The sequence below is a fragment of the Myotis nattereri genome, assembly GCF_964212035.1.
Source record: "Myotis nattereri genome assembly, chromosome: 8".
In the NCBI taxonomy this organism is placed as follows: domain Eukaryota; kingdom Metazoa; phylum Chordata; class Mammalia; order Chiroptera; family Vespertilionidae; genus Myotis; species Myotis nattereri.
Genome location: NC_138083.1, coordinates 25,008,026 through 25,073,124, shown reverse-complemented (window position 1 = coordinate 25,073,124; position 65,099 = coordinate 25,008,026). Strand labels below are relative to the sequence as shown.

The 65,099-nt window shown below is 41.6% G+C and overlaps 2 pseudogenes across 2 annotated transcripts; one reads left to right on the top strand and one right to left on the bottom strand.

The window, feature by feature from the left end:
• Positions 1–39,252: 39,252 nt before the first annotated feature.
• Positions 39,253–39,620, bottom strand: LOC308523689 (large ribosomal subunit protein eL34-like; annotated as a pseudogene). The gene has a single exon. The product of its transcript is annotated as a large ribosomal subunit protein eL34-like (transcript).
• A 24,363-nt stretch (positions 39,621–63,983) lies between these two features.
• On the top strand, positions 63,984–64,445 carry LOC308523771 (U1 small nuclear ribonucleoprotein C-like; annotated as a pseudogene). The gene has a single exon. The product of its transcript is annotated as a U1 small nuclear ribonucleoprotein C-like (transcript).
• The last annotated feature ends 654 nt before the right edge of the window (positions 64,446–65,099 follow it).

Below are 65,099 nucleotides of genomic sequence, written 5' to 3'. Positions count from 1 at the left end.
CTTCAACAGAGGGATTCTTCCATACCAAACGGGGTCATTTGCACTAGGATGTCCCTGGGTCTGTTTTCTATGGTTCCTGCCCTTTTATTTTAATGTTCCGTATCAAGGGTGGCTCCACCCACTCCACCCTCAGCTGATACTTTAGCCTCAAGCAAATATTGCATGGAAATAGGCCAAAGTAAGTAAGTGAACCTTTATTCTGAACCAGTTGGTTTTCTAGTTTTATTTATTCCAAAGGCCATGGGGGGGAGATGTTTAATGAACATATTTTACAAAGTAGAGTAAGAATATTCTGTTGTGGCTGCTCCCAGTGTTCTCAGACACTGAGTCAGAGCACTCGAGCCTCAGCTTCTGTGTTGGATTTCAACTGTGGGAATGCTCGGCCTTCTTCAGAAAGTGGCCCTTGGGCTACAAACACTGACTGCTCCACTAACACAACAAGCAGAGATACTGAGTACCTGGCAGGGTGTGTCCCCCAGGGCTGACTGAGGGGTGTGAGTGTAAGAAAGCCTACCTCCCTTGCTTGCAGGTGGACAGACCCTGTGGTTCTATTCATGTGGAATAAATTATGGGACTTGGCAGATCAGGCTGAAGTTAGGACTTTGCCTAAATTCACCATCTCCCGTGGCTCCTTTCCCCCTGTCTTGGTTCCTCCATTCCTTTACTGTTTCTCTTGGGAGTTTTTCCTGAATAAAGGAAGAGCTTAATAAACTTCTGTCTCAGGTCCTGCTTCTGGAGAACTCAGCCTAGGTAGGACATGGGCTAATGTGTCTTGGGAATAGAATATGATGTGGTAAGGAAAAAGTCTTTCAAATGATCGAACTTGGATTCAAATCCCTGCTTATATGATTGATCTACTATATAGCCATGGACATAGTTCACTTTTCCAATTTTGTGTTCCTACCTAAAAAATGGAGGTAATAGTTACTAACTTGTGACTATAATCTTATAACACACACAGTCTTTGTGTCTATAAATCTGTAGCTATATCCTAACAGGGCTTGAGAGATATAAACCAGTACTATCTAATGGGACTTTCCGTGATGCTGTTAATGTTCTCTACACTACCTAACATAATAGTCTACACAGATAGAGTGACAAAGGAACTGAATGTTTAATCTTAAGTAGTTTAGATTTAAATATATAGTCCCATGTGGCTAATGGCTACCATGTTGACAGTGCAAGATAGACTAGATAATAGTATTGTAAAGTTAATTTCCTGTTTTTTTAATAATTGTATGAAGGCTATATAAGCCTAGATTTTGGGAATACACACTGCAATATTGTCTGTAACTTATTGTCAAATGATTTGGAGGAAATATGTATATATATATAAATAAAGCAGTTATGTTAAATGTTAACATTTGGGTAATTTAAGTGAAAGGTATATGAATTTTCTGTAGAAAGAAAAGGGTAAAAAAAGTTAAATTCTTCTGATAATAAACCAGAAGATAATATTTAAAATTGATTACTTAAGAGGTAGCTATATAGACATGTTATTTAGAAATTTGGAGGTAAATACTAGAAGAAAACAATTAAGTTATCTGAAATATTAAAAATGTGCATAAATTCTTCCCACCCCATTCTACATTTCCCTTGCAATATCACTTAGAAAGCCTGCCTATCAATAAGCAGTCTATTCATCCGTTTTTGCAATGGGGGTTAGGCATGTGGTGTGCTTTGGCCAGTGACATAGCAGCAAATGTGACACAAGCAGAGCATTGAAAAGTATTTGTGCTTTGGTGCTTTGGTACTTTGTATTCTCGGGCTCTTGAGAACTCTGCAACTGTGACCATGGGAATAAGCCTTTGCTAGTCTGTTAGAGGATGGGAGACCGTGTGGAGAGAGAGGCCGCACCATGTTGGTTATCCTGGCTCACCTGGCCTGATATGAGAGTGAATCTATCTAGCTCATCTAGCCACCAACTAACTGGCTAGCTGACTTCTCTCACATTTGTGAGCCCAGCCAAGATCAGCAAAAGAACTGCCCTGCTGAGCCCAGCTCAAATTGCCACCCCACAATAGTGTGGGCTAAGTGGTTGTTGCTTTAAGCCATCAATTCTTAAGGTGGTTTGTTTCCCAGGAAAAGCTAACTGATACAAAAGTCTTTGCCTCCTGGGAAGAAAATAACATTGTGATGGGCAACATAAAATATAACTGGGTTGTTAGGAACATGGTTTTTTGAGCTAGACCTTACCTTCCATTTTCTAGATGGGTAATCTTGAAAACGTTCATTAACCATTTTGTGCCTCACTTTTCATATCTTAAAAATGGAGATAGTAATATAACCTCACATATTTATTCTGAAATCGAAGTTTACAAAATTCATGTAAAAGCCTCAGGATAGTCTTTGGCACATAATAAATGTTCCATAGATTGCTAGAGCAGTGCATGGGGTGGAGAAAAGTAAGTAACATTTTCAGTTTCAGTAAGAGACGAAGGGTAATTTGTAAAGTGCACTGCATTTGGAAGTAAAGAATGAAGGTTTGATTCTTCTCTCTACTATCTTCAATGTGTGATTCAGTGTTTGATTTTAGACAAGTCATTTTTCTTTTCTAGACCTTGGCTACCTTAATAAAATTTTGCTGATGAACCAGACTACCTCAATGATTTCCTTAACTCCCAAGAAATGTTGTTATATTTATTTTAATGCTGTTGTTATAAGTGCCAATTGCTTTTTTGAGGAGAAGTACATGGATATCAAAGTCAGAACGTTTTAGGATATAAGGTGAATATTTAGGTTAACAGCTAGGCAAATTCAGACACAATCATAGCTGCATAAATTAATGTTGTTAGATAAAGCTAATCACTAGAACAATTCAGGAAGAAAGTACAGTTTTTGAAGTCCATGATGGTAGATTTCTATAAGACTTGGTGTCTTTCAGGCACAGGCATTAAATCAAGTCACAGACTTCCTATGAAGTTCAAAGGCAGGTGTGTTAACATATCAGCTGCTGTAACAAAAAAAATCCTCAAAATGCATAATGACTCAAATATGATAGACATAGTTTTATTTCTTGCAGGTGGATCTTGCAACCTCAGATCCTTCTAACTAATGGCTCTGCTATTTTCAACACATGGCTTGATTGCATCAAGTGGAAGAGAAAAGAGTATGGAAGGTCACATGTGAGAGATTTTTATGGCACTTGCCATAAGGTGACAACTAACATTCTATTGGCCAGAATAATCACAAGAACATACCTAACTGCAAGGGAAGATGGGAGAGAGTGTTGTGTGTTCAGGAAGAAGAGGAATCTTGTTTTGTGAATGGCTATCCAGTCTCTGCCATGGCAGGTACATACCTGAGTACAAGGGTCTGGGTGTACAACAATGGGAATGATGGGGGCAATGGAGAAGGTGAGTGTTGCTTCCATGCCTGAAAAGGCAGCCATTGCTCAGCTTCAGCTAATGGTGCAAAGGACGGGTGCAGACCAAGGATGGCCAAACCTTCCAATTTACAAAGAGCAGTCAGACATTTCAATTGACATAAGATCTTTTGATTACAAAATGTTGGTGATAAATTTGGAAAAACAACAACAAAAGTACAGAGCATAAATAAAATTCATCTGCAGGCCCCATGCTATCTGCATATTTTAGGCTGCCGATGTATAGTATATACGTTGTGCTAAATGACAAAGGCTTAGAAACTCAGATAAGAGCTTATGCAGCAGATAATTGACAGATGCCACTCAGGCCTGGGAATGCTTTAAATATAAGAGTAAAGTGTAGATATCACGTTGGGCTCCTGTTAGGCCTTCATCCCAAGGCCAAAGAGAAGCCACAAGAAGTTTTGGGAAGATCCTTTGCTCAGAGATTTCCAGAACCTTTTCAAAGAAGAAATAGCCTTCCATTGCCCCATAGGGGCAGGTGGCAAGGCTGAGAATGATGGGTAAGGAAGGAGGGAAATGGGAAATGACTGTAGGTCAGAGGACATACATCTACCTGTCTTCAACTATATCTTACCTGCCTGTGTCACCCAGAGCAGCTGGGAGAGCAGCCAGGGTGTGGTCTCAGAAAAGAAGTGATTTCACCGTTAGTCACAGATGCAGTGGGTATTCACCGCTCCAAGAAGGAGGCCTCATCTGTGTGGACACACGTTTCCCGTAACACTGCAAGTGGCGGTTGGGTTTGGGGTTTGCACAAAGCAGTGGCTGTGTTCCAGTCCTCCCGGAGGTGATTTAGACAGACTGCAGACACGGGGGCTGAAAGCCTATTGTTTTCTTATTTTCCTAGTAAATTGATGATGACCTCAAAGGTAAACCAGGGATGCATGTTTTCCTTGTATATAAGCAGAACACATTCTGTCTGCCTAGTATTTTAACCTCCAACCCATTCAATCAGGGACATACTTACGGAATGCCAATCTGTACGAGGCACTGGGAGGAATGGGTAGATGATACACCACTCCTTATCCTGAGGCTTAATGATGTAAGAAGGGAGGGAAGAGATACATTGTCCTGAAAAGCAAAACAGCATCCCATACGGGAAGGATGTGGTAAATGAGAAATGAAGGGTGGAAATGGAAGGAGCCTGAGGCATGGATGGGAGGGGAGAGGAAGGGCCCTTAGACTGGTGTGGAGCTTCCTGAGGGTGTAGAACCCGGTCTCTGTCCTACACAGCGATTATGCTTAAAGACATGAGAAATATTGCTTTTGATCATCTCACATACCTATTGACTGCAGCTTCAGCCCCTTTTAGAAAATAAACAGAAATGAAGGCATTGAAAGCAGGTTTTGGGGTATTTTGTTGAATGTGAGGCCTATTTTATTGTAGTAATTTTAGTTTTGCAAGATGTGATGGTCACAGGTGTGTTGTGGTCTGTAGGCTATGTTGAGGGAACAATTGCTCTCCACCAAAAGAGTCCCCTCTTGGATTGGAAACTTAGAAATGTCCTTCCTCTGAAAAATGCTCCTGAAAGAAATCAACGAAGTCCCCTGAAGACTCTCCTTAGAACAGCGGTTCTCAACCTGTGGGTCGCGACCCCTTTGGGGTCGAATGACCCTTTCACAGGCGTCGCCTAAGACCATCGGAAAACACATATATAATTACATATTGCTTTTATGATTAATCACTATGCTTTAATTATGTTCAATTTGTAACAATGAAATTGGGGTCACCACAACATGAGGAACTATATTAAAGGGTCGTGGCACTAGGAAGGTTGAGAACCACTGTCTTAGAAGATTTGAGTGAAAATCCTTTTATGGTTCTGCTCATGACTTATGTTCAAATAAAAAAATAGGTTCTTTACCCACAGCTAGAAATATTTCAATCTTTGTCAGGGTTATAGTTTCAAGTACTGAACCTATGTTGGCAGGATGATCAGTTGACAAGGGGAAAACATGCCAACTTTGGACAACATATGGTTGTGTATTTTTAGTTCCGATCCCGTAGTCACAATTTGGACTGTGAAGCTGGTTCTCCTTGCCAAGTTGGTCAAGGAATCTTGGCTCAAAGATTCTCTTTAAAGACCTGGAGTAATGGACTAGATGTTAAGACATGTGTATTCCCGACTTCTCTGGTGCCACTGTTTGAAAAAGCAACGGAATCCTGGCTTTGCTGTTTCTTTCCATTTTAATGTAGAATGAATGATCCCTGGGTCCTGTTATACAATGCTGTACAGCTAAATCCAAGCTCCGTTTAGAAATATTTAGAGTCCTCTTTCTAAGTTGGCACAGATAAAGTAATTATTGTTTAATAATGTTATTTTATTGCTGTTGGGTTATTACGTTTTTGGCCTTGGTTATTGTACTAATGTCTCTGTTTATTATCAAATAAGATGCCATTCACTCACCAACTGGTATTCTTTCCAGACAAACTGAAACTGTCCCAGGGAAGTGAAAAGTAAAAATAATTATGTCACGCTGCTGAGGAAGCGAAGCACCCAGTGGTCAAGAAATAAATATGTCAGAGCTTCTAGGAAAATATTAACAGGGAATATTGCTTCAGACTCACTGAGTGTGGGCACTTGTTGCTTCTCCTTACTGTAAGATGGGCTTTAGATATCAGTATTCTGGTTTATATCAACCATCTTTACTTGATGTTATAAATTAATATATATTTTTTAATCCTCCCAGAAGATGTTTTTATTGGTTTTTAGAGAGAAAGGAGAGAGAGAGAGACATTGGCTGGTTGTCTCCCGTAAGAACCTCGACCAGGGATCCAACTTATAATCTGGGTATGGTCCCTGACCAGGAATTGAACCCAGACCCTTTAGTGTATGGGATGATGCTCCAACCAACTGAGCAACACAGGCAAGGGCTGTAAATCAATATTTTGATTTATATTTTATTAATCATGTTTAGACCCATCTGAATTTATACATAAAACACATAATTTTGACATGGCAATTGTATTTTAATGGAAGATAGTACTTTCGAAAGTCTCAAATTTGAGACAAATATGAGATAATTTTAGCACCAAGTTCTTTTATATTGACTTATTGAACACTTTTCTACTACCAGTATCTTTTAATAAAAAATAATAGTAAACAAATGTCTGGGACACACAAACAAGTGAAGCTAGTTAGGACTGTATTAGCCAAGAAGTCATAAACAGTAGACTGCAGGTGGCAAATGAGTATAAGGTACATGGGGAGAATGAGAAGGATCCCTCCCACCCCTGGCCGGGCACAGGAGACCAGCACAGTAATGTGATTATGGTAATGATTCAACAAGTCATTGTCTGCTGCCCATGTTCACTGTAATTAACTTTTTGGAATTGTGCAGCCTCTGTCTCTGGGCTCATCAGCTGGCACAGCTTTTGTGTCCCTAGTCTGTCATTTCTCCTCGGGCCCAGGAGCCCCTAAGTGCATTGCTAAATGAACTCCTTGCTGCAACAAAGATATGGTGGTGGAATAGAGATGGCTATCTTTCGTTGTCAGACATTCAATCCCATATAGCAATCCAATTACTTAGGCTGTTTCTATCAGTCTTATTAGGGCTGTCCATTGAGGCCGGCTAGAATGTTGATCGCTGCGTCTCAGAAGAATGTGGTGGAACAGATTAGTGCTTTAATGAGAGGCTTTCTGAAGGCCAGATCTTTTCCATTGTATATATATATCGAGATCTAGGAATCATTTTTAGGCCAAGGCCCGGAGTCACTGTTACAAAGACTGATCAAAGGATGGCTGGAAATCTGTACGATTGCTTGAAGAAATTTTATGGGTTATAAAATATTGGCACGGGTTCTGTCTGTTATGGGCTATCTGATGAAAATCTCTGGTAGGCTGGGAAAAGGAAATTGCTTATTGGCATTTATTTTGTGGGATGGATATCTTTGAAGTTTGCATTTGAACTCTATCTTCACTGTGTTACAGGTCAAATTCTGTGCTTAGCACTAACATTCCAGGAATGTGGGCTGCACAAAATCAACACAAGCCTGGCTCCATATTTTGCTACCCAGAAAGACATATTGTGAGCGTGGCTCAGACAAGGGTGAATGGACGATTACTAAGAAAAGATAGCAAGGGTGGAGTAAGATCGCAGTGGTTAATGTGTAAAGGTTGAAACCTGAAATGAAAATGAGATTAGACATTAAATCAGAGAAATAGCTTGGGAAACTCTATGGCTACCTAGGAAAGATGGTAACTGGGCTTTTGTTTTGGTAATTGGTTTTCATGTTGAAAAAAACCCCACAATATTCAGACTCAACATGTTATGCCTATTGCTCTGGAAACGTTTGTGAAATATCAAAATGCAAAGAGGTTTTATTTTAAAGGAAGGAAGTATACTCATATTAGAAAGATTTTAAATAAGTGGAAACCCTTTCTTATTTCATACAAATATCTTATTATTTCAAACACAAAAGTACCCATCACTCAGCTTCAGTAATTAATCATAGCTAATCATTCAGCTGTATCCTCTAACCTCTAACCTTTCTGGACAAATTTCTGACTTTATACAATTTCATCCATTGCTACTACAGTCTAAAAAAATAAGACCTCTTTAGAATAACATAAACCGCAATAGCATTATCATGCCTTAAAAATATTAACAATAATTTCTTAACATCCACAAATAATTCACCAGTAACATTTCTTATAAGCAAAAGATGTAAAAATATTTGGCCTATTTTTTGGATATATTTTTTGGTATGCCATATCTTAGGTAGGAAAAGCATATTTAAGATAATATTACACAATAAATGTCCTTTTCTTTGGATGTTGTTGCTCACCTCCTGCTATATAAACTTTTTCCAGATTTTATAAAGCTATTACAAATTAGAATAAAAATATATTAATTTGTATGGAAAAACTAGAGAGAAGTAATCCTATCTAATAAAGAGGGAATATGCTAATTGACCCTCACACCATCACAAAGATGGCAGTGCCCACAGCCAATAAGGAGGGAATATGCTAATTGACTGCCCCACCCTCAAAGATGGCAGCGCTCACAGACACAAGATAGTAGCTCCCAATCCGCTCAGCCCCACCAAGGTGGCAGGCCACTCTGGGCACCCAGTCCCCTCAGCCCCCCAGCCGCCCAGGGCTGCCCTAGTCTCAGGTAATCAAGACCAACCGAGGCTAGCGCTGCCAGCAGTGGCAGCAGCAGAGGTGTGATGGGGCATCGCCTTCCCCTGATTGCTGGATCGCCTCTTGCCCCTGAGGGATCCAGACTGTGAGAGGGGGGAGGCCGAGCTGAGGGACCCCCCCCCCCCTCCAGTGCATGAATTTTCATACACTAGGCCTCTAGTACATATAATAAAAAGGCTTGGAGGCAGGAAGCAGCATCCCAGGTGTGTTAGTTAGGACTGGCTAGTTATGTTACAGTAACAACCATCCCCAAAATCTCAGTGACATAAAGCAATGTGATATATTTTTTGTTTGTGCTAATGTTCATTGCATATCAATAGGAGGCCTCTATTGCAACTCATTTTCACTTGGTAATAGAATCCCTACCAGCTCTTAAATGCTTCCACCCAGAGGTGGTATGTGTCACTTCTGTCTGTTTAAAATTCATTGGCTAGAGGAGGTCACATGAGCAGACCTATCTTTGTGAGTGCCTACAGGGAGAGGTTTAAAAGATATTAGTAAACAGTTGTAATCCTCCTCAGCTGATGGCCTGAGAAAAATCAGCCTAATTGGATAAAGGTTATACAGCAAAGAATGGCAAACAATTAGATCAGGTAGATGAGTGGGACAGATTATGGAAAGGCTTTTGACTTAGGAAGAGGAATTTAACTTTGATATCGGGCAGGAGGAAATCATTGTAGGGCTTTGAGCAAGAAAAGGGCATGATCACAGCTGTGTTCTAGTAGTAGTCATCTTAATCTTGCAAGTAGGATGAAGAAGAGAGACTGATAGGAGACTGTTATACTGTTCCTGAAAATTAAGGCTTAGATGCTGGGCAGTGGTGGGGACTGAGCTAGGGGGAGGTGTGTTTATGTGAGTGCGTGTTTGAATCTGATACAAGACACTTCAAAGGAAGATGCAGCAGGATTTGGTGATGGATTGAAACAGCAGATTGAGATCTGGAGGATCGATGTCTTAAATATGTGCTGACCTTTTCCTAAAAGGTAGGAAAAAAAAATGAAGAGTAGAAGGTTCAAGTTAGCCGATAAACTAAGCTAGTCTCACACCTTCTAATCTGTATGGACTAAAAATGGAAGTAAAATAGTAATTAAAATGAATCAAAACACAAAAGATCTGGTTCAAGTCACGAGTATGATGTGTGTAATGTGTGTGCGTGTCTGTATGTCTGTCTGTGTGCACAAATCAAAACAGTCTTCCTTGGATTGCCCCAATAAACTGATCATTTCTTTATAAGATAAAACCACAAGAACTAACAAATGCAGATTTCTGCTTTTGCTTTCTACTAAGTAACACAAAGCCACTGGTGCCTGCTTTCTTTGTTAAAAAAAAAAAAAAAAAAAAAGAGTTGGAAAGGTCGTCCAAGATAGGAAGAAATGGAGGCAGAGGCAAATCAATGTTTAACTTGGAAATATTTTCCAGTTAATCATCTCTGACCGCTCACACTAAGAGGGCACTCCTAGAGTGCTGGCAAACTTGAACTGGAAGCCACTCAGCTTCTAGTAAAACAGCCAAGTGTCAAGATCTGTTCAGTCAGAAAGCCTGACCCATGTGAGTTCAACCTAAAATGGTGAGGGGATCTTCTCTTAACCTACAGGGTGTCCCCCCAAAATGTATACACACTGTAAGAGCTGACAGCTCAATTTTGAAAATGAATATTTTGACTTGTAGGCTTTTGTTTCCAAGTCTGAGGGTTATGAGAGCACAGGATTTTCCTTATTTTTGGATTATCAGTAAAGCCTGGGACTGACACCTGGTAGGCAATTTGTTGAAAGGTGTGGGGAATCATCTTGGAATGTGTGTTAGTGCTTTCTTTCTCTGCTTTCACTACTGCTATTATGTCATTTTATGAAATAGTAAGTGAATGTGATTTCTCAGCTTGTGGCTGTCCTGATGACATTTTTTTGGCCATTTTATTACATAAGGAGCCAATCTTTAAGAAAGTCATGGGAACTCTATGAAGCCAGTGGGGCTAATATTTGCTCTAGTGGTCAAATAGCCTTTTTTTTTTTTTTTTTTCATTTTGTTTCTATTTCAGTGTGTTTGTAGATTGCCGGTGATGAGGAAACACTACAATTTTGACAGGTTTTGTTCCTTCTCCTAAATGGGGTGAAACATTTATCTGTCAAACAAAAGAAATACTCATTACATTTTTGTAAAGCCCGTTCTGTGAAGAGACTCTTAGTCAAAGTGTCAGCCTTGTCTTAAGGCCATTGAGCTGGTGACCTGCTGAGCATATGGTGTGCTGTTCTGCAGTCCACTGGTCTGCAGTTTCCTATACCACGGACATTGCAGCACAGAGAGTAATGCAACTGGTGCCAAAACAATCAATGTTCTCAGAGCCCAAAGGTGTGTTTTTCTTAGGAGACCCAGTCTTTCTAGCATTCTGATTCTAGATATGTGAGACAGCTTGTAATAATTCAGTAGCCCTGCGATTCAGTGAAACTGTATTTGAATTATTGAGGGAGTCTTAATTTGGGGGGTTTTTTTTGGGGGGGGGAGCTTTAAACGATCTTATTTTGAATGCTTCACATAGACTAGATGGATTTTATAGAAAATATTAGAAAATACCAGATTCTATGTGTCTTTTTTCTCATTCAAAAGAGAAAATCCTATACCTTTTATGTTGTTGTTTTCTTTATGGTGAATGGACAGCAAGATTGTGATGGGACACTACAAAGAAAGTGTTATGGCTTAGGTCTTTACTCTTGCAATGCTTTTAAGTAATGTCACTCTATATTTTAATTGTTAACTATTACATCATTTGGGGCCTGGGGTTCTTGGTCCAACAGCATAGGGAGAACTGTAGGGCCATGATAAAATCCAGTGAAACCAAATAGCAAATGTTTGGCCATGGATTTATTTGCCAAAACAACAGATGTGCTATGTTCCTGTGCAGGAATTATTGTCTCATTCAGACTCTCCTGAACAGAGGACAATAGATGGTAAGGACTTTGCCTTATGCACCAGTTAGCTATGGTTGCATGACAGGTTCTTCAAACTCTGTGACCTAAAAGGCTAAGATTTATTGCTCTTAAGTCAGCTGAACTGTTCTCTTGGTCAGGCTCACCACGCATCTCTGGCCAGCTGTGGGTCCATGATCACCTAAAATGGGACAGTTGGGATCTCTTCCATGAAGTTTCTCATTCTCCAGCTGGCTCCTCTGGGACTGTTCACATGGTGGTGACAAGAATCTGAGGGAGAAGCAGGCAAGGTTTCTTGAGGCCCAGACTTGGAGCTGGCATGCTGACCTTTCCATTGCAAAGTTACAAGCAAGCCACAAGGCCAGGCCATACTCAAAAGACAGAGAAATAGAATCTTCTTGATGGGAAAAGCTACAGAGTCACATTGTAGAGAGTGTGGATACGAAGAGGAGAGACTATTATTGGAGCTATCTGGTCCTCGGTCTACTGTATCTTAATTAGGAGGTAGTTATAAGAAAGGCAAGTGATCTCTGCCCTAGATGGGAGGTCCATGAATGTGGCCAATTGCTACAGCCATGTTTCTCAAAGTGCAGTCTACAACAGATTCACTGTAGGACTTGCAGCAGATTCACTGTAAGACTTGAGGTGCCCAATATCTAATGAATTAGCATCTCTGGGGCTGGGTCACAGAAATGTGCATGTTAATCATTCCTCACCCTCCCCCTCCAAACTCTTATAATCAGATTTGAGTCTCCTACTCAACATAATTATTGAAACATATAGATTCAAATAAGATAATTTTTTTTTTGGATATGGAAAACTGACTCAGATGTGAATTACAAAAGACATAGTTGGACTTTTCCACTGAATTGCTTTAAACAGGTTTTCACCTTTCCCCAAGTTATAATAAATACAATATGTTAGGGATACATCAAATTAATAAATACATACTGGAAGAATGAGTTCAAATGATTGCTTTAGCTCTTTTGATTTTGTATCTGCAAGAGGTCCCTAAAAATGGATGTCTTTCAAAATTGGGCCATTTTTTTTCCTCAACAATAATGTCCAAGTCAATATTCCTATGGTTCTTTCATGGAAGCAGTGAGAAACCTACCATTATGTCATCCCTTCTAGAAGCCTGTGGTATAGCAGAGATAAAAAATTAATAAATTTTTACGTAACAAGAAAAGAGCACAGATGTATGGAAGTTACTGGTTTTGTTCAGTGTGTCCTAGCAAGCAAGTAGGAAAGGAATGAAAGATGCCATTGCATTTTTAAAATCTATATCTTGATCTTCAACTCAGAAGCCTTCAGTAGGAGTTTTTCAGCTGCCTCCCAGTCTGTCAGATGCAGACCAGGTGTGTGTGTGTGTGTGTGTGTGTGTGTGTGTGTGTGGTGTATGTGGGAGCACTTCTATCATTTCACTGGAAGCCACTGAGTGCCACTGACTGAAAATTTAAGACATTCTGAATGATTCTTTTGGAGTCAAAAATATATTTTGATGAAAACTAGAAGGAAATGGTCCTGAAAGAAGCAAAAAAGGAGCTTTAAAAAAGCTTAGTTAAATCTGTCTCATTGATGCTACAAGTTTGGCCTGCACAGAGGGCCAGATTGTGTTGGATCACTCCCCTCCCTTGCTTGAAAACCATTAATGGCATGGTCTCACTGGCCTGGGAACTGCAAATGCATCAAGGGCAGGAGAAAGAATAGTGAGTGGAGCTCTATATCTATGAGTAACAGGAGGTGGTAGGGTCTGCTGTAAACAACAATAAAAAATGCATATCTCAGTGAGAAATACTCAAATTCAGATTTTTAAAAGAAAAATTGGACATGGCCAATAGAACATTTATGGCTTCATTCAGGCCTTAGACCACCTGTGTGCCACCACTGAGCTGGCTCAACTCCAAACTCGTTAATATGGCATTTAAGATTCTCTATGGCCTCGCACAATGCAGCAATCTGTAAGGGAAAGATCATTAGGCTTTGAAAGTCTTGGGATTGAACTCTGATTCCACCACTCACTGTGGTGACTCTACAGCGATGAGTAATTTTATTATCTCTAAGCTGTGTTTGATTTTCATATGTACAGTGTGGGTAGAAATGACTGCCCTGCCTCGTTCATTTATTTCTTAAGAAAAGAAAGTGATATCATTCAAGTTGTACCACCAATATGACAACCATTGGCTACACGGGTTTACTGTACCCATGTACTTGTTATATTGGCATATGGCTAGAGGAACTGGATTTTTAAGTTGTATTTAATTTTAACTAATTTAAATTTAAAACCTGCTTGATAGAGTTCTTGGAACATTTTCAAGAATGTTTGGGATGCCCTGTCTAGTTTGGCTCAGTGGATAGAGCCTCGGCCTGCGGACTCAAGGGTCCCAGGTTCGATTCCGGTCAAGGGCATGTACCTTGGTTGCGGGCACATCCCCAGTGGGGGGTGAGCAGAAGGCAGCCGATCAATGTTTCTCTCTCATCGATGTTTCTAACTCTCTATCCCTCTCCCTTCCTCTCTGTAAAAAATCAATAAAAATATATATTAAAAAAAAAAGAATGTTTGGGACAACTTGAATTTGTCAATCTACATTTTTTAGCTGTAAACTTGTATGAAATCTAACTGCCGATCAAATATTTCTGATAAAAATTTAGCATTGGAATTAAGATGTCTGTAAATGTAAAATACAAGCTGGGTTTTTTCAAGACTTAGAATGAAACCAATGTAAAATAGCTTACTAATAACTTGACTACATGTTAAATGATAATATTGTGGATATATTTGATTAAATTAAGTATATTATTACATTAATTTTACTTATTTTTTCACATTTTAGAAAAATGGCTACTGGATATTTAAAAGTCACATATGTGGCTCAAGTTATATTTCTATTGGGCACTGCTGATCTATATAAAAGTTGTTAATGAACTATGATGCTTTTAGCAGCAATAAATACTGCACAAGTAGGGTGCAATATTTGTGAGGGTAGGGATTATATCTATCTTGTTCCCAACTATATATCCAGGCCCTGGCCATGTTTCTGCCACAAAGTAGGAATCTGCCACGGATTCTTGAAACAAATAGATATTTAAATAGGTTCAATAAACATGTATTCAAACACTGTCCTTGTTGCATTGTCTATAAAATGAAAGGGCCATAAGATGATATCTAAGTTGCTTCTAGCTTTAAAATACAGAAAGATTCTGCCCTGGACAGTGTGGCTCAGTTGGTTGGACACTGTCCCGTGCACTGAAGGGTCATTGGTTCAATTCCTGATCGGGCACATGCCCTGGTTGTGGGCTCGATCCCCTGTAGGGGTGTGTCCTGGACGCAAGGAATTGATGATCGATGTTTCTCACATGAATGTCTTTCTCTCTCTCTCTCTCTCTCTCTCTCTCTCTCTCTCTCTGTCTTTCTCCTCGCATCCTTTCTCTCTAAGAATAAAAGCAATAAAAAACACATTAAAAATAAAATACAGTAAGATCTGACATGATAGGATTCCATACACTGTGGTGCAATATGCTTTCAGTCTATGAGTTGATGTATAGTCTTTTTTACTTGGCTGACCTGCTAGGATACTGGTGGAGAATCTTTACACATGGGGGTTAGGGGCGTTGACCACCAAAACCTAACTAGTATTGTTGACCATAGCCTTAATGATAACATAAACAATTAACATATATTTTGTATATTGTATGTATTATATATTGTATTCTTACAATAAAGTAAGCTAGAGAAAAGAACATGTTATTAAGAAACTCATAAGAAAGAGAAAATACATTTACATTACAGTGCATATTTATTGAAAAAATCCACATGTAAATGGACCCACATAGTTCAAACATGCTGTTCAAGTGTTATCGGTGGGGTGCTCTCTCTGTCCCCACCTGCTGCTGGTAGAAGTGCGGTTCTTGGGGTGCCTTGGGGAAAAGAATTTCCTGAGGCCCCCACTGGAGGATGAGGTATCATGGAAAGCATTATTGATGATTTAAGATTAAGGAGGTTCCTTTCCAAGGTCCCATCTCCCTCCTTCTCACCATGGAAAAAGTCCAGCCCTGTCCTCAGCAGAGCTAGAATTCAAGCCACTGCCCAGAATTTCCGCTCCATATTAAAGCACAGTCCAGTCAGCATCTGGCTAGCTTACCTTTTGTTCCCAGCTGCAGTCCATTGTGTGTGGGGTCTGCACGGCCATGGGCCATGTGGCTGCTTAAGGCCATATGGCAGGCTAGTGCACGGGCGAGTAAAGGTTACAGAGCAAGTGGAAAATAGGAGTGCAAGAGAGCCCTGGCCAGTGGGTAAGTGGTTAGAGCATCTGCTCACACACTGAAGGGTCATGGGTTCGCTTCCTGGTCAAGGGCACATATCTGGGTTGTAGGTTTGATCCCTGGCCCAGTTGGGGTGTGTGTGGGAGGCAACCAATTAATGTATCTCTCTTACATCAATGTTTCTCTCCCTCTCCCTCTCTCTTTCTTTTCCCCTCCTTTCCACTCTTTCTAAAAATCAATGGAAAAAATATCCTTGAATGAGAATTAACAAAGAGAGAGAGAGAGAGAGAGAGAGAGAGAGAGAGAGAGAGAGAGAGACACTCTTTGTTTCGGGGTTATAGCTAGGAGCTTAACCAATTAATACTTCAGGATTTTTCAAACTTGCAATGGTGGCTCCACCCACACCCCTCAGCCAATTACCTTTTTTTTTTTTTCTGGGTTAGAGTTGTAATAGGCAGTTAGACAGACATAGACATGAGCAGAGCAAGGACGGTGGGCCAGGTACAGAAGATTGCCAGGGCAGAAAGCCCCGAATACCTAGCAAGGGGCAAAACTGAGGAAAAAAAAGAATCTTGCCTACAGAGTAACCTTTCCTCTCCTAGATATCACTGCTCATGCAGTTTAGACCCCCTGATCTTTTCCTCCCTAAAGATAACATCTAGACTTCAGTTGTATTTCAGCTCCAGGCCCAGAAAAGTAGCAAAGCCAGACAAGTGATACCATGGGGTGTCTTAGGACCAGCTGCATTGACAATGACACCTGGCCCTGGTGCTGACCAGTTGGTGGAGACCACGACCCTGAAAAAGCACACCTGGAGAACTGATGAATATTCTATTGGGACCCTCTCTGAGACCTCCTCTAAGATTTCCACCTGCAAGAGAGAGATGAAGGCCCTCAGGATGAAGGACCCAGCGCATCCTCCCTCTGGGGAGCATGTCTGTGCTATTTCCTTTCCCTTCTCCTTTCCCCACAAGCACATCTTCTAAAGTCTAAGGGACCACATGAGACCTGCAACCAGGGGAGCAATGAGTAGCAGCAGCTGGTCCTGGACTTACCCCCTGAACCTGTCTCCAAGGCCCTCTTTTCTCTGACTTCTATGCTAAGCCCTTCCTTGTTCCACTGTCCTGAGTATGTTTTTGCTGCAGCCAATAAACTCTGCTTTGCTGCACTTTGTCTCTTGATTAAAGTCTTTCCTTCAAGAATATAAGAACTGAAGTCTTATCATCTCGCTGGTAACAGACTGCCAGTCAACACCTTCCCTGTGTCACTCTGAATTCACTGCCCAGGTGCCCATCTTCGCCTTTGTTTGAGTTCTTTCCCTATTGATTTGCAGGTGGTTCCTGGGGAATCTGAAGCTTGCAGCTTCCTGGTGAAGCTGCCCAATGACCATGCTTACTAGTATAATGTCTGGCCTCCCATTTGCTCTCTTCCTATTATTAATATTAGCTAGCTAGTTACAATGGTAACACAAGGGTCAACTAGCTAGTTACAATGCTAATACAAAGGTCAACTGTACATGCCAGTGCAAGAAAGACAAAGCAAATCTTCATTAGATGACAAGCTGTCACTCATATTGTCAGATTCTGATTAGTAATGAGGGAAGCAGAACTAACCATATCAGCATCTGTATGTTGGAGCTGGTCACTTTGTCTTTGTTATTTTTTTATTTCCAGTCAAATTCTGGTTTTATTAGAATAATCCTCACTTTAGTAGGCTTTCTTGCCTACAGATTGGAGTGTTTTTTTTTGTTGTTGTTGTTTTTATGCATATGGATATTCCTCACCTTGAAGTGAGAATTTGCCTTTTGGGAAGTAACATGCTTTCTTGGGGAATGAATTGTCACTTCACAGTTCCCATCTGTTCTCAAGGAAATATGTTTATTTTTAGTGAATAAGATAAATCCTGAAGCGGGTAAGTGATAGATCCCTATCCAGTAGGTTCCACTTTCTTTCATTTCATGTGAAGTAGTATAATATTCTCTTGATAATTAAAAATCAGGTTTTGATAGCATTGTAATTAGCTAGTTATTAATAATAGGAAAGAAGCAAAGGGAAGGCAGGCATTATAGGCATATTCCCTGCAAAACACTGGTGGAGGGAGCCAACAGCGGGAAGATAGATGCATACCCAGTGAAGGTGGGATGACATAGAGAAAGTACTTGCCTGTCAATCACACCTGGGGACAGAGATGATCAGCCAGAATGGGCGTGGCCACTGCAAGTGTGTGAAGATTTGGGATACTTAATTCCCTGAACAAAGAAGCTCACTTTCTGACACCCTTGGTTCCTGTTGGCACCCTTGGCTCATGGCTCATGCTTGGCTTCCTGGCATTCTCCCATGTGGCCCACAGCCATGCTGATCCCCACACATAATGGACTGATGGACTGCAACTAGCCTGGTGCTGTACTGGACCCAGCTCCAACATGGGATGGAAACTCTGGACACTGGCTTTGCTTTTAGCTCTACTGAAACCCCAGCTACATTTCCTCTATGACCGGGCTAAGGGAAATAGGACTTTGGAAACCCAGGGATGTACTTCCATGGAAATAAAGCTGCCTATATATTGCATCCTCCTGTGGAGGCCTCCAGAAATGCTTATTCCAGCGGCACCCCTAGAACCCCACTTCCACCAATAACGCTAAAGTGAACAGCTAAGGTGGATATGCTAAGGTTTCATTTCTGAAGCAGCTTTTCTGTCTGAATCTCTTTAGTCAGGTAAAGGGGAGGTGACAAACTGGAAATTATCTGCATGCCAGGCAGCACATTCAGGGGACTTGCTCTGCTCCCCCCCCCCCCCCATCGTTAAAGGTGAGAAACTTCACCACAGAGTGTAATTTCTTTGGAAATAAATGGCAACTTGTCATTTTTCTCTGCTTTTTACTGATGGAAGTTGTGAGGATTCCAATGTTTTCCCCTGAGACATTATCTTCCGTTGGCCGCCATCCTAAGTTTTTGAGATGTTTATTCTAGAAGCAATTTAAACAAAAGGGAGGAAATGCCCTGGACTAGTGGCTGCATGTAATCATCGTGAAAAATGCTTGATATTGAATCAAAGGCAGGGAAGATGGCGTGGTGATTTCAGACTTGGACTCTCACCTCTGGTGATGGTAGCCTTGGAGACTAGGACAAAAGGAAGCCATGCTGTGGCAAACTTGGCCCGTTGGTAGTGTATATGTTTCTCCCTTTTCTCCTTTTTTTGGGTCCTGGGGTTGAAGAAGAAGACCACTAGAATAAAAATGGATCCACTCTGGTATCATCAGTGGATTCTAAATCCAGAGGTGGAGGGTCATTGGGGAACAGAATACTTATATAACCTCATGTTATCTAAAAGCACAGAAGGAAAAATAGTTAACTAGGCAGTGAAGACGTAGAACAGCATCTCAACCAAGTGATAGAAATTAATAGAGGGGCACAGGGGAATCCTGGGTCCTGAGATGGGATGCTTTGGGAACAGCATATCATTACGTAGCATTCCAGCCCCAGATGTGATTCATGAACTTAATCACAAGGAACTATCAGAGAAACCCAAATTGAGGGATAGTCTATTGTGGGGGCTAAAGAAATACTTTTCCTCCCACCATTTAAATTGTCCCAAGTGAGCTAACTAATCATCAAATTAACTGAGGCCGATTAACAGGAGAAAAGCAAAATTTTCATACTTGTGCATGGGGAATTTACATAAACATGAACATTCCCAAGACAGTGAGGCAAAATTGTGTATATATGCTATTTTGGACAATGGAAAAAGGGGGTGAGGGGCAGTGATGGGATTTCAAAGGAAGTAGGCCATTTACAGGTAATTAAGGGAGAATGGAACATACATGGCAGGTAAATTCTTGCTTCAATGGGAGACAGTGGGTGATCAAGCGACTAGTCCCTATGCGTGGGTCCTTCCTACCTACCACGCTTAATTCAAATGAGGCCAAGCGAAACCCCCAGATTGCCCTCCTGAAGCAGGCCCCTCACCTGAATCTCTGAGACAGAAAAGGGGGAAGGGCTAACGGCTCCCTATGAGTACCTGTTTTCCAATAACTCATTTAAAATCAACATTCCAAAAAGCAGTCTTAGGGAGGCAGAAACCTTTAATTAAAAAATAATGGTTATAAAGGTCACCGTTGGGGGCACATGATGAAATTTGTATGTTAACTATAGATTAGATAACAAAGTATTACATCAACGTCCAATTTCTTATGTTTGATAATTGTCCTGTGATTATGTAAGAGACTCTATATTCTTGGGAAATACATGGAGGTATTACAGAGTAAGGCATCAGACACGCAGCCTACTCTCACATGGGGCAGAAATAATTCTATCCACACACGTACACAGAGGGAGGTATTAAACAAACATGGCAAAATGTTCTTTTTTATTTTTTGAATTGGTGCAAAGGGTATTTAAGATCTGCAACTTTTCTCTAAATTTGAAATATTTCAAAAGAAAAAGCTTTCAAAAATGAAGTCAACGTCCCCGCCATACACACAGACACAAGTCTCTCCTGGCGGAAAGATTTCATGGGAGGATTTAGAACACAAAGTTTGAATATTAGGAGGAAAATGTGAAGAGGAGCCAGGAAAGCACCTTCGCGTGGACGTGGTTGGAGCGGTGCTTTCACACGGACAGATTCCAGGAATTCTGCGTCCATCAGGGTAATCCCATTAAAGAATTTTCAGATGGCTGCAAAGCTCTGAGAGTCCAGGGTGTAGGGTGATGAAGCCCGGGCTTGGGGGTTGATTTATGAGCTGGCTTAACCTGCTTGTTCCCGGGAACTTGCAGAGCAGCGGTCTGGGTCAAGCCTGTGTGCCCACACCGCCCCTCCAGAGGGAAGGAGCACATTATCCATGACGTGTTGCCTTCCCAGAGTCTGGGGTGGGCCGCACGGCTTCCCTTCGCGGACTGGCATTTCTGCAGTGGCCGAGCCCACAGTCCGCTGTGAAACACGTGTAGAGAAAGTTGGTCTTCATGCAAGCTCTCTCCCCCAGGCAGCACTCCTGGGCGACTCAGGAGCCTGCAAGTGTGCAAGTTTGCTTTTCTGGTAGACTCAAGGTGGAGGCAATGCGCCCGTGCAGGCCGCGCACAGAGCCCATTAGACTGAGAGAATGAAGCTGTTGTTTCAGCAGCCTAGGGGAAAAGCTCAGTGGGATCTCCTCTAACAAATACCTGTAATCTGGTGTTACACCAACACATAGTTAACTCCGTGCGCAGACCTTTGCCGAGCTATAGGAAGCACCCTGTGGAGTTCCATTGGAAGGAAAATTCAGCCTTTTATTACTTAATCACATCACTCAATGTTAGAGGTTTTCATTATCTCATAAAATGCTTTCCAGGGGTAGAGAAGGTGGTTTGGAAAGAAATTTATTGACCTGCCTGGTTTCCAATTTTGTGAGCTTTCAAACAAAAATATATGTTTCCTCTTTGTATTTTATTTTTTAAACATGACTTTTGTGCAGGATTGGTTCATTCTCAGGGCCATTTTGTTTCCTCCTAATATTGATACACTTCAAAAATTATCTTTGTATGTCAATTGTATTTATAGAAAACTATACCTAATCAACACGTATTTGATTATAAGAGTAATTGTTTTCGGAGTGTCATGGATCAAAAACATCGCAAAGGATGGATGGAGCCAGCTTGGTGTCTAGCAAGCTTTCAGAGCTCTTTGCTTTGAAAAAAGACTGAGGTCCTGAGAGGACGGCTTCTAGTTTTCAAAGTGCTGTGCAGAGTTTCAGCCTCGCGATCTCTTATCAACTCTGAAAGGGGACACCTTTGTTGTCTTTGCTTAGTACCAGTTTTAAAAGTTTCCATTTTTATTTCAACGGGTAGCATTGTGGTAACTTCTTTTCACATAATATGAATTTTTACAGGGGGTTCTCCATTCAAATTGGTGATCACAAAACTCTCTGCTTTTTCATTTAGTACCAAGAAAAGAAGTAAAAGAATAGAAGAATTAAAAAAAAAATCAGAGAATAGATGAGTGACGCACCTAGGCACAGCGTGGGGCTTTCTAGCAGGGAGTTAATTTTCCTGTACAGGATTTATGTGGCAGAGTATGTGGATCCAAGATTTCTGATTTAACTGTCTTAAAAAATTCTATGGCTTAGAACACAAACTGGGTGTGGGGTTTTTAAGGCATAATTGTGGTGGAGCCAAAAGCTGTTTGGAAGCCCAGTCATTAAGGCGGATCACTGAGATCTCTTTCTAAACAGTGAGATGCTGGTGTCACTGGGAAATGGAGAGGATGCAGGTCTCATTTCAGTGCAGGGCAAACTGGGGGAAATGTCCTGAGTTCTGGAGATGGGGCTGTCCTCCCACTGGGGTTCTTGCCTGGGTTGTGACTTTCTTATGAAAGAAGGAAAAGAGGTTTCTTGGGCTATTGGTCTTCCTAGCTGGTGGGGTGTGTGTGTATTTTTAATTGGGTAATTTCTAAATTTCTTTTATTCTTAACAGTGTGTTTTTTGCACAGTGAAGGAAACCATCTACAAAAGTGAATGGGAGAATATATTCACCAATGATAGATCTGATAAGGGGTTAATATCCAAATAAATAAAGAACTCAACTAACTTAACACCAAAACAAACAATTCAATCTCAAAAAAAAAAAAAAAATGGCCAGAGGACCTGCATAGACACTTCTTCAAAGAGGACAGCCAGATGGCCTACAGACATATGAAAAAATGCTCAACATCACTAATCATCAGGGAAATGCAAATTAAAACCACAATGAGATATTACCTCACACCTGTCAGAATGGCTACATCAATAAATCAACAAACAAGTGCTGGCAAGGATGTGAAAGGGAACCCTCGTGCACCGTAGGTGGGATTGTAAATTAGTGCAGCCACTATGGAAAACAGTGCGGAGAGTCCTCAAAAATTAAAAATAGAGTTGCCATACAACCCAGCAATTCCACTTCTGAGTATTTACCAGAAGAAAACAAAAACAGTCATTTGAAAAGATGTATGTACCCCTATGTTCATTGCAACATTACTAGTAATAACCACATATGGAAGCAACCTATTTGAATATCCATTCATCTGTTGATTGGAAGCAGTCAATAGATGAATGGATACAAAAGATATATATAAAGTGTAACATGCTAATTAGACCGGACAGCTGAACGACCTCCAGACGTCATTCTGGACGTCCTTCTGGATGAAGCTGCATTGGCAGGGGCCAAGACAGAGGAAGTTAGGGGCAATCAGGCAGGCAGACAAGCAGTTAGGGGTGATCAGACAGGTAGGCAGAGGGGTTAGAGCAGCCGTGGGCAAACTACGGCCCGCGGGCCGGATCCGGCCTGTTTGAAATGAATAAAACTTAAAAAAAAAAGACCATACCCTTTTATGTAATGATGTTTACTTTGAATTTATATTAGTTCACACAAACACTCCATCCATGCTTTTGTTCCGGCCCTCCGGTCCAGTTTAAGAACCCATTGTGGCCCTTGAGTCAAAAAGTTTGCCCACACCTGGGTTAGGGCAATCATGCAGGCAGTCAGAGGCAGTTAGGGGCGACGAGGCAGGCAGGCAGAGGGGTTAGGGGCAATGAGGCAGGCAGGCAGAGTGGTTAGTGGTGATCAGGCAGGCAGGCAGGCAGGTGAGCGGTTAGGAGCCAGTGGTCCCGGATTGCGAGAGGGATGTCTGACTGCTGGTTTAGGTCTGATCCCCCCAGGATCGGGCCTAAACCAGCAATCGGACATCCCCTGAGGGGTCCCGGATTGCAAGAGGGTGCAGGCTGGGCAGAGGGACACGCCTCCCCCCAGCACGAATTTTGTTCACCAGGCCTCTAGTCTATATATTAAACTCAACAATAAAAAAGAATTAAATATTGCCATTTGTGACAACATGAATGGACCTAGAGGGTATTATGCCAAATGAAATAAATCAGACAGTGAAAGACAAATACTGTATGATCTTCCTTATATGTGGAATCTAAAAAAAAACAAACCCAAGATAAATGATAAACAAGACAAAACAGAAACAGACCCATAGATACAGAGAACAAGTTCATGGTTGCCAAAGGGGAGGGGTGTGCGTATGGGAATAAAACAATGAAAGGTATATTTTTAATAAGAAAAAAAGTGTGTGGTCCCACCGATGCCTCTGTAGTGTGGCAGGAGCAGGTCTGGACTGAGCGTGAGAAGTGAGCAGCTCTTGACAGGCCTTAGCATGGGATCCCTTTTTCCATTGTTCATGGCAGTGACAGAAAAGGAGATATTTTCCCCTTCTTTTCCCTGCATGTTCTGGCACATGGACAACTTTCCCCTGGGACCAGAAGCATTAAGGCTGACCTGCACTTCCTGCAGCAGGCTGACTGTGTGAATCCAGTGAACCTTTGGAAACGCTAGGTCTGCTCACTCTCTTCCCCAAGTGCTGACTATACTGAGTTCTTGAGATGGGGTGTCCTCCCACTGGGTTTCGTGTGAGAGAAGGAAAAGAGATTTCCTGGGCTACTGGTCTTTCTAGCTGGTGGGGTGCTTCCTGCAAGTGGTGCTTCCCCCCCCCCCCCCCAATTCTTTTCATTACAAGGAGCTCTGGATGTACTTTAAATTGCGTCGTTATTTACCACGTTAAGAAAAAAGGCAGGTATTTATCCCATCTGTGAGGTGCTGATTGGTTGTAAAATGTCCTTGTAAAATCTAAAAAGTATTTGGAATTTGCCAACACTGCTGAACAGGGGACGGAGAAGTAACTTCTACAGCCTCGTGTTTGTTGAGTTATTAGAAAGACTTGCGCCTGTAAAGGACCCAGGGAAATCATCTAGTTTATTCCTCTGGCTCTGGGTGAATCGGCCAGGCAAATGGTCATGCGCATGCGCATTCCTGTCTCAGGCATCTCCTGGGAGGGGGATTACAAGACTTCTCTTTGTAACCTAATATGATATGTATCAATTTATACACCAAGAATTTATCCTAAAAGCTAAGCTGACATCTTTCTGGACTGACTTAAAGCCAATTTTGCGTTGTTTTCTCCTTGGAGATAGAGAACTTTGATCTAATAACACTCCATATATTACTCAACCACCCCGAGGGGCCTGTCTCGGTTACTTTAACCATTTCGTTCCTTCGCCCCTTTCCAAATCTATAATCAGATTGCTTATTGCCTTCTCTAAGTACTACATTCTTTAGAGATCTGTGACTCATTTTTTCTCCACGCAAAACTGTGCACTGCTTATGTTTCCCTTAACTTCTTGATCCATTTGCCAACTGTGCCAGGCCAAGAACAGACACGCTTTCCTGTGGTGGCACAGCCCCAGTGACAGAGATGGCCACCAAAAAAACACCCAGAGAATGGAAAAAGGTATCTGGGATATTAGACTGTGTTTCTGCCTAGAATACAGATTAGACTAAAAAGTAAGCATGTATGAATAAACTCTGCATAAGTAAAATTTCATACATATGTTATTTTCTTTGCTGCCTGTGCCACCTTTATTGATTTAAAAAAATACACCTTTCTTATTGGATATTTTGAAATTTAAAGGACATCTTTTTTTTTTTTTTTATCATGTCCATAGTTTAATGGAATGCACTATATTGGAGATTTTTACATTAATTAAACCACTCATTTGGGGCAGAGAATTAGCAATTTTGAAGACTGGTATTACCCAGAAGCTATTTTGTTCCCCAAAGTAACACTGATAAGAGACTACTCCCAGAATGCCATGAGCCTTTTCAGTTAAAACTAGGATGGGTGTAACTTCATTACTTCCTGAAGCTATATCAGTTACAAATATGTGGAAACAGAGAAGATTAAGCTATCATAGAGAATTTTCTTTTGAATGATTCATATTTTTCATGGGTAGAACTATTTATTCTCTCTCGCAGGTATGAAGTAAATATTGAAGGTTCATTACATTTCTTCTGAATATCAGATATCTGACAGTGAAATTAAGTTTGGGAACAGGCTGAGATTTTAGTGTCCCAGTGAACAGGATGTAATAAAAACTCCATAAAGAGCCAACTCTTCGCCATGTACTTTGAACATTATGTTTCACTAATAGTGATTTTCTATTTTTCAGTGCTTGAGGGAAAGTAACATAATTGTAGCTTAATTACACATGGCTCTGAAGTAAATCAAGATCATTTGTCCAAATCATGTTTTAAATTTATTTTTAATTATAGTTGACATACAATATTATATTAGTTTAAGGTGTACAACAGTGATTCAGCATTTATATGCCTTACAAAGTGATCACTACAGTAAACCCAGTAACCATACAAAGTTATTATATTACTAGAGGCCCAGTGCATGAAATTCATGCACTTGGGGGGAGGTCCCTCAGCCCAGCCTGTACCCTCTTGCAGTCCAGGAGCCCTCAGGGGATGTCTGACTGATGGCTTAGGCCTGCTCCCCGGGAGCGCACTGTGGGAGCGTACTGAGCACCAGGGGGCAGCTCCTGCATTGAGCGTCTGCCCCCTGGTGGTCAGTGTGTGTCATAGTGACCAGTTGTTCCACCATTCGGTCAATTTGCATATTAGCCTTTTATTATATAGGATTGGCTCTATTTTCTATGCTGTACATTAAATCCCCATTACTTATTTTATAACTGGTTGTTTGTACTTCTTAGTCCCCTTCCCCTTTTCTGCCCAACACTCTACCCCCTACCCAAATCATGTTTTAGAAAAAATTGTCCTACTCTCAATGCCCCGGATTTTTTAAAAAATATATTTTTATTGATTTCAGAGAGGAAGGGAGAGAGAGATAGAAACATCAATGATGAGAGAGAATCATTGACTGGCTGCCTCCTGCACGTCTCCTACTGGGGATCGAGCTGTAATCTGGGCATTTGCCCTTGACTGGTATCAAACCTGGGACCCTTCAGTCCACAAGCTGACACTCTATCCACCGAGCCAAACCAGCTGGGACAACATCCCAGATTTTTAAAATTATGTTTTTATTCAGAGAGAGGAAGGGAGAGGGAGAGAGAGAACCATCAATCAACTACTTCCTGCATGCCCTCTACTGGGGATTGAGCCCACAACTTGGTCATGTGCTCTGAAGAGGAATTAAACTGTGACCTCCTGGTTCATGGGCCAATGCTTAATCACTGAGCCACATTAGCCAGGCAACACCCAGATTTTAAATCAATTAAATTTTAGAGTTTGTCATGCTAGTGATAAGTTTCTTTCCTTCTGGAAGCTTTGTCAGCAAAATGACTTTCTGCATGGTTTGGTTTTCCTCGCCTGATTTGAATGCAGGGCCATCTTACTCAGTGGGAAATGAGCATGTGAGGACCGATGGCAAGATGGTGATGGCCAAGCCTTTCTGTACAGAATATGCCTTGCCTGCTCAAATGTACCTGGCCATTTGACTCGTCACTCCCCCTTGTCAAGTAACTCATCTAGAATCTGTCATTTTCTTGAAAATGGCTTACAGTTCTGTGCTTTCTCCTCTACCTCAAAGGCTTGAATCTGGGTGTGAACAGACGCATTCTATTTAAGTGCCTACCACTTCATACTCATGTCCTCTATTCTAACAGATGGAATAACACCCAGCTTTTTATGGCAAAACATCCCCAACCCTAACCTTCTCTTCCTTCCTTTTCACTTCCTTGTCCTTTTAAAGGACACTCTTAGATCAATTGGTAATGTTTCAGAGTACCATGCCACGCAGTCTGAGTGTCTTTGTTTGGAAAGGCAGATTTTAATTGTTGGATGTCTACTGGATGCCAACCACTGGGGTCAACTGAAGTTGAATTTCTTATCTCTCACCTCCCGGATGGCAGCAGGAGGGACAAGCTGGAGCAAAGGTGTTCTGACTCTGTGGTTGTGCAAAAGTTATTAGCGATGACTTCATAATAGCAAATTGCAATGGAACGCTTGGGACCTGGCTAGTGGTGTCCCTTCAGCTACAGAAAAGAGTGCAAACAAAAGTGTGACCTTCAATTAAGAGTAACAGCCATCCAAGAACGGGGGACTCTTTCAAGTCTTTTTCCAAAGAAGAATGGAAGTGTCAATTGTTCATGTAGCCTTCTTTTTTTTTTTTTTAAATATATTTTATTGATTTTTTTACAGAGAGGAAGGGAGAGAGATAGAGAGTTAGAAACATCGATGTGAGAGATACACCGATCAGCTGCCTCCTGCACATCCCCTACGGGGGATGTGCCCGCAACCCAGGTACATGCCCTTGACCGGAATCGAACCTGGGACCTTTCAGTCCGCAGGCCGACGCTCTATCCACTGAGCCAAACCGGTTTCGGCCATGTAGCCTTCTTAGTAAGACAGAATCATCCGTTTAAGAAGACAGCTGACCACCGCTGAGGTGGTGGGACCGATGCGGAATAGGGATTCTGTTTAATGATTTTGCCTCAAATGCTAAAGTCCTGCAAGAAGAAATCATATCTAGCAGCCATGGGGTCTTTACCATGTGCCAGAATTCCTTTTCAGCCTTTTATACCCTATCTGATTTAAACTTCGCAGGCATATTATTATTTTTTTTCAGACTGGGAAGCAGATACAGAAAGCATGAGTACCTTGCCTAAAGTCACATAGCTAGCATGAGACGGAGCCAGGCAGTCAGATCCCAAAGGTTGCAAGCTCTTAACCAGGAAGATGGGACTCCTTGAGGTCAGGTTTCCCAGGCTACAACCTGGGAGAAAGAAGCCCAGCACCTCGCTTCAAAGGTCGTTTTCTTGAGAATTTGGGGGATTCTGTTTGCTTGTGTATTGGTACCCAGTCATGTGATCCGGGGGAATGCATGGCTCATAAACACATTTCCTGGGAATTAGCTCAGAGTGTGGGAAGTTTTCTGCCTATGAAGCTCTTACAGGTGATTTTGCTCTTTTACAAAAAACCCTGCTCCAGACTTTGCCAAGCTCAGCCCCGGAGCTCCCCTGGGAGAACGGGAAGAAGTTTCATCTTAAGCTGATGGAGTGAAAGCCCCAGGAAAGTGGCATTTTAGAGAAGAGGTTTGATCAAAGCCAGTAAAGCTGAGGATAATTCCTTAAATGTATCTTTATGTAAACAGGGAGGACTCAATAAGATTTTAAAATAACACAGTTGAGTAAGTGAAACAATTGAAGATAGGCATCTGATTCAAATCCAATTCAGCAACTGCAACAATATTATCTGATGAGGGAGATTTGGTGTCACATGTTCAAAGCTGACTTTAAGTCCTTAAGAGGTATCAAAATAATCAAAGTGTTTTCTTTGCTCTTAGCTGTCTTGTGAAAGAATTACAAATGGCCGAACCATTTATGTTGATCAGAAACCACAGTTGGGAAGTGGAAAGAAAGCGGGTTTCTGAGCACAAAGCAGGGAGGGAAGAGACTCTGTCCATTATCATAGCTTCTCTCTTAGAAGCGTCATGCTCTCTGCCTCAGATTCCAGGCCCCAGGCCATCGGAGGCTCTTTGGAGAGGAGTATGTCTAATGTGCAAGAATAAGAACTGGAAAAGGGATTCCCAAACTTGGCTGATGATCATAGTCCCCTGGAGTGCTTTTTGAAAGGAACAGATTTCCAGGCTCCTCCCGTGGAAGTTCTGATTCAGCAGGTGCGGGCTGGAATCCAGGAATATGAATGTTAACACATGTCCCTACGTGGGAATCTTATGATCCACCAGGACTGGGGGCCACAGTCTAGTACACACGTTTTATAGATGAGTAGGCTGAGGCATGGCAAGGATAATTAATATACTTATTCCTATTTTAAAGGTGAGTTGAGGCTAGAATTTCTTTTACTTTTTTTTTTTTTGCCTTTGGCTCTAGATTCTGTGCTTTTTTCAGGTCTCTGAGTACACAGGCATTGGACAGTTAGAGATGAGTGTGTGTGTGTGTGTGTGTGTGTGTGTGTGTAAGAGAGAGAGGGGGGAGGGGTGGATCCATATATTTAAGGATGAGGACTTTCAGTAGGTATTAAATATTAGGCTATTAATAATGATATCATTCTTTTGAAGTGTAGTCAGATGAGTAAAAATCTCTGACTCTTGGAATTAAAAGGTTTATTCTATGAAAACATAATTATTTAGTACACCGTCTCCTGAAAGAAGTAAAAAACACAAAAAAGAGAAACAAGATATGTTTTCCAAAGGGTTATTCAAGAAAATATTAAGCTTATTTTGTCCAAGGCTTCCAATCATGTGGAAGAGTCATGCCTTAGAAAAGGTAATTCAATTTGATAGTGAAAAATCATTCTGTTGCTTCCATCTTCTCTTCCCATTGGACTTTGAGCATCTTGCAGTCAGGGATGGTATCTTATTCCTACTTACATTCCTAAAGCCCAATGTCTAACATATAATAATGCTGATAATAATTATTTATTGGGCACATTTAATTTTCAAAAAAGATCCCATGCTGTAGGTATGTTACGACCCCATATCTCACATGAGGAAATGGACATGCAAAGACCATCTGGTTTGTTTACTGAGCTCTGGCAGGTAGATGCAGCTACGGGGCGGGAGATAAGGAAATGGACTGTGGATTTTCAAAGCTGGTACTAAGTAGGATCTCTGAGTAGATGAATAAGGAGCAAGAAGAAGCAAATCTTGCACACCTGACATGTTTTGGGGTCGGAAAGATAAACCAGGAAAGCAGATAGTTAAATGAGATCTGATATGATTTTATTTAAAAAAAAAATACCCTCCTGATTATGAACTGTTTAATGTGCTCATCTTTTATGTGCGTGTCTACTCAGTGAGACGTTTTACCCCAACTACCTACAAGATATCCTCACAAAGATATTCTCACTATTTGCCCTCTGGAAATCTTGCCAGAATCCCAAACTTACTATTTCCCAAACTGAATTTGGCTCCCCAACTTCCGACTGTGTTTTGTGTTCTGTGTCCTCTATTTCTACTGACAGGAGCCCACATTTTAGGCTCAAAACTCTTGACTTCCCGGTGTATTCCACTAGCTTCCAAGGCCCAGAAATAGTGCTGGTAAGTGCCTCATCGCCCACACCCCTCTGCTTGAGTTCAGGCCCCCAGTGCCTCTACCTGGGAATGTTGCAATCACCTCTTAATTCATCTTCTCAAGTCTTCACTCTTGTCCCTCTAATCCATCATACACACTGCTATTACCAGTTTCATCATTTGGTATCACATCTTCTGACTCACCCAACCCTCTTAAAACCCGCACACAGCTTCAATTTGCTGACAGCCGTGGTTTCCTACGTGGCCCCTCGAATGAAATCTTGTCCAGAAACTCCAGTATGTCAACTAGATAGAAGCAGGCTGTTCTCGTCGCACCAGGAGCGTATCCTGGATCATTGCCCATCTGTCTTCACAACACCCAGAAGTCAGCAGAAGAGATTTTGAATAAATGCCAATTTCCTGGGCCGCATATCAGGGACTTCTGAAATTTTCTCCCAACTTACTGTTTCTAGTTTATTTCCCATTTGTGCCAATAAGGTCCCCTCCAGTTGAGTCAAAGGGAACTGTTATTTTCATACATTCGCTCTGCTTCCCCACTTTGTGTCCTTTGTTTATTTGAATAGCATTCTCTTCTGTTCAGATGCCTTCCCTTCGTCTGCAGGCATCCACATCCTGTCTTTTAAGACCCACCTTGAAAGCTTCCTCAGTGGAGTGTTCCCTCCTCAATTCATTCTCCCTTATTGCTAAGTAATTTTCTTCTTTCTCCCATCCAAGTACTAACCAGGCCCGACCCTGCTTAGCTTCCGTGATCAGACGAGATCGGGCGCGTTCAGGGTGTTATGGCCATAGACTCTTCTTTCTTATTCCCTCATGATTCATTAGCTGGGTCTCTTGTAGGCATGTATTCTTTCTGTTTTGTACTAGAATTATTAATTTTTTAATTTATTGATTTTAGAGAGAGAAAGAGGAATGTAGAGAGTGAAAGAGCAAGAAAGAGAGAGTTGTTCCATTTATTTATGATCCATTGGTTGGTTTTTGTATGTGCCCTGACTGGGGATTGAACCCACAATCTTGGCATATCTGGATGAGGCTCTAACCAATTGAGCTACCTGGCCAGGGCCTAGAATTATTTAATGTTAGTTTTCTCTCCCCTTGTAGAGTGCAAAGTCCTTGAAATTAGGATAATGATGGATTTGCCCTTGTATTCTTTCTCAGGGCATGGGACACACCTTGAGTTTGTTGCTCACATTCATTTGTTGGATGAATAACGACTTTGGGGGCATCCAGAAGGAAGGGATGAAGGCTTCATTATTATTGTGCCTTACCATCATGCATCAGGCAGGGCTGGGCTTACCACAGACCTTGTATTGAGTCCATAAAACTGGCAGACATTTCATTTTACATTGTAGCTGTAATATGTATTTTTACATTTTTAGCTGCCTTCTGGAATCCACTGATGGAGGATCCTCTGGAGAGCTATAAAATAACAATTTGTTCATTCGGTGTGGAGGAGAGGGAAACAGAATTAGCACCGCCATTTTGTTCATGGTGTTCACAGGCTAATAGAGGTTAAATGTATTTCAGGCAATGAGAGGCAGAATCTTAAAATGCCTTTCTTTGCTATGGCTCTTCCGTCCTAGGTTATCTTTCCAAAAAGTATTTTGTGGCATGTTCCCTTTGAGGTCATCCACTGCATGTCACTGTCTTTAGGGCAGCACCTCTGAAGGGATCTGGAAAGAATCTAAACTAATGGTTTGGAACTTTTATAGTTATGCCTCTCTAGCGAGGTGGATAAATGGTTTGAGTTGAAAGAGCCGAGAGGACTGTGGCAATAAGCTTCTGGAAAGGGCAGTGGGAAGTCTGAAGGAATAAATTAAAGTACCAGATGCCCTTTATACTGCTCAACTGCTCAGCGTGAGTCAGTCCCAACTTCCCAGCTTGGGTCACAAGTTTATCTTCTCTAAAGGCTGTGAAAGCAGCCACAGCGGCAGGGGATGATGGATGGAGTTGTACTGAGGAAGGGTGTGCGTGGAAGTTCTGTTGGGGTCTTGAAATTCCCCAGGAAGTTTCAAGAATTTCTTGTAGTCTATTCAGTAAGTTAAAAAAATACAGGGAGGGAAGGTGTCACATAAATCACTTGGCATAATTGTATATATTTCAGTATCATATAGGAAAAGCTTGAGTATAAGTGTGTAATAACAAGGGGAAAGATTTTTGTGATCATCACTTTGGAAAATTAAAAAGAAAGCATATAATTACTTAATTTGAAAGTTTTATTAAATGCAAGTTACAGTTCCTTGTTTAAATACCTTTCACTTACAGGGTGAAATCCCTTAAAGCACACAGCCTTAGAGATATGCTTGTTGTAACCTGTTCCTCATTTCTCTTGCACTTACAGAGCTGCCTGGAGTTTCTCATTGATAAGAAAATCAGGTATTTTTCAATAATAACTCACTCTTTTATGAGAATGAAAATAATGTGCATATTTCCTGAATCAATGATTGGACATTGAAGTGTCATTTCTTTGGTTAAAATATTCATAGTAGTTACATATTCAATGCCAACTTACTCATTGATATTACCATCTAAGACCGCATAAGTAGACCTAGAATATAAAATAACTGAAGCATAATTGGAGGTAGAATTCAAAACTCTCTTAATATTTCACATAAAATTGATTCACAATGTTTACCTTAAACATTGAATATACAATACAAAACAGGAATTGAGGACACCCTTTTAGAGTTTCATTACTTGATTTTAATTTCAGCTTCTTTACTAATTTAATTGTGTGATCTTGGTCAAGTCACTTAACTTTCCTATACCTAAATTTCCTCATCTGAAAATGGGAATAATTACAGAACGTAACTGTATTAGTCAGCTTTTACTACAATAATGCTGTGTAACAAACAGCCCCCGCCCCGTATCTCAGTGGCTTACAAATATAAATTTTTTTCTCCCTTAGGTCAACTGTGGCAGCTCTGTTCAAGGCTGAACATTGGGCTTAGGTTTACTCTACAGGTACCAGTCTGAAAGAGAAGTGGTTCTCTGAAGGGAATGTCGGCAACAGAAGGGAATGAAGCAAACCATTTATCAGTCCCAGTCAGAGCCTCTGCTTGCATACATTCACATTTCAAAGGTCAAATAAGTCATATGGTCAAACTCAACATTGAGGATAATTATACTTTTCCCATTAAAAGAGGAAGGCAGATTAGTTGTTGCTGAACAATAATATCTACCTCATTATCCTAGGGTTGTGGTGAGTGTTAATTGATATAATATGCATAAACTCTTAGCATATTTGCTTGTCACATTGTAAAATATCAATACGCAGTCATTATTTTTCTTATATAAAACAGTGCCACAAATTGAAAACAGCAAAAAACAAAGAAACTTCTGGAAATTCAGTCAGTTGACCTTACTGAGATTTATATTCCAACTCATCTTACGTCTCTCCTTTATTGCCTATGTTTTCCATTCTTGTGGTAGAACCTGAAAGTCTGTCAGCAGTGTGGAAACACAGGGGAGAAGACTGATTGCTACTTCTGTAATGGTCAAAAGTGTCCCAAATTCCATTTTCTTGGGGCTAAGGCAGTGAGTTATGAATCTTGGGAAGTACATAATTTCTATTACTTTCTTCTTTCCCTCCCTCTCTCCATCTCTCCCTTCCTTCCTTCCTTCCTTCCTTCCTTCTTCCCTTCCTTCCTTCCTTCCTTCCTTCCTTCCTTCCTTCCTTCCTTCCTTCCTTCCTCTATCTTTTCTTTCATTTCTTCTTTTTAAAAATAAAATAGGACTTTTATCAGATAAATGGATTGGGTCTCAGTACTTACTATAATCATTGACTCTTACAGTGAATTTGTTTTAGGGTCTTAGAAGTGCAACAGAGTTTGGGATTTAACATATTTATTAAAGATTGAGAAAAAGAAGCCAACTTGTGGTACAGATCTGATGAAGCCTAAGCCAGCCAGGCATGAGCTCTGGAGCTAGAGTAGCTTTCCTGAACTCTCCAGATTTGGGTCAAGATGACTAATTCTTTAACTTTCTGGCTAGTCTGGCTGGTGTGGATCAGTAGTTGAGCATTGACCCATGAACCAAGAGGTAACTGGTTTGATTTCTGGTTAGGGCACATGCCCAGGTTGCGGGCTCAATCTCCAGTATAGGGCATACAGAAGGCAGCCAGCAATCAATGTTTCTCTCTCATCAATGTTTCTATATCACTATCCCTCTCGCTTGCCCTCTCTTTAAAATCAATAAAAAATATTAAAAAATTTCTACCTAGATTAGTCATTTGATGTGGGCTGCCCAAGAAAGGGTATATCTTGGGCTTGGGGACTCTGTGGGTGAGGCAGACCCTGAAGGAGCTGGTGGCTAGAGGCTGTGTGAAAAATTCACACCCTGCAGCTGGACAGCAAGGCCTATCTGAAGAGGGATTTGTGTGGTGCATCTCCATGTCAACCACAAGAACCTAGCGCATTGTGCACATTTAGTAAATGTTGATTATCAGTATTGATGCTAGCTACCATTGATGTTTATGTTTATGTATAGTTTTGCTATTTCAGCTCTCTTCTGCGCACCCCCCCCCCCGCCGGCACTCCCAAATGGACAGTTTCCCACCTTTGCTTGGCATAGTCTCTAAGAGAGCTGTTTTCTATTCTGAGAGCCATGATGGTAGCAAAACCCATTAGGTTCCTTTGGCTTTTAGACTTTAAGAACACTCTGGCCCCTGTGTTCACTCATGAGTTTCCAAATCAGCTAGCCTAACTTCAGTCAGGATATGGAGAAGGTTTTCACAGAATCCCAATATCCATTAAAATTGGGCCTGTGTCCAAAGTCTATTAGGAATGATACCATGAAATCTCTAAGATATGCCTCTATCATTCCTGGAAGGAGTCTAGACATTTAGAGAAGTGTACTCACAGTTTTATAGAATAACAGACAGTTGAAATAGGAGAAAAACACAAATTAACAGGTTCTTCTTCCTCCTATTACAGTTGAGAAAACAAAAGCATCGAGATCCACGAATTGTTCAAGTTTACACAACTCTTTACTAGCAGAACTGGGGTAGAAGCCAGACTCTCAGGCCAGTGGTTGTCGATGCCATTATACAGTGTTTAGGCAGCACTGAGGTGTAAAATTTTGGGTCAGCATTGGAGCCAGACAACCTGGTTCAAATCCTGGCTCAAACACTCACTAGTACAAGCAGTGCTGAAAATGATCTATACCCACCTGTCCAGTACACTACATAAAATATGGCTGGCACAGCTGAGAAAAGAAATTTTCAATTTTATTTAATTTTAATGAATTAAATGTGGTTAGTGGCAAACGTTTTAGGCAGTGCAGATCTAAAGAACAGGATCATGTCCTATTTAGCTCTGAATTCATAGGCTAGCCCAGGACATGGTGTTTCTCAGTACTTGTTCATTGTCATGTTCAAAGGAGCATATTGGTGAGGTAGGGGGCTGAGGGTAGCATAGAAGACAGAGTTCAAGTCTGTTCTACTTGACTTTTACCTAAGACCTATATTTTGGTAGTGTAGCATGGTGGATAAGACCACAGAGTGTAAAGTTCACATGCCTGGGTTTAAATATGGAAGCTGCCATTTATTAACCTTGATCTTCTGTGCCTTGGTTTCCTTATCTGTAAACTGGGAATAAAATGGTGTTTCTTATATAGTATTGCGTGTGTGCTTGCATTGATTTAATATCCGTAAAATTCTCAGAATAGCTCCTGGAACATACCAAGTTCCCTCATGCACACATGGTCTTACTAAAACGAAATCCCACCTGGATTAAGCCTTTATGTATCTTTGCATTCTTTCCACCTCTCAGAAAAGCTGAGGAACTACTTGAGCTCTAAGTTCATAGGCAGAAGGGTTTCTTTCATGTTGCTGATGCTACTTGGGACAACGTGACCTTGTTGTGTTGTTGGGTTAAGTCCAGAAACATTTAACCCAAACCCTCATCCCTAAATGGAGCCAATTCACCAACGTGTCTGGTGTGGGGAGGAGAAGTGAACTGCTAAAAACAATGAGGTCAACCTTCTGAACTAAACAGGGTAATGATAGCTGGCCCCTCAGAAGATACGACTGCTAGGAAATTCTGCACCCATGTTTATACAAAACCAAGTAGGAAATGTTTGCCAATGGAATAAATAAAGGATCCTTCTGGTTACATAATGTTTCGTTGTGCCCCAGTTTGAGGCTGTTTTGGAATCAATGCTTAGTCTAGCTTTGAATTTTGCAGCTCAGGCTGCCATCTCCTCTTTTGTTTGCTTGCTCTTGATACTTGAAGTGTCATTCTTTTCAGTTCCCTAATGGCCTGAGTTAAAGTAGGACCAGAATGTGACTTCATTGCTTTGGCTTAAGACAACCCTTATGATCTACTTCGCTTCTGAACCTCTGACCCAGGGATAGATTTGGATCGGGGCAGGGTGATGGGCTGGAGGGTCTAATTGTCCCATGTACCTGAGAAAAAGGAAGCTTTATTTTTACTAAAAACACATCTGTTTGTTGAGATCCTACTATGTGCCAAGCATTATGCTGAGCACAGCCTCAGGCTTTCACAATAACCTTGCAATGTCCGCAATTATGATCCACAGATATGAAGTGGTTTTAAGTATCATGTTCCAGCTCAGAAGTTAGGGTGACTTAGCCCCCAAGTCTCTGATTTTTCCCTTCTGTTACATGCCTTTCCTGGAGTAGAAATTAAAGCAGCTGTTTTAATTCAGTTGCTTTAGTTTCCCTGTGTAACCTGGAAAAAAATCTAGTTGTAAAAAAATCAAAGTAAATCCTCACAATTCAACACATTTTCATTTGTATAGGTGAGCAAATTTATTACATCACATTTTGAACTTGTCACTACCCTGAAAAGGAACCACCTTCTCCCCACCCAGTACACACTTCATAAAAGCATTTATTGAGCACCTACTGCATGTGATGGCTGCATGTAAGTTCCAGGTGGCAGGGGCTGCAAGTTACAAAGTCCCAAATGCTTCTCAAAGATTATGGGTCTTGGTGAAGCCAATTTTATTATCTTGGGCATCAGTTTGTTTATTTATAAAACATTGATGTTCAAGAGCCCTCTGAAATTCTAGGGTATGGCAGACTTGAGTGAGGATTTAGACCCTCACAGAGAAAAACTCCACTCTCGGATCTTTTATCTCTAAGGAGACTCCTATGGTTCATTCAGAAATTCTGGAAAAATGAAGAAAACATATCCATGGCCCTGTTCCCCAAGTGCCCTTTAGAATCCAGTGGGATTGAAAGATAACTAAAGGGAAAGACAGAAATGAAAATTGTAGTGGTATTTGACCTTTCCTGGGCATTCCTTACTTCTCCAGCATTGCAGTATATGTTTTACTTGGATTGTATTTAGTCATTTAGTCAAGTAGTCCAATGATTTAGAGCAGTGCATGTGACATTTGAGTGAATCCAGGAAATCGAAAGAATGAACAAGGGTGCAAATGGATGGGGAAAGGTGCCTTAAGTCTGGGTGGCTGGCTGCCCAAGTGATGTGAGGTTCACATTGATGGCCCCTGAGTTTCTGATTAGGAGGACCAGAACTTGCAATTCAGCTGGAAAAGGGTATATGGAATTTATTTTGAAGCTTTGTTTGTTTGACACATATAGCTTTTGTTTAGTTTGTATGTTTATTTCTTGGGGGGTGTCTGTTGGTAGAGATTGTGATGCCTGACTCCAACATACAAAGCTGCTCCTAGGTGCTGTCACTTGGTTCCCAGCAGATCTTTGTACCAGGGATCCAAGTGTCTGAAATTGCATCATTGAAGACTCATACATTCCTCCTCTGCCTTTTCCCTGCTGGCTTGCTTTTTATAAATTTACTAGAGGCCAGGTGCACAAAATTTGTGCACAGGTAGGGTCGGTCCCTAGGCTTGGCCAGGAATCAGAGCCATCAGGTTCCCTGCCTCCCAGCCTCCCCACCTCCTCCTTTCCTCACTCCCTCAGCACCACACCACCACCACCACCGGTTGCCCACCATTTTCTACGCCACCCCCTGGTGGTCAGCACACGTCATAGCAAGCAGTCGAACTCCTGGTCTCCTGGTGGAATTCCTGGTTGAATTCCCGGGGGGAAATTTGCATATTAGCTTTTTTTTTTTTTTTTCTTTTTTTTTTTTTTTTTTTACAGAGAGGAAGGGAGAGAGATAGAGAGCCAGAAACATCGATGGGAGAGAAACATCGATCAGCCGCCTCCTGCACATCTCCCACTGGGGATGTGCCCACAACCCAGGTACATGCCCTTGACTGGAATCGAACCTGGGACCGCTCAGTCCACAGGCCGATGCTCTATCCACTGAGCCAAACCGGTTTCGGCATGCATATTAGCTTTTTATTATATAGGATAGGATTTTTTCTTGAGGATTAACTAACATTCAGTGAGGTGTACAAATCCTAAATATACAGTTTGAGCTTTGACAAATATATACTCCCATGGATCCACCACTACTGTCAATCTTTACATTTTATCTCCCCCCAAAAGTCCCCTTATGGCCCTTTCTAGTCAATCCCTGCGCCTTTGCTCACCCCACATGACAACTATTCTGATTTGTTAGATTAGTTTGACCTGTTCTAGAACTTCACATACATGGAACCCAACAGTATGTACTCTTTTGAGTCTGGCTTCTTTCACTTAGTGTAATGGTGTTGAGGTTTTCCCACATTGCTGCATTTACCATGAGTTCATTGCGTTTAATGCTGCATTGTATAAATAGACCATGATTTAAAAAAACACGTTATTACTCACAAAAGCTTCATTTTTTAATTTAGCTTTCTGACTCTGTGTTTGTGCCTTCGCTACTTTCACAACAGTTTTTTGCTCCTCAATAAGCAAAGCATGCTTGATCCTGGACACATGTAGCACACATGGGTCCATGATAAGCCCTACTGACATGTTTTTCATTTTAGACAAACTCAGAACTTTAGGTCTCACAGCACGAACTCTGCAAAGTCGGCCTGGGCTCATGCCACATGCAGATTTTGGTGCTTTCCCCACCTTCTTGGTATAAAGGCAAACAATTCTATCGCCTAGCTTTGTTAGAGGCTGTATTTGTAGGACAGCCTCCAATAGTATGTCAAACACTGGACCATTGTGAATGCCTGAAGTCACAGTGCCTGAAGAGCTACCATAAGTTTTAAAATTCATTCTTGCAGATGGACATTTAGGTTGTATGTAATTTTTGGCATTATAAATAAAGCTGGTATAAAAGTTCATGTACAGGTCTTTTGTTGGCACATGCACTTATTTCTTTTATGTAGATGCACAGAGGAGATTTGTTGGGTCAGAGGGCAGGTGTATGTTTAACTTCATAAGAAACCACCAGAAGAAAGAAGTTTTGCAAAGTAGTTGTGCTATTTTTCACTCTTACTCAATATTTTCTCTTAAAAGATCAATAGTGCTGGTAGGAGCATCTTTCTATTATCCCCTCTTCTCCCCCATCTCTCTCTTTCTCTGTCAAAAAGGCCAAGTAACCAAGACAGGACTTAATTAGTAAATATTCCCATCTCTGATTACTTAGGCTTTTTATTCATCAATTCAGTCAATCAAAAAATCATTTGGTTGAAAGGTACAAAGAAATGAAAAGGTGAAGGACTTGAAAATTCAAGGAGAAAGCAACAGCATCCTTCATGGTGACTATTAATTGCTTTCCCCTAAGATCACGAAAAAGACAAGAATATTCACTCTTGCGACTTCCATTGACATTGTACTGTAGGTCACACCAGTGCAATAAGGCAAGAAAAAGAAAAATAGGCATAAAGAAGGAAAGGGACAATACAATTCTTTATTCACAGATGACATTTTTATCTATGTGGACAAACCTAAGGAATCTACAGAAAAGCTGTTAGAACTAATCTGTAAGTTTAGCAAAGTTTCAGTATTCAAGGTTGGCATACAAAAGCAATTGCATTTGTATTTCAAACAGCAATCAAGGGAAAAATAAAATTAAAAATACCATTTAGTATAATATCAAAGACCATAGCATGCTCACATTTATTTCTAACAAAAATGTGTAACACTTATACACTAAAAAACACAAACATTGCAGGGACAAAATATTCAAATAAATGGAGAATTTTATCATATTCATGTATTAAAAACTCAATTTTATTAAGATATCAATTTTTCTCAAATTGATTTCTAGTAATGTTGGCAAGCCTTTTTTTGTAAAGAGCCAGATAGTATGTATTTTAGGTTTTGCAGGCCATATGATCTTAATTACACTACTCAACTCTGCCTTTGTAATGTAAAAGGGTACACAATATATAAATGAACATTTGTGGTCATGTTTCAATAAATCTTTATTTACAAAAACAGGTTGTGTTTTTGTAAATAAAGTTTGTTCCTCTTCTATTACCCATCAGCTGAAAAATGAGACGTGAGACCAGGTTCTTTCTAGGGTTCCTTCCAATGTTCTCTTGGTAAAAGTGAAAGGGTTCTTGTCTCTAATCGTGCTAGATGAAGAGAGCTCATGAGTTATAGCACTGTTTATTTGGCTGTTAATTCTCTTGCCAGCCCCATCTTCATTTATAAAAGGATGAAAATAAATTTTGCATGGTAACGAGATCAAGAGAACTGATGTAAAGGTGCGGAGATCTGGAACAATGCCAGGTTCATTCAAACACAAGCCTATCCCCCATGCTCCCTTCCCATTACAATATTTTCCCATTTGTTTTCAGAATTTACCTTCAGAAGTTTAAAATACCACTTTCTGTTACCCACGGAGGCTTCAGATGACAAGCCTGGCCTCAGGATGTTTACATTTGCAGTGGCCCAGCTGCTATGCCCCATTTTGCAGTGTGAGCTTCTGAAGTTTGATCTCTAATAATCTCTACCCTCCACCTTCAGGTGCCTGTCTCTGAAGGACTTGGCTTTATTTCAGGGGTCACAATGAAGAAAGTTCAGGAAGCCCTGGGGTGGCAACCCCAGAAACGTCAGGCGCCTCACTCCCATTGTCTTTTTAAGAAGACATGTTTCTTATTGTAAATATTATACTCCACCCGCCCAGTGTAATCCCAAATAATGTTAGCTCTGGGGAAAGTCGATAAGTGGTGAGAGCTGAAGGCCTTCCCTGTGTTAGGAATAAAGGCTGGTAACTACAGGAATTTTCTTCCACCTCATACCTTGGACCCTCCCTCCAATTACTTCCCTTATGCTTTCAGGTCTTGAGCTGCCTAAAGATGAGGGTTGGCAAACTGCTTCCTTCGGGCCCTGCCCTGTGTGGCATTTGTCTTGCAACTTTCCCATGCTTGTTTCAGCAGGAGAAAAGAAAGCAAATAGATTGACATATGGCTGCCCTGAGGCTAGATTGTCACTGAAATAGATTTCTCCAAATAAAAATAAGGGACATTTTTGCTTGCAAGGCTTTGCAATGAAACAGAGTTAATAAAAACTGCATGGGAAACTCACATTGCAGCTATAAAAAAATTAAAAAATAAAATTCTTAGCTAAAGTCAGCAGTGATTGTTGGCTCAGGGTAGGAATTAGGGAGGAAAACATTCTGAAACTCATTGAAAGTGAAGAGGGAAGATTTATTACCCTTTATCCATTTGTTTAACCCTTCAGAAGTAAAGCTGGGAGTCACACTTGCTTAGAAAGTGATTAAGCCCTGGGTTTTAAGAGAAGGACAGATAATTTTCTCTTGGTGGGTAAGCCATTAAGCAGAATATAGGGCTACTTAATTTAAAAACAAAAATAAACAAAACCCATTGAACTGCTTCAAAATAAAGATTTGATAAAATCATTGATGAAAATGTTCCCAACTTCCTCCTTCCTTCTCCATTAGCCTCCATCTCTGGGTGGGTGTATCCGACATCTTTGAGGTTGGAGATTGAAGGGCAGGGAAACCTCTCATCACCCTCCAATCCTCAAACCCCAGGGCCATCCCCTAGAATATCTCCTGGAGCCCTGGAGAGATGGCTGGTTTCTAGAGCACCTGGCTGGCAGGGGTCTTCCCTCCAAGAATGCAGCATCCAGGGTTTTTCTAGCCCCGGAATGAGATGCCACTAGGCCATTAGGAAATGGAGATTGATTATCTGAGAAATTCACCATCTTTCTACATTTGGGATTCACCAAAGTCACTACTCTAATGGGAACCAGAGGCCTTGATTGATTCCCACTTAGGACTACAAATGGAAAAAAAAAATCACAGCATCTAAGACAAGCGGGCTTTTAGCCCCTGCTTGCTAAGGGGGGTGGAGGGTTATACGAATATTTAGCAGTGTTTCAGGGTTCTTTCTTTCTCTCCCCTTAAAACCAATAAACTCTGGTCATTTTCACAAGTTTTTGCTAATTAATGCCACTACTGTGGCAATGAGGGCTGTTCTGCAACAAATGGGGTTTTTATTGCCGGTGGAAAAGTCTGGGGAATAATTAGCAGATCCAGGGAGATCCCTTGACTCTGGGCATCTGCATGGAAATGGCCAGCCCTGGAAATCACTCAGGGAAATGGGGCCGGACTTTCCACCTTAGGGCACATTTATATTGTCAGTTTCAGCCTTCAAGCTGCAGTTGGACAAATGTGGGAAAATATTTTGTGAAATGCTAGACAAATGAACCTGATGTTGACCAATCTCAACTAGGAAAACTGGCTCTGCTTTGCTAAGCGCTGTACAGCAGCCAAGACTTGCAAATGAAATATTTTGATATCTCGTTAAACTTGTGTCCCCAGAGAGAAGCACACGCACATACACAGGGCTGACTAGTGTCCCCCACAAGGTGCCTGGCTGGAGAAGATACAGACATGACAGACTCACCGGGTTGGAAGGGAACCTGGAGGTCGTGCAGTTCAGAAGTTTGAAACCAAGGGACCTTTGGAGGGAATCCAGGGGGTCCGTGAATATGGATGGGAAAACAATTACATTTTTCTTTTCATTAACCTCTAATTAAAATTTTTTGTTGCTTTCCATTTCAAATGTGGGCAACAAACTGAGGCCTTTGAAATAGCCTGGTTGTTATTAAACAGCAAAGGAGGAAAGGGAAGACTAGATAGAGGCATGCCATTTATACAGCTTTGCTAAAAAGCTATATTTACCACTCTCCAACTTGATTCCCCACTGATTAATGGGGGAAGGGACTGGACAAAGGCAGTTTAGAGGCATGCCCAGTAAAGGTCTGAATGACATGGGAAGATGCTTGCCTGTCAATCACACCTGAAAACATAATTGGCCATGATGGGCATGGCCACTGCAGATGTGAGAAACAAACGGAATCTATATATATAAAAGCCTAAGTGACCGTTTGACCGGTAGCTATGATGCACATGACCGCCAGGGACAGACGCTCAACCCACAAGTATGGAAACATGGCACAGACTGATGAATCTCAGAGGGAAAGGGGCAGGGGGGAGTGTGGGAAGAGATTCCAAAGATCTTATATGCATACTAGAGGCCTGGTGCACAGATTCGTGCACCAGTGGGGTCCCTTGGCCTGGCCTGCACCCTCTTGCAATCCGGGACCCCTCAGGGGAATGTAAGAGTGCCAGTTTTGGCCCGATCCCTGCAGGCCAGGTCGAGGGACCCCACCGGTGCATGAATCTGTGCACTGGGTCTCTAGTAGGAATATATAAACAAAGGAGCCACCCTCTCTTGGCTCAACGGCACCTGGCTCCTGTGACTCCTGGGGTAGGGTGATGCACTTCCCTGTGTCCACATAGCTCATGACAAGTTGGATTCCACATGTTAGCTAATGAACTTTAATTAGCTGGGATGCTGAACCACACCTGATGGGAACATGGAACGGAAGCTCTGGGCACTGCCCTGTTCTGGCTCTGCTATAACCCCAGCTGTGCCTTTTCCAGGACTGGCTTAAGGGACAGGGAACTTTGGAACCTGAGAAATGTAACTCCACACTAATAAAGCCTTCTTCAACATCCCATCCTCCCCTGGGGGCTTCTGAAAATGCTTATTTCAGTAGCGCCCCAAGAATCTCCACCTTGTTCCCCCAAACCACAGGGAGTTTCATTCTCCTTCATCAAAACCACCGGGGCATCACCTGTACCTGTGATTTTCCACACAGTAGAAATAAAAAAAATGTCTTCATATCACATAGTGGTTTAGGCTATCTCAAGATATCATTTATGCTCATCACTTCTTTGAAATTCTGGTAGTTATTAGTTCTACTGCTGGATAGTATTATTTAGTGTGTTACTAAAAATATACATATCACACACTTAAAATTATTTTGAGCACTGTATCTTATGTAATGATATGTATTTTTTTTCACTCCATTTAAAAACATTCTGAGAGGAGGTCACAGAATATGAGGTTTAAAAACACTTCCTTGCCCAACTTCTTCTATTCGCAGCTGAGGAAACTGAGGCAATTTGGTGAGTGACAGAGAGAAAGCCAGAAGCCCACGGTGCTGTCTGCAGTCCATTCCTGCCTTTCCAGGAGTACTGTGAGTACCCGTGGCGAAGACAGCACAGAACACTTCCTTAACACAACATGTTGAAGCATAGGGATCAGGGATGATAAATAATTCCTGAGGCTAATCTTAGCCAGGAGATTTGTTTTCAAATTCAAATACACTTCTCTACCTTCATTGTAGAGTGTGGATATTGCCAAGTTAAGTATAGATTGTTATTTTAAAAGATTAACACAGAGGCCCAATGATGCATTTTACATTTAAATGTGCCCACAGAATCAATTATATGTTATTTTCTGTACCCCAACAGCGAAGTTATCTCCTGAGTACTTGAGGGGGATTGAAATGAAAACTTTAATCTGTGAACATTCCAACTGTGAGAAAGGAGAAGCTGGTGTCAAGACGATCTAAGTTGGAATGACTATGGATAATTTGTATTATCAACTTCATGTATTATCTAGAATGAACTGCATTAATGATGCATATATGTCTGTACTAGTGGAGAAAAGAACACATTCGTTTCAAACAACCAGTGCCTCTCATGAAAATGTTAGCTGACCCTACAGCTCTGGTGTGAACGTAAAGATGTAAGAAATTCAAATAAATTCTCACTTTCTCTCACTGTTCAATTACAGGCAGATCTTTTTTTAAAGCAATTGATCCTGACACATTCTGGTTTGCTAAATTTCACAATTCATGGAGTTATAAAACTTTACCATGGAAAGAAACCTTATATATTATCTAATTCAGTAGTTCTCCAACCTTTATATTTTTCAACCATTAATTTTTTTTCTTTAGCAAGCTATTAGATGTGACATACATGTGAATATATTTATTTATCATTTTGGTTTTATTTTTAAAATGATAGGTTAGTAATGCTTATTTTTTATTTTATTTTTTTATATTTTATTGATTTTTACAGAGAGGAAGGGAGAGGGATAGAGAGTTAGAAACATCGATGAGAGAGAAACATTGATCAGCTGCTTCCTGCACACTCCCAACTGGGTATGTGCCCGCAACCAAGGTACATGCCCTTGACCGGAATCGAACCTGGGATCCTTGAGTCTGCAGGCCAACGTTCTATCCACTGAGCCAAACCGGCCAGAGCAGTAATGCTTATTTTTCATGTCTTCACTTTTCATTTTGAAATAATTTTAGGCATAAAAAGATACAAATATAATATAAATAATTTCAGTATGTCCTCATCCAGACCCCCCAAATGTTAATATTTCTTATAACCACAGTACAATTATCAAAATCACTAAATTAACATTTATACTACCCTGTTGTCTAAACTATAGACCTCATTTAAATTTCATCAATTATCCCACTAATGTCTTTTTTTCTGGTCCAGAACCCAATCTAGGATTACATGTTGCATTTAGTTTTCATTGTCACTTATTCTCCTCTAATAGGAAATATTTTCCCAGACTTTCTTTGGTTTTGTGTAACCTTGAACCTTGAAGAGTTTTGAGCAGTTATTTTGTAAAAGGTTTCTCAATTTGAATTTGATGTTTCCTTGTGATTCTTTTCAGTTTATGCACTTTTATTTTTTTTAATTTATTTTTATTTTTGAAAGTATTACAAATATCCCTTTTTTTTCTCCCAATTGTCCCCCCTCCTCACTACACCCTTCCCCTCCTGTGGGGGGGAAGTCTATGTCCATGGGCTATGCATATATGCATATAAATTCTTTGTTTAATCTCTCCCCAATCCCCACCCCCAGCCTTCCCTCTGAGATTCATTAGTCTCTTCCCTGCTTCTGTCTCTATTTTGTTCATCAGTTTATTTTGTTCATTAGATTCCACATATGAGTGCGATCATGTGATGCTTGTCTTTCTCTGATTGGCTTATTTTGTTTAGCATAATGCTCTCCATGTCCCTCCATGCCGTCTCAAAGGGGGAGTGATCCTACTTTTTTTTACTGCTGCATAGTATTCCATGGGTAAATGTTCCACAGCTTTTTTATCCACTACAGAAATGATACTGTCTTTCTCAGGAGAGCATATCAGAAGGCACATGATGCTGATATCTCCTTACTGATGTTAATTTTGATCACTTGTTTAAGGTGGTGTCTGCTAGGTTTCTTTATTATAAAGTTACAAATTTTCTTATTCTAATATGTATTCTGTGAGGAGGTACTTTGAGACTAATTGGTAATTCTTGCCTGAAATAACCATTAGGTTTGTATAAGAAAGAACCAAGTTTATTCTAGAGACAATTCAGTATTTAACATGAAATCCAAAATTCCCTTCCCTTGAGATTTAGGTTGTTTTTCACAATTACTCATTTATTGCCTCACTAAATTTCTTTCTCTCACTATTTACCCAAAGTTATAAATGCCATGAGAATGTGGCAGTTACGAATGTACCTACAATGTAAAAGCACTTGAAAGACAGGTGTGGCGATTCCTGAAGGTTCTTAGTGGATTTCAAGTATTTAAAATCACAGGAAAAGGTGCAAAGTACATTCTTTTGCCCCCGAATGTAATTTGATCACATCCCATGAGTACATCAGAGCATAATAATTTATGCCTCAAAGCCACAGACACCTAATGAGCACCCACAATATTGAAGTAAACTTTCCATGTTATACAAGTGTCAACAATGTAAGCTTCACGCTGCACTCTGACATGCGTCAAGGTGAGCTGGAGACTCAAGGAGACAGAGGGAGGGTTTTTGTATCAGGAATTTCTTGCATTAACCTTTGGCTATCTACTTCAATTATTTTTGTAGTGCAAATCTAGATTGATATAAATAAGCAGATAAATAAAACTGCCTCAGAATTTCACTCACTTATTTTGGAAAGGGCTATATGCAACTCTGAGATGTACATGGGCCTCCACCAAAGAAAGGCTGGTCTTGCCTATTTGTTCTTAGAATGCGTGGAGCCAGATGGTGAAAAACCCCCACTATAGGGCAATTCCCAAAAATGTGAATGAGAATCAGTTTCCCACAAGACTGTGTCTTCCTCCTACCCCCTACCCTCTACCCACTTTAGGCTGACTCTTTTGAAAGTATGGATACATAACATAGACATGTTGGTATAGGAGGGATAATTTTCTTTTCTAAGATACCAAACAAAACAATTTCACAAATCCAGGTAAGACCTAAAGAGATTAGTTAATTTCACCTTCACGTCATCAGAAGCCACCTTATTTGTAATACTGCCCATTCTTAGAAAACTCAAGTGATGGAAATGTAACACCTCCGTCATCTTCACCAGTTTTTACTGTCAAATCTTCTTCCTGATGCCTATCTGAGGACCTGCATCAAGAAAAACCCAGTCTTCTAAAATCCAGGTGTAAGTAGTAGGCATCAAAGCTTGTTTCATTAACTGCTTTTGCTAACAGAGCTTTGGATAAAGATTTGAAAGTAAGGTTAGCAAGTGAGTTATGGACACAATGCTGAAGGAGAACACAATTTTTAGATAATAGACTTAAGTTGACTTTAAGATTGACCTAAAATCTGAAAGGTCATGATGGTGGAGTTTGGGCCAGATCTAAAAGTTGAAATTAACAAGTCAAATTGTTCACTTGGATCAGAAATGAATAGTGCTGATCAAAGAGGAAGCAAATGGACAAAAACAAAATTAAACCAAAGCAAACCTTGGTTGGGAGTTTTTCCTATAAACAAACCCAAGCTAGAAATGTGAAGTGACTAGAAATCTAATTTTTTTCAATCATTTATTGTGGCATCCTTGAGTACAGAATCTAGTGGCTTGGAAGTGAAGTCCTTGATGAAAATATTGGGAGGCCTTGGGCCCAGTAGGTAGTGGTCTGGCGAGGAGGCTGTCAGCTTCTAAATTCTTGAGCAAACCTACTGAGCAGATGTTTTCTGGTTAGTGGAGGTGTGTGACTTTATATTACGTATAACTTTATATTAAGCTTCAAAACCGGTTGCCTATCTTTTTATGTTGACAATCTTTCAATAGCAAATGGAGTTTAAAATAAAATGACAAGAAACACAAGTAGAACAAGAGAGGGAAAAAAAACAAACTGACCAATTTGGCCTAAAGACCTAATAATAGTTTATGCATTTGGAAATTACACTTGAATTATGGAAAAACATCTCAAGGGTTTTGGGGATAGGAAATTTAAATAAAATTTTTTTATATATATTTTATTGATTTTTTAACAGAGAGGAAGGGAGAGGGATAGAGAGTTAAAAACATCGATGAGGGAGAAACATCAATCAGCTGCCTCCTGCACACTCTCTACTGGGTATGTGCCCGCAACCAAGGTACATGCCCTTGACCGGAATTGAACCTGGGACCCTTGAGTCCGCAGGCCAACGCTCTATCCATTGAGCAAAACCAGTTAGGGCAAGGATAGGAACTTTAATTGACTGACATTAAAGTAAAGAGGTAGATGTAGTATTTTTCATCAAATTAACACTTGCAAATATTCTTTTGATTTGTAATCCCCTATAGTCAATGTCACGGAAATGATGCTTATTTTGAGGAAAATCTGAATATGAAATAGATTTGTGGAGTTTTTCAGGTTTGTTTTTGCATTTTGTCTACCTTTTGGCTCTTGTCCCAAATCCACAAAATATTCAACTATAAAATGAAGAATGAGATTTAGATTAAAGAAAGATAAGTTGAGAGAATATTAGGAAGGTTTTCTGCAAAACATAAAGAGAGTCCATTTCCTGGGTCCTGAACCCGATTCTCTCCTTCAATGAAGGCCATCCAAGGAGATCCAGGCAAGCTTGGGAAAGAAGATGAGTTCTGAAGATGGACTGACAATACCATAGGCAATAGAGGAGTAACTCTTGAGAAGGAAGCCTTGCAGTGAGTAAGAAAATATAGGAATCTGCAAGTGAGGTTGCACATTTTCCGTTTGTTTTAAAGGCCTTGAAGAGTTAATTTGGTGCCAGGACCCTATCCATGCAAGAACTGAAGCTGTGAAGGCACTTGGAATCAGCACACAAACTGCTTCTAAATCATCAGCAACCTCCTGAGTTTTCCACTTGAGCTCACTGTATGCCTTTAAGCAACAAAGTCCTGAGATTATAGGACCATAAAAATGCACATTTACATGTGGTCACATGCCAGGTTTAAGACTGGGAGTCAACCACAAAGGGAATGCTTTCCACAAGTACCAAAATACAAGTTCAATGAATGACACAGCAGCTCTAATAGGAACACGAGGGAAACACAGAAAGTGAGTCTCTTATAAGTCCTGGATGTGTGTTCCGGAGCTGCAAAGATGCATGTTGTCAACCCTGTTCTTTTCCATAAGTGCTGTCTGTAGTCATATAAAACGCAGCTAGTAAAACAGGTTTCTCTGGGAGTGCCCTAATTTCCTTTTTTTTTTTTTTTTTTTTTTTTTGCTGAACAATTAAGCAACAAAAGCTGTCTGGAAAAATAGAAGACGATTCGGAGCTGGTCATGCATTCTGCACATGCCAAGAAAGGGGATTTTTTGGTAGCCTTTTGACTCCTAATCCTGTATTTACTTGTTGGCTAAGTAGAATTAATTTATTTGGTCTTACAGAGTCTAGGCTCTCTTTCCCCATTTTTTTCCTTCTCCGTCCTTTCCAAAAAAGAATGGAAAGCTTATCTTAGATTGTTGAAAGCAGCTTAGGGGTTTGCTGTTGTTTGATTAGAAGAAATGATCTTAGTTTAATAAACATATTTTCAGTTTATTCAAAATAAAAATATATTTTAGTACTCACTGTGGGCCAGGCCTTGTGCTAGGGCATGGCTACCTGGTGAACAAAATAGTCAAAGATATAGACACATGAGTAGGCAGTTATGATCAGCATGAAAAATGGACATGGGGTTAATGCAGGAGAGGCCATTAAGAGGAGGGGCATCTTAGCCACAGGTGGAGACTTGACAGATGTTCTTGTAGATTTCTAAACTAAGGCCTGGGGAATGAGAGAAAGTCATCCGGTAACAAGGGCAGGACAGCACTTTCCCAGAAGAGGCAGCACAGGTGAAGGCCTGGGTGTGAGTGAGCACTCGGGAATGTGACTAAGATGTTGCTGTATGACTACCACACAGCCTGGTGAGTGATGAGTCACATGAGGCAGGCAGAAGCCAGACTCTTCAGGTGGTTGCTGGTGTGGTTAGGAATTTGGGGTCTAACCCCAAGATGAAGATATGGAAGTGCTTCTCCTATCTTGGTGGAATCCTGGCTGAAGAAGGAACCTCTGCTTCCCCTGATGTTAACCACCAACATGTATCCCCATAATATTCCAGCGGACCGAGTGGACCCATTATGACTCTGTCAACCATGTATTATCAAGACCTTTTCCAATGTCTATTTAAGCTGTACCTACTTTGGAGTTAATACATTGTTGGGTAAATAATTAAACTTAACTTCAAGAATGAAAGGGAGCTCATTTGTCCTATGTTGGGATTGAGGGAATTATTTGGTGTCTACCTTATGCTTATCTTCTGAGCTGGCTTTTGCCTCAGTGTCTGAGTTGTCTCAAAGGAAATCTACAAACATACCTGTAGATTTAGACATCTGAATGAGCAGGGAAAATCATCCAGCAATTCATGTCCCTGGAAGCCCATTATCAAGGCCCTACCTAGGTTACAAAGGGTCATATTCCTTCTCAGCACATTTTCCTTAAGGGCTAAATAATGTACTCATTAAACATTAATGCATCAAACAAGTACAACACCCTTTCAACATAGAATTGTGGAATCTCAAGCATCAGGAGGCATGGGTGTGTTATGGAGAGGAGAGAAGAAAGGCACCTGGCCCAAATGGAAGGAGAGGAAGCAGATCAAGATTCTTTCTAGATTTTATGAATTATGGGCTGTGTGACTCTGGACTTTGTGGGGATTAAGTCAAATCAAAACAAATAATGCATGTAATGTATTTAGCACACTGCCTGGCAGGTAATGGGCACTCAGTAAGGATTGGCGATTATTATGAGCTTTGGAGTACAGGCCATGTGTTAAAGGACAGACATACAGCAGTAAAACCACAACTGCCTTGGGGTGGGGATGTAAGGCACACAGGAAATGCCATGGTGGAGCAGAAAGGGAAGTCCATTTTCAGCTTGTCCCCAAGGTCAGAAGGCATGACACAGAATATAGGGACTAGGAGAGAGAGAGAGAGAGAGAGAGAGAGAGAGAGAGAGAGAGAGAGAGAGAGAGAGAAAAGAAGAAGAAGAAGAAGAAGAAGAAGAAGAAGAAGAAGAAGAAGAAGAAGAAGAAGAAGAAGAAGAAGAAGGAATAGGAGGAGGAGGAGGAGGAAGAGGAGGAGGAGGAGGAGGAAAAAGAGAAGAGAGGAGATAGAACTTGTGATGGTCCCTATTATTGTCACAAACCCACATTTAGTTAGGGTGGCCCCTACTTGACTACAGCAGAGGGTTCTGGTGTGAAGCCAGCTAAGCAGCAACCCTTAGCTTGTTGCTTTCACAGGACTTTCTCCTTTCCAGGTGCTCCAGAGGTTCCCAGGATGTTTTATAAATTGGAAAAGGTGGTACCAATGCAAGGTATTACTATCACCGTGTATCAATGGTGAAGTGGTCCACCTCACATCTTCCCATTCTGAAGCACATATTTATGCTTCTTGACTGTTACTGGATCTGGAGCCCAGTCTTCTTCTATTTCTCCTACTTGTTCTTTGCCAATAACCCAAATTTCATTAAGGCTATCCTGGGAAACCCAAATAGTGGTGGGAAGAAAATGCAATTATGAAGTCAAAGTGTGGGATGATGGAAAAACAGAATTATATTTCAGAAATTTAATTTAGATGCACCATGGAGGAGGGGGATGAGTCATTGTATGCTGAAGTGTGTTCCATGTACATTCGATGATGCTGTCCATTAACTAAGTTTATGTCCGTCTGTGACCTTCACGTTTTCATGGCATCTTTGTGATGCTCCCTCAACTCACTCTTCTTATTTCACTTCTGGTCTGTTACTCTTGTAGTTGAATGACTTTTGTATGTGGTAAAGAACTAAATATGCGAGGAAGAGCCACCAGAATGGAGAAAATGTAAAAGTTGGAAGAGTCTAACTGTTGGCAGGGCTGTGGGGCTGCTGGTGGGAGTATACATTGATACAACCCCTTGGAAAATGACTTGGTCATACCTACTGAGCTGAATGTAAGCTACCCCAGGGCTCAGCAAGTCTACTTTTAGTTATGCACTCAACAGAAATGCATAAAGTAGTCACCAAAAGACATGTAGTAGAATGCTCAAATACTCTCAAAATAGAATTATCTAAATGTCCATCAGCCATAGAATGAATAAATAAATTATGGCATGTTCACAAAATGGGGTGCTGTAGCCCTAGACAGCTTGGCTCAGTGGATAGAGCATTGGCCTGTGGACTGAAAGGTCCCAGGTTTGATTCTGGTCAAGGGCACATGCCCAGGTTGCAGACTCGATCCTCAGTGTGGGGCATGCAGGAGGCAGCTGATCAATGAGTCTCTCTCATCATTGATGTTTCTATCTCTTTCTCCTTCTCCCTTCCTTTCTGAAATCAATAAAGATATATATATTTTTAAATGGGATGCTCTACAAGTATTGAGAATGAATGATCTAATCTTAATTGCATTAATCAATATAGGCACATCTTATAAAAATAAATGTTGTGCAAAAGAAGCCAGACACAAAGAGAAAAGACTGTATGATTTTAGTTACATAAAATATAAAAACAGGCGCCTCTAATCTGTGCTGTTAGAAGTGAGGAGAGTGGTGACCCTTGGGAGATTAGTGACCAGCAGGAAGCAGGACCAGGGGCTTCTTGGGTGCAGGTTCTGTTCTGTTTTTTAGTCTGAGTGCTGGTTACAAGGGTGAGTTTAGTTTGTGAACGTTCATTGAACTGTATGTGTTAACATATTTTCAGTACATTTCATAAAACGTTGTTAAAGGCCGTCAAGGTTAAGTTTATGATTTCTATCACCTTCACTGTCCTGGACACCGTTAGTAATCTTTGTGTAACAAAACTGGCCAACCGAGCCAACCAGCCACAGACCATTCCCCACAGACAGAATCGAGCACTTTACATCATTATTTCAGAATGGCATAGTCAATATCTTCATCTAAAAGCTGAAGCTAGAAATATCACTGACAAGGGCTATTGCATATAGTAACGGAGATCTTACATATGTAGCCACTGGCACTGCTGAGTGCTCAGAACTGTGGCAGCCCTGCACCCTGATTCAAGTTAGAATTTGGAGAGAGGGAAGAGCAAACAACAGCTGAATAACTGTTACATGCCAGGCATTGCCTGTAAGTTCATAAACTGGTCTGTAAGTCACTTTATTTAATCCCATATCAATCCAAGGGGTAAAAATGATTTCTCCCATTGTCCAGATAAGGTGACTGAGGCTCAGAGAGCCAGGTAGGCAATGCCACAGAGCAGTAGAAGACACACTGACATTTGAAGCCAGGCCCGATTATTTCCAAAGTTCATCCCTTAAGAGCACACTGCCTCCCACTCAGGTAAAAAAAAACTACTCAAGTTGTACTTTAATTTCTTTAAATCTAGCAATTTCCTTTTCAGGTAGGAATCATCTGCTCATCGGGTTTCAGAGTTCCATGTTCCTTGTTGAGTTGACTTAGCAGTAAAATAATTTTTGAATGAAGTGGGCAGAGTGATCTGGAGAACAGCAGGGAACTCTCAAAGGACTGTGTGATTTGGGCTCTCACTCTGGGAGTTGTTATGCTTTGCAGTAATTGAATATTGAATAAATAACTCCAATTTCCTTGCAGTGGGCTGTCTGGACCCTCCAAACTTTAATACTTATTGACTTATTGTATATGGTTTATCAGTTTAACAACTAAAACACACTTTCCTTTTGGTCAAGGGTTTCCCAAGAGTATAATAGAAAACGTGGTAGATGCAAATGTGTTAATATCCACTTTCACCTCTGCTGAAAGAAAAATAATAAAAAGTCCAGGTACTGGCCAAAAATAACTTTTACTAAAATAGGCCCAGAAGCCCAGCTCTGGTCCTTGCAACCGAGATATGATGTGGTCTGCCTTCTTTTTAAATTACAACTTTGCCAACATCTGTTGGCTTGATGCCTCCAACAGTTACACAGAGAAAGGCATGGGAAAGAGAGGTGGCAAAAAACAACCTACGTTGTTCCAAGCATCATCCTAGACACCTGCAGGTTATAGATATCATCACTCTTGAGTAAGAAAGGAAAAATTGAGATCATAGAGGTCAAGTAACTTGCTTAATGACGGAGATATTAAGCGGCGGAGTCCAAGTGTGGGACTATCTCATGGGTTGGCAAGCTTTTCCTGTAAAGGGCAGATCGTGAATATTTTGTTTTGTGGGCCATAGAGTCTTTGTTGCAGCTGCCCCACTCTTCTGTTGTAGTGTAAAGCAGTCCTAGACAATATAAAGGCATGTCATAGGTGTATTCCAATACAATTTTACTTATGGACATTGAAATCAGGATTTCATAAAATTTTCATATGCCTCAAACTATTAGACTTTTTTGAAAGATTTTCAACTATTTAAAAATGTAAAGACCAGTTTTAGCTTACAGGTGTACACAAAGAGGTGATGAGCCAGATTTGGCCCATTGGCCACAGTGAACTGACCTCTGTTTTATCTGATTCCAAAGATCAGACAAGCCATTTTGACTTAGCGGGTTGTTTTATCTAAAGTTCCATGGAATCAAAACCTCCTTGCCAAGCAAGACTTGGCTTTATGCTCAACATGCTTTGACTGTTGAAACCTTTGGCACATAGTGAAGGGGCGGTGAATGTGTGCATGCAAACGTGAAAGAGGAGAGAGAGAGAGAGAGAGAGAGAGAGAGAGAGAGAGAGAGAGAGAGAGAGAAGAGAGGAGGCAAAATTAACAGATAACAAAAAAACATTAACTCAGTTTCCTCTTATACCAGCTGACAAATTATTGACCTTTCCATTTTCAAAGCCTAGGATGTTGCGTTACTTGCTTTCTAAAATGGAAGGAAATTAAAGTAATGTCAACATTTAAATTTATTGTTTTGTGTGCAAAGAGAGAATTTTCCAACTGTTTGCCCTCTGGTAGATGCACTTCAATGGTTGTCTAACCTGGAGTATTGTGAATACTGACATTGGTTAATGAGTGGCCACAGAGCGATTGGCAGATGTAGCCTGCTGAGGTTTGTAGATAGTATCTGCTGATGTCCTGCATGCTATCTGCTGCCTCATTAGGTTCTGGGGATGTCAACTCATGGTCCAGGAGGCACAGCTGTGTTTATAGCTAAATCAGGAGGAATCTTGGCACAGATTCATCCAGGGCAGGAAGGTCCCATTGGAGAGGCATGCATGAAGACAGGAGAAGGTGATAGACACCATAGCATTTTAAACTGCAAGGAATCCTTAGGCAAACCCAACTCATGAAAAAATAGACACCCAAATGTTAGCCAGTTAGTGCTGAAGACAGGGCTGGTATCTATACAAATATTAATTTTTCCCTTTATCTAGTATCAAGGCCTGTTTAAGATTGTTAAAAGCCTATAAACTTGGTTTTTTCATATAGAATTCAAAAGAACAGTATCAAACCATGAAATGACCGGAGGAAGTCCAAAAGAGTTCTAATTTCCCCGACTACGACTATTTCTGGTACTTTACAAAATAAAAGTCAAATTTAAAGAATGAGTTCTTTGCTCCTACTTTGTGAGTGCTTTGAGCAAGCGGATGATTTTCCCAGGCCTTCCCCCAAACCTCTAGGCTAATTTTTGGTGACATTGCTAGGGAACTCCCATGAAATCTTGCGGGTCCATGGAAACCATGTGTCAGTCTCTAACGCATTATGTAGATCACGGAAGTCCTATCATGTGAAAATGTTCTGTTCCAAAAGTTCCTTGGAACTTTGGATGCATTTTTCTTACAGAACAATGTTCCAAGGGATGGTTATCTTCCCAAGCCATCATAAAAGCCTATTGGATTCCCCAAGTGGCTGAGCTGGAATGAAGTGCTCGGAGGCCCAAGCTTTCAATCCTTTGCGAGACAGCTCGATGGATTGGGAAACTGGTAGAGGCTCTGCCATATCCTGTCCTCCTCCTTTTGGGAGAACTTGGCGGCCCTTGAGTGGTGAGAGGGAGGAGGGCCTGTGGGAGTGGGGCCTTGGTGGGGAAGCTAAGGTCCCCTTTGGAAACAGCGGAGGAAGGCTCCATGTTAAAGGGGAAAGGAGGAGACAGGAAACCTCCATTAAGTTGTTTATAAGTTGAATTGTTTCTGAGGCCGGAACTGACAACTGTGTTTTTACAAAGTAAAAAAGGATGCAATGAGTTCCACAGCCTCCACTCAGGCATATACAATGCTGAAGTAGATCAGAGTGAATTTTTCTTTGGATAGGTAGTTTTAAAAAAATTGAGTGTTGGGATAGTGTATAAATCCTTTCAATTTGAAGATTCTTGAAGGCTATTGCTGATGCCATTGGAAGAGGATTATCATATTCATGGACTGTGCAACTGTTCAAATCACTGCCTAAGCAAGGAATTATTTTGTTTCTCCGCTTAGACAAGGGAAAATGTTGTGTTGGTTTTTTTTTTACATTCTATCAGCTGGGCTTTTATTGTTTTTCATGTGAGGACAAATGTTCTTTGAGAGGTGGGGTCTTGTTTGAGGAAATGTCAAGCTGTCTCGTGTAGATTTATTGGTGGTTGTGGCAGGTGCCAAATGTTTCAAGAAGTTGGTGTATGCAGTTTTTCCTCTGTCCCCTGGAAGATTTTTCTGGAACCAGGATATGTTCTCTGCAGGAAGAAAGCAAATGTGCTACACTCAAAATAGTGAATGACAGAAAAACCTAGAGAAGGCTTGTAATGGATGGATTTACATCATCTGAAAGGTATTTTATGCACCAAGTTCCAAAGTTAGAGAAGTCCGCTAAACAAGGAACTTTCATTTAAGGCCCAGGATTGTGGTATATGGTGTCTGGGTGGGCTGAAAAGGCATGATTTATGGAGTATCATAGGTCTTGCTGGCTCTCAAATACTTGCGTCCAATGTCTAGAAATTCCCATCTTTGACACAGCCCTGAGTGAGCACTGGCAGCTTTCCTTTCCCACTACGTACCCGCATGAGCAGGTCAAATTCAGTGTGAACCTCTTGGCGGGGAATGTTTTGGAGGCTTATGTTTTATCTTAAAAATTGCTGGACATGTTGCATCCTTTCCATGACACATTCATTTTTTTTTTTTAAATTTTAAAAATGTCACCCATCCTCCAATCTTTGAGTGAAACTGATGTTCCAGGAAGATGCACATGTTTGTCCTGCAGCCCTGAGCACTCCCCCAGGCACTGTCTCTTCAGGAGGGGGAGAATCCTGCTCTGAGAACTAGGACTGAAGTCCTTGTCCAAGTGGTGATCCAGCCATTGTCCTTTGAAATGTACAGACCCTCCCTTGGAACAGTGACATGTGAGTTCATTTTTATGTTAGGAGGAAGTTATTTGTCAGAGGAGTTCATTGTCATTTTGGAAAAGAATACTGAGGTTACTGAGGGATTAGGAACTAGAAATCTTTAGAAATGGATAAAAGGAAGGATTGAAAATATTATCCTTGGGAGGGTAACTTCTGTTGGGGAACTGATGTTGAAGGGGGAAGAGGGCTGGGGGGCTGAGGAAGAAGAAGATGAAGAAAAAATGATGAAAGTGTAAGTGGCAAATTTGGCCTGATATTTTTTAATGGCTTTCAATTCTTCCAAATCTAGCTCCAACCTTAATTCCATTGCTTAGCTCCAACTTCAACACATCTATTCCAATGATAACGCCTCTACCTGGAGACTCAAGGTAACACACCCACAATGCTAACTGCCGGTGAGTGACTCCGCCCACTCCCTCCTCCTGCTGCATTTCCACCTGCTTCTTTACCATTAGATGCTTTGGCTCAGCCCTGACACCACCAACTATTGGCCTCACTGCCCCAGCCAGAGCCTTCCCCAACCTCTCATGCACACATCCAGTTGATCATAAAATCTAACCAAATAGCCTTGGAAACAAACTTTATTCTCTGAATAAATTATCTTTCCTGCAGGAAAAATTCAAAGGGCTGAATGGCAGAAAGTTTAATAAAGAGCCACTTACAGAGTAGGGATGAGAAAGCTAAGAAAAAATAATAAAAGACCCAAGGACAACTGTGGGATGCTGTTAACACCTTAGGAAATTAGGGAAGGTGGTTGTGGAATTCCCAAAAGTACCTTATGTGTGAGCTTGGAACTGTGGACTAAGAGCCATCCAGATGGGAGCTGAAATAGTGTAATGCAGGCAGGAGGGGAGGCAGGAGGGGAGCTGGGAAATAATCACCCTCCCTGCTCTCCCTCCTCCCACCCCCTGACCTTCTACCAAACATCAGAGGATGGAGGAATTTAGTGCCATAGGCCATAGGGCCAGGCTCCTGGGCACAGAAAAGTCAGAGACTGCAGCAAAAGGGACCTGGTGGGATAGGCAGCAAGGGGACAATCACCACCCCAGATTCATCTCCTCTAGTTAATACTTGAGAATTCAGCCTCAGTTCAAGACCATTATCTTTTTGCTGGATGGTGGAAAAAAAACCCTTCCCAATTGTCCTAATTGTCCCCACATTGCAATTTCACTTTATTTTAAAAACCAACATTTTAAAAACAATGTTAATGCTGACACATGTTGCCCAGGTGTAAGATACATCCTAGGGGTGGGGTGGTCACCCACGGCCAGCATAACACTTGGCGGCTGTGACTACTTTCCTATGTGCTCCCCCTCAAGAGTGCACAGGGGACTGAATATAGAACTGATATTACATGATGGTTCAGGCATTATCTACATTTCAATAAGAGAATTCACTTGCCAACTCTGTGTTTAAAAAAGTATTAAAAGCATCATCCTGGGGCACAGTACATATGCACAGCAGGTGCTCAACAGATATTTGTTGAAAGGATCAGTGATACTTATGACACACACAATGGTGGGTCTTTGCACATAATTGTTTACATGCTGGCAGCATCCCATTGTCAAAGCGTTCTTAATATGGTGGAAAAGGTCTTCACTGACCCAATTTCCTATCCCCATCCTGACCTTGAGATCTCTTCTTCCGCCTCTTCCAACACCACCTGTTCCTCAGCTCCTTATCAGTCCTTGGAGAACACTCTTAAAGCAATAATCTCTGTGCTCTTTGTACACTCCCTTGACATTTAACATTTTTATGCATGCTGGCCCAAATTCCAACTGCCAGCACCTGACATACTTTGCCCAAGGGCCTCTCTGACCACCGGAGCTCACTCCGCCCAGGCATGAGGAAGACTTGAAGTACCTGGGAGTTAATGGCCCCTGGAAGCATCTCTCACCAATGACTTTCAAGAATGGGTGTGTAGATACCTTCCTGCAATCCATCATGACACTTACTTCTAAGAACAGATCATTAATTATTTGCCATGTGAATGAATAAATGAATGAGTGAATGGCTGACTGAGAAGATGAGTGAATGAATGGATGAGTTACTAGGTTTGTTTGTCCTATGTTAGCACTAGGACCAGAGAGAGAGTAAAATACCCCTTTTCCAAGGTATATTTTCTAAAAGTTTCTCGAAGTTTTCTTGTGAAGTTTCTCAGTAAGCTTTTCTGTAATCTGTGAGAAATGTGTGAATCAAGTTAAAAGGTGCATTTCGTTCTGCATGACTTTTCAGAAGGTTCTCTCAGGCTCTCACACTCACTTATCCTGTTGATAAGAGCAAATGGCCTACTGCATATGGTTCAGAAGCACATTCACATCCAGTCCCTTTGAAGCGTCAGTCCTAGAACTCGCTGAGGCCCGCGTCTGCCGCGGGAGTCAGCTAGGACATTGCCCAGTTAAACATTCATCCAGGATTTCATGGGGACTTGAGAATCATTGTTTTTGGCGGGGCTCCTGGGTTTGAGGTTTCTTCATGTAGGACTCTGAAAAAGGATTTGGAAATATCGTCTCTAATCCCAAAGTATGTATTTGGGAGGCTGCCTTCGCCATTACCCACCTAATAATTCAGGCTCCTGGGTTGTTTCACCCAAGTGCATTCATACCTTAGATAGAGTCCCAAGGGACTGATCCAGGAGACAGAGTACCGGGTTCCAATGCTGGTTTCATTAGACAGATTATCTACTGCTTGCTGCCCCATTTTCCTTATCCTAAAATGCAATGGCTGAAATTGACAATCTCTACATCCCTGTCCAAATCTAAAATTCTGGGTGGGATTCTGAAATCTACTCTGCCACCAACAGTGTGTCATCAGAGCTTTGCCCATTACTCATGAGAATGTCAATGTCTGGGTAAATAGATCTTTTGGGGTCAGCTCTAAAAAACCCAGAAGTACATATTGTATGTTGATTTTGGCACATGGACAAGTCTGAACAGGGCCACGTCAAGCATTTCACCATGATAGCTGCTGGAAGGAAGGGCCAAGGGAGGCGGTGTGGGCGAGCTGATTGGAATGAAGAGGACCAGCCCAAGTCCTGTGGCACAGATGACCCTGCAGAATTGTGGGGAGGGGGTGGGGGGTACTTGGGAGTGGATTTAGCAGTCATAAAAAAACCATTAGAGTCCATATTGGAAATGGCTTATGACACTGTCTCAAAGCCACATTCTCAGACAATAGAGAAAGCTGTAAATAGATCTGCACAGTTGTCCAAGCAAAGCAGAATAAAACCAAGGAAAGCCAAATTAAACAGGCTTAACCGAAGTTGTGGGTGAAATCGCTGAATGTTGCTCATGCCTTCAGAATGGGAAGCTCTCTTCAGAATACTCACAACAGCAGGTCTTTGGAGGTAGCTATGGGCTGATTGGCTGGCTCCACCCTCCCACCAGGCCAATTCAGAATAGAAGAACTAGAGAAAAAGACCCTTTCAAAGGGGTGGCCTCACACCTTGGAGGACTTGTTTGTAGCATCTCTCTATTGTTACTCAAGTGATAAAATTTTGAAGATCATGTTAGATTCCCAAGCCCATGACTGAGAATTATACCACAGGACAGAATTATAGTGACATGTTGGAATCTCAAAAAAAAATTTTATTTTAACATAATTTCAGACTTACTGAAAAGTTGCAAAATTGTACAAAAAATTACTATACCCTCCACATTCACATTCAGTGTTCTACCAACCCTCTCTCCATCCCTTTCCCCTCTCTCTCCCTCCTCCTCTTTCTCTCCATATTTTCTTCTTCCCTTCCTTCTATCCTTCTTCCCTTCCTTTCTTCATATATAGGGTGCCCCCGAAATATATATATATGCAGTGTTTATTAAAATACTAGAGGCTCGGTGAAAAAAAATTTGTGCACTCGGGGGGAAGGGGGTGTCCCTCAGCCTGGCCTGTGCCCTCTCGCAGTCTGGGACCCCTCGGGAGATAACGACCTGCTGGCTTAGGACTGCTCCCAGGTGGCAGAGGGCAGGCCCAATCCCTAGGTGCAGCCCCTGGTCGGGCTCAGAGCAGGGCCGATTGGGGAGTTGGGGCGCCGCCCCCTGTCATGCACAGAGCAGGGCGATCAGGAGGTTGTGATTCCACCCTCAGTCACGCTCAGGGTAGGGCTGATTGGGGGGTTGGGGCACCGCCCCCTGTCACACTCAAGGCAGGGTCGATGGGGAGGTTGTGGCGCCACCCCCTGTCACGCACAGAGCAGGACCAATCTGGGGGGGGGGGTTGGGGCTCCTTACCCTGTCATGCACAGAGCAGGGTCGATCAGGGGGTTGGGGAGCTCCCCCCTGTCACTCACAGAGCAGGGCCGATAGGGGAGTTGGGGCACCGTCCCCTGTCACACACAGAGCAGGGCGGATCAGGGGGTTGGGGCACCGCCACTCTCACACTCAGGGCAGGGCCGATGGGGAAGTTATGGCTCTACCCTGTCACACACAGAGCAGGGCCCATGGGGGGGGGGGGGGGTTGGGCACCGCACCCTGTCACACACAAAGCAGGGCCGATCAGGGGGTTGGGGCGCTGCATCCTGTCACACACAGAGCCGCAGGGCGATCAGGGGGTTGGGGAGCTCCCCCGTATCAGGCACAGAGCAGGGCTGATCAGGAGGTTGGGCCACCTTCCCCTGTCATGAACAGAGCAGGGCGGATAGGGAGGTTGTGGCCCTGCCCCATCACACACAGAGCCGCAGGGTGGTCAGGGGGTTTGGGCACTGCCCCCTGTCACGCTGATCCTGGTGCTGGGAGGCCTCTAGGCTCCGCTGATCCCGGTGCTGGGAGGCATATTACCCTTTTACTATATAGGATAGAGGCCTGGTGCATGGGTGGGGGCTTGCTGGTTTGCCCTGAAGGGTGTCCTGGATCAGGGTGGGGGTCCCCACTGGGGTGCCTGGCCAGCCTGGGTGAGGAGATGATGGCTGTTTGCAGATGGTCACACACCCTTCAGGGTGGGAGTCCCCACTTGGGTGCCTGGCCAGCCTGGGCGAGGGGATGATGGCTGTTTGCAGCTGGTCACACACCCTTCAGGGTGGGGGTCCCCACTGGGGTGCCTGGCCAGTCTGGGTGAGGGGCTGAGGGCTGAAGCTCCCAACTGCTCCTTTTTTTCTTTATTCTCGGCCAGCTTTAGCTCTGGCTCCAGCTCTGAAGAATCTGCTGCTGAAAGCAGGTATCTGGTTTGTTTGGGTTCTATAATCGAAACAATGTATAACTCCAGCTCTGAGATCCCTGCTCGCTGAAAGCAGGTTTCTGGGGTTTTGTTTAGCTTCTATATTTGTCACAATGTTTCAAACTGCATGCTCAGAGGCCGGCAAGGCAGGCGGGGAACATTGGTTTCCTCCATCACTGAAGCAAGCAAGCCTCATGTTAGTTTCAAGCTGCCTGGCTGCCGGCCGCCATCTTGGCTGGCAGTTAATTTGCATATCACCCTGATTAGCCAATGGGAAGGGTAGCGGTTGTACGCTAATTACCATGTTTCTCTTTTATTAGATAGGATATTTCATTTCAAAATTGAGCTATCAGCTGTTAAAGGATACATACATTCTTTTGGGACACCCTGTATATATATACATATATTTATTTCCCCAGAACTATTTGAGGATAAGTTGCAAACATGACTTCTCTTTATTCTTAAATATTTCAGTGTATATTTCATAAAAACAAGGACACTCTTATATTCTCATAGTACCATTATAAAAAATCAAGAATCAGATTTTCGATGGTGCAGTCGCAGAGTGGCCAACGGTGTGCCAACAGCCTGCAGAACAACATGCCAAAGTTTTATTGTGACTACTGTGACACATACCTCACCCATGACTCTCCATCTGTGAGAAAGACACACTGCAGAGAATATGAAAAACTACTATCAGCAATGGATGGAAGAGCAGGCTCAGAGCCTGATTGACAAAACAACTGCAGCATTTCAGCAAGGAAAGATACCTCCTACCCAATTCTCTACTCCTCCTCCTGCTGGGGCGATAATCCCACCTTCCCCAGTCTTCCGGGTCCACCTCCCCCTGGTATGATGCCAGCACCCCATATGGGGGGCCCTCCCATGATGCCAATGATGGGTCCTCCTCCTCCTGGGATGATGCCAGTGGGACCTGCTCTTGCAATGAGTCTGCCTATGGGAGGGCACATGCTGATGATGCCTGGGACCCCAATGATGAGACCTCCTGCCCATCCCATGATGGTGCCCACTCGACCTGGAACGACTCGACCAGACAGATAAGGAGAAAGGGGAGCCTCTTTCTAACAAGCTTCTGTTACTTGTTCTTCACCAGGAGATCGAGGTGCTGTGATTCTGGGTGTTTTCTAACAGCATGACAAGGAAGACTACCTCCCTCTTCCTACCCAAGAAAGAAGAGTTTTTGAGGGGAGTAGTGGGACAAAAAAAAAAAAGCAATTTTCATTTGTATTGTGAAATGTGAAAATAAAATGGTCAACTCTTTAAAAAACAAACAAACACCAAAACAAAAAAATATCAAGAATCAGCACTGACATTACCTAGTTTCTAGACTTCATTCATTTTCTCAATTGTCCCGGTCATCTTTATAGCAAAAGAAAATTCTGGATCACATGTTGCATTCATTTAACATAGCTTTCGTCTTTTTGAATATGGAAGAGTTTCTCAGTCTTTCTTTGTCTTTTATGATATTTTTGATGAATGCAGGCCAGTTATCTTGTGGAATGTCCCTCAATTTGTGTCCGTCTGATGCTGTGGAATTTCCTTTCAGCTCTATGTGCTGCCTCCTGAAGCACAAATGCCCAGCTGGGATTGACGGGCTGCAGGAAAGAGCTTCTTCAGCCCAGCAGTCTAGAGCTCATGCACACACCCCTTCGCCCTGGCTTGGGGGTTTCCTCCCTCTCCTCCTCAAACACGGTT